Source organism: Coloeus monedula, assembly GCF_965178545.1.
Source record: "Coloeus monedula genome assembly, chromosome: W".
Classification (NCBI taxonomy): Eukaryota; Metazoa; Chordata; class Aves; order Passeriformes; family Corvidae; genus Coloeus; species Coloeus monedula.
Window position 1 is genome coordinate 10270379 of NC_138821.1, and position 71731 is coordinate 10342109.

General features: G+C 45.5%; 1 protein-coding gene across 1 annotated transcript; it reads left to right on the top strand.

Annotated features, from left to right (window-relative positions):
- The first annotated feature begins 8864 nt into the window (after positions 1 to 8864).
- On the top strand, positions 8865 to 38660 carry LOC309584579 (zinc finger protein 131-like). The gene is made up of 7 exons (XM_082300668.1): positions 8865 to 8947; positions 12364 to 12502; positions 14400 to 14501; positions 16146 to 16290; positions 19172 to 19854; positions 33715 to 33845; positions 36676 to 38660. Exons 2-7 carry the CDS (start codon positions 12379 to 12381, stop codon positions 37336 to 37338), a joined length of 1848 nt encoding a protein of 615 aa, XP_082156794.1. The 5' UTR covers positions 8865 to 8947; positions 12364 to 12378; the 3' UTR covers positions 37339 to 38660.
- Positions 38661 to 71731: the final 33071 nt, after the last annotated feature.

Sequence of the window (71731 nt, forward strand, 5' to 3'; positions counted from 1 at the left end):
GAGCCTGAGAGGGGGAAGAGGAAAAAAACCGAGCAAAACTTTCTCCAAGCAGTTTGCAGCTCGTTCAAGGTCATATAAAGATAGCAGGGTTTTTTTTCCCCCCCAGCTGCGGCAGGGGAGTGAGAAAGCACCCAGCTTGCTGTTTTGCAGTCAGCTTTTGGCCAGTTGTTTTCAGTTTCTCGTTCTCCGGAGAGAGACTGAGAGTTGGACTTTGCTTTTTTCTTTCTCTGGAATTCCGGATTTTCTCCCTTTCCTACTGGACTGCTTTCAACCTCAGAGCACATCGGGAGGACTTTCCACTGGGCACAGAGGGCCTGGCTCTGGCCCAAGCCCCAGCTCCGAGGAAACCAAAGGGAGGACTCTAACGCTTTCCCAGGTTTTTTCCTCCACAGTGAAAGATTTTACCATTTAACATTATTTTCCTTTTCCCGGGTGTTTGTTAAATAAATAGTTTTATCTTCTTCACTTTCCTTCGAGGAAAATTTATTTTTTTTCCCGAACCTGGTGGGGGGAGGGGTGGTTGTACCTTCTCTCAGAGGATATATTTCTAAATTTGGCCAAACCGGAACAAATTTAGTGGCACCCAACTGTGTGGCTCGAAGGAAAGTGAAAAAAACTTGTGCTAATTACATTTTGGTTTGAATTTACGTATTTTGTGTTGGGGTAAAGTAGTCACCATGCTGGTTGAGTTCATAACATTTCTCTGGCTTGATGTATTCATGTATTTCTGGTCCGTAGGCTTGTTTAAGGTACTAGTGCCTTTCTGGTCCCTAGGCTTATTTGCCTATCCACAACTTGGTCCAATCTTATCCTTGATAAGGAATTTTTGCAGAGCAGGGACACAAATTCGGATTTCTATTTTGCTGTGCTCAGTGATAATGATTTATAAGAAGTTGACAGAGGTACAGGCAGCTGCTCGAAGTGTGTATGATAAATGGTTTCTCCGTCCTAACCCCAGTCCTAGCTTCAGTAGCCTGTTTTGGGAATTTATTAGTAACTGCACCCAGATTGTTAGAGGAGGAGGAGTCGGGGTTTCCCTTCCCTTTAAATTTGATAGGTTATCTTTTGAGAATGTTCAGTTTCCCCTGGATGTTAAAGAGACCACCTTCCTGGTATTTTATCTGGTAAGCTTCCTCTATGTGGTTCGCAGCTTGTCTAGAATAAGAGCTCAGATTTCCCGGGCGACTGCCGAGACACCTGACCCAGAGGTGGAACATCCTGAGTGGTGTGGGGAATGGGAGGATATAGGCCAAATCCTGAAGAAATTCTCTGACCCAATGGTTTGCAATTTTTCCCCTGAACAAGTTCAGAAACCAGCTGAGGTGGCAAAATATCTGAAAGAGAAATACAATGACAATTCTAATGAGAACAAGCTCCTTGCAATATGTTGGGCCTTGGCATATGCCTATCGCACACTGCAGCAGGTAATGGTAGAGAGGCAGGAAGATAAATCAGCAAAGCCTGCAGATACCCCAGTCACTCAGGCTGCAGATAAACCAGACAGCCAGCCCAAACCAGATGGAGAGTCTAAGCCACTGACAGTGGCTCCTGTCACGAGGAAAAAGCACACAACCAAAACTGATCGCCCAGTGAAAGATGATGATGATGATTCAGGGGAAGGGACCTCAAAAGATGCCAGGGAAGGAACCTCAAAACCACCAACGGACTCAGGCACAGAAACCATTACTGAGTCCATGTCCATAAAGGACCTTCACAGCCTAAGAAAGGATTACACCCGACGGTCCGATGAATCCATACTAAGTTGGATGGTCCGTATTTGGGATGCGGCAGGTGATGATGTGATGCTGGACGGTGCTGAAGCGAGGCGTTTGGGATCCCTGTCACAAGATCCAGTGATCGACCAAGAGATGAAAAGGGAGGCTACCTCTACCAGTCTCTGGAGACGGATTTTGACAGGCGTGATTGAAAGATATATGTGTGGAGATGATCTCTACATGCAGCAAACCCCGTGGAAGACCATAGAACAAGGGATCCAACGCCTGAGAGAACTAGGGGTGGTAGAGGTTGTCTTCACAAATGACCCAGGATTGAAGAGTCCAGACCGGGCCAGAGTTATTCCATACATGTGGCGAAAACTCATACATCTTGGGCCACCAGAATACGCTTCTGCTTTAGCAATAATGAAACCGGACTACGGTGCGAATGAGACTGTGAAAGATATGGCAGTGAAGCTCAGAGCATATGCAGACTCTGTGCATGGCCCAACACATGCAAGAATCACAGCTGTGGAAACACATATGCAGAAAATGGAAGATGAAATGAAAAAGAGTCTCCAGGAGATTAAAGAGTGCCTTCTCCGCGGACGTTCCCCAGAGAGAAGGTACATCCCACAAAGTGAGCTGTGGAATTTCCTGTGTGACAGTGGGGAAAACATGAGGAAGTGGGGTGGACAACCCACTTCTGCTCTGGCAGCACGAGTGAGTGAATTGAAGGAGCGCAAGTCTCAGAAAGGAGGATCTACCAAAAAGAAAGTAGCTCCAGTTGCCTGTAGCCAAACTGCCGGAAATGATGGAAAAGATGATGGCATGTCCAATTCCCATGAAGGAACCTCTAAGATACAGGCCCAGGGAAAGAAGGATAACCAGGCATAGAGGAGCCCTGCCTCTAGCCAGGTAGAGGTCAGGGAAAACCGTGTATTTTGGACTGTGTGGAGTCGTTGGCCTGGTACATCAGAACCACAAAAGTATGATGCCTTGGTTGACACTGGTGCGCAGTGTACAATAATTCCATCGCAGCATGTGGGGGTAGAATCTGTTTCTATTTCTGGTGTAACAGGTGGATCACGAAATTTGACCTTGGTGGAAGCTGAGGTGAGCCTGACTGGAAATGAGTGGAAGAAACATCTCATTGTGACTGGCCCAGAGGCCCCGTGCATTTTGGGCATAGACTTCCTCCGGAACGGGTATTTTAGAGACCCAAAGGGACTCAGGTGGGCTTTTGGAATAGCTGCTGTAGAGACAGAGGGCATTAAGCAATTGAACGCTTTACCTGGATTATCAGAGAACCCATCTGCAGTAGGCCTTCTGAAGGTGGAAGAACAAAGAGTACCAATTGCTACCTCGACAGTGCATCGCCGACAGTACCGGACAAATCGAGATGCTGTGATTCCCATCCACAAGATGATCCGTGAGCTGGAGACCCAAGGGGTGGTCAGTAAGACCCACTCACCCTTCAACAGCCCCATTTGGCCTGTGCGCAAATCTGAAGGAGAATGGAGATTGACTGTGGACTATCGTGCCTTGAATGAAGTGACTCCACCACTGAGTGCTGCTGTGCCAGACATGTTGGAGCTCCAGTATGAGCTGGAGTCCAAAGCAGCGAAGTGGTACGCCACTATTGACATTGCCAATGCATTTTTCTCCATTCCTCTGGCAGCAGAGTGCAGGCCCTAGTTTGCTTTCACCTGGAGGGGTGTGCAGTACACCTGGAACCAACTGCCCCAGGGGTGGAAGCACAGTCCCACCATCTGCCATGGACTGATCCAGACTGCACTAGAAAAGGGTGAGGCTCCAGAACATTTGCAGTACATTGATGACATCATTGTGTGGGGGAACACTGCAACAGAAGTGTTTGAGAAAGGAGAGAAAGTTATCCAGATTCTCCTGGAAGCTGGTTTCGCCATCAAGAAGAGCAAAGTCAAGGGACCTGCTCAAGAGATCCAGTTCCTGGGAGTGAAATGGCAAAATGGACGGCGTCAGATTCCCACTGAGGTCATCAATAAGATCACAGCAATGTCTCCACCAACCAACAAGAAGGAAACACAAGCTTTCCTAGGTGCCATAGGCTTTTGGAGGATGCATATTCCTGAGTACAGACAGATTGTGAGTCCTCTTTACCTGGTTACCCGCAAGAAGAATGATTTCCATTGGGGCCCTGAACAGCAACAAGCTTTTGCCCGGATCAAGCAGGAAATCGCTCATGTGGTAGCCCTTGGCCCAGTCAGGACAGGACCAGAGGTGAAGAATGTGCTCTACTCTGCAGCTGGGAACAATGGTCTGTCCTGGAGCCTTTGGCAGAAGGTGCCTGGTGAGACTCGAGGTCGACCACTGGGATTCTGGAGCCGAAGTTACAGAGGATCTGAAGCCAACTACACCCCAACAGAGAAGGAAATCTTGGCAGCCTATGAAGGAATCCAAGCCGCCTCAGAGGTAATTGGCACTGAGGCACAACTCCTCCTAGCACCCCGACTACCAGTGCTGGGGTGGATGTTCAAAGCAGAGGTTCCCTCTACCCACCACACCACCAATGCCACATGGAGCAAATGGATTGCTCTCATCACACAGCGCGCCCGTATCGGAAAACTGAATCGCCCTGGGATTTTGGAAATAATTACAAACTGGCCTGAAGGTGAAAACTTTGGTCTCGCTGATGAAGAACAAGTGACACGCGCTGAAGAAGCTCCACCATACAACCAACTGCCATCAGAAGACACACACTACGCTCTTTTCACCGACGGTTCTTGTCGCATCGTAGGGATGAAACGAAAGTGGAAAGCAGCCGTATGGAGTCCTGCACGACAGGTTGCAGAAGCCACTGAAGGAGAAGGTGGATCAAGCCAACTCGCTGAACTCAAAGCTGTTCAACTAGCCCTGGATATTGCTGAAAGAGAGAAGTGGCCAAAGCTCTACCTCTACACTGATTCATGGATGGTAGCCAATGCTCTGTGGGGATGGTTAGAAAAGTGGGAAAAAGCTAATTGGCAGCATAGGGGAAAACCAATCTGGGCTGCTGAAGAGTGGAAAAACATCGCTGCCCGAGTAAGAAAGCTAACTGTGAAAGTCCGCCATGTAGATGCCCATGTCCCCAAGAGTAGGGCTAATGAGGAACACCAAAACAATGAGCAGGTAGATCAGGCTGCAAAGATAGAAGTGTCACAGGTAGACTTGGACTGGAAACACAAGGGAGAGTTGTTCCTAGCTCGATGGGCCCATGATGCCTCAGGCCATCAGGGCAGAGATGCCACCTATAAGTGGGCACGAGATCGAGGGGTGGATCTAACCATGGACAGTATCTCCCAGGTGATCCATGATTGTGAGACATGCGCTGCGATCAAGCAGGCCAAGTGGGTGAAGCCCCTGTGGTATGGTGGGCGATGGTCCAAATACAAGTATGGGGAGGCCTGACAGGTTGATTACATCACACTGCCTCAAACACGCCAAGGCAAGCGCTATGTGCTCACAATGGTAGAAGCCACCACAGGATGGCTGGAGACCTACCCTGTGCCTCATGCTACTGCCCGGAACACCATCCTGGGCCTGGAAAAGCAAGTCCTTTGGAGGCATGGTACCCCTGAGAGAATTGAATCTGACAATTGGACTCATTTTAAGAATAGCCTTATTAATACCTGGGGTAGAGAACATGGCATTGAGTGGGTGTACCATATCCCTTACCATGCACCAGCTGCAGGCAAAGTGGAACGGTGTAATGGATTGTTGAAAACCACTTTGAAGGCACTGGGTGGGGGAACTTTCAAAAATTGGGAACAGAATCTAGCAAAGGCCACCTGGTTAGTTAACACCCGAGGTTCCACCAATAGAGCTGGTCCAGCCCAGTCTGAATCCTTGCATACGACAGATGGAGATAAGGTCCCAGTAGTGCATGTCAGAGGTCTGATAGGAAAGACTGTGTGGATAAATTCTGCCTCGAGTACAGACAAACCCATCCGTGGGGTTGTCTTTGCTCAGGGACCTGGTTGCACATGGTGGGTAATGCAGAAAGATGGAACAACGCGTTGTGTACCACAGGGAGATCTGATTGTTGGGTGAGAACCACTGTAATGTGGAATGCCTGTGTACCACTGCTTGCTGAGTGTCACTGTCACTGTTCATATATAGCTGTGTATATATATATATACGTATTAATGTGTGTGTAGAATTAAAATATCTTAGTTTGGGCATTGAGCCAACAATATGGGATAAGGGGTGGAATGTCTTGGGGTGACGTTATGATGTGTATCCCATATCGCTGCCTATGCCCAGAAATTAATTTTTGTGCCTTTCTATGCCTCTAAACTGAGCCTGAGAGGGGGAAGAGGAAAAAAACTGAGCAAAACTTTCTCCAAGCAGTTTGCAGCTCGTTCAAGGTCATATAAAGATAGCAGGTTATTTTTCCCGAACCTGGTGGGGGGAGGGGTGGTTGTACCTTCTCTCAGAGGATATATTTCTAAATTTGGCCAAACCAGAACATATGGGCAACAGTCCTCCTCAAAGTGCTGCAGCGTAGGTCACTCTTCCATGGGGTGCAGTCCTCCAAGAACAGATTGCTCCAGCATGGACCCCTCTCTCCATGGGTCTCCAATGGGCTCACAGCCTCCTCTAGGCTCTTCCATGGGCTTCGGGTGTATCTCTGTATCCCCGTGGATCTCCATGGGCTGCAGGGGCACAGCTGCTTCACCATGGTCTTCACCATGGGCTACAGAGGAATCTCGGCTCCGGTGCCTGGAGCACCTCCTCCCCCTCTTTCTTCACTGACCTTGCTGTCTGCATAGTTGTTCCTCTCACATGTTCTCATTCCACTCTTCTCTGGCTGCAAAAACAACTGTGCAGCAATGTCCTAGGTTACAATGTAAGATGTGCCCACAAGCATGTATTCTATCACCATCTTCATGAGCTGTTAAAACCAGGTGGGGCAGTGCTCCCTGCCTCCTCCCTCAAGACTATGTCCTGTTAATGGCCCATCAGTGCCTTATCTCATGACTCATCATTCCATTGTGAGGTGCTCCACCCAGAGGGAGAAACCAAGCATCCCATCCTGGATATAAACTGCGATTTTTGAAGACCACAAGCAGCCTTTTCCCACTGGATTTTCCAGAGGACAAGAGCTACATACCTACCACTGGACCTTCTGAGGAAGACCAGATCTTTCTACACAGGATCACCGCTTCAACAGAACAACATCCATTCACTTCAGGAGGACTGCAGCCGCCACCTTATTGGACTGCTCCTGCTACCCTGACTAACAGGGTCAGGTCATATCTGACTCTGTCAGTTTAAATCAGTTTTGTTCTGGTTTTTTTCCTGCCTTGTTTTATTTATATATATATATTAGTAAAGAACTGTTATTCCTATTTCCCATATCTTTGCCTGAAAGCCCCCTGATTTCAAAATTATAATAATTTGGAGGGAAGGGGGGTTGCATCTGCAATTCCAAGGGAGGCTCCTGCCTTCCTTTGAATCAGGGGGATGGGAAGCAGAAGAATTAGTTTAAGAACAATGCATTGAGCTTGGTCAGCATACCAAAGCAGGAAGAAAAGATAAAAGACCACTGATAAAGGCAGGGGGAGTCTCAGACAGACATCCTGTGCTCAACCCAAAACTAGTTCAAACCAGTCTCGAAGCTTGAACTCGGGCCAGGGGTATAAAGAGCATGTGCAGGGAGGAAAGATGAAAAGTTCAGGATGACTCCTGCCTTCATCAGAGGAAGACCCTCGGAGACCCCTACCAAAGCCAACAGACAACACTGTGCACGCGCAACGCAGATGTAAATGACTTTTGGGTTCATTATAATACGAAGCAAGGCTGGGCAGGGCTAGGTGACGTATAGGCGTATTGGGAAACTTAATGAATATGTTACTTGTAACCCGAACAATACCAAGCTGAATGCAGCTGTCGGCAAGCATGGTTTTGGAGGAGCTATCCCCCATGTGTCCCAGCGCTGGAATAAACATACCTATTTTACTACTTATTTAGTAGTGGAGTCTTTTCCGCTCATCAGTTTAGCATAACTTGCTTAGCATTAGTAGCTAAATTTGCTGAAGCCTCAGGTCAGAGGCCATAAACTTTCACCTAGGTATGTTGAACTTTTACCTAGATAAGTAAAAGAAGGCCCCAGAGCCAGTTCAAGCCAGATGATAAGGAAGCTACATTCATTAACAGAAGCTGCAACCTTAGAGAGAAGAAATGGCCCACCTAGAGACAATGAAATGTCTCGATGAAGAACCAGAAGACACAAGACCCTAATATTACTACTGGTCTGAACTGTTGCATGAGGGGTGGGGAATTGAGATTATAAGGGTATAATTGCCCAGTGATTTTTTTTGTTCGAGGTCCCTCTTCAGACACATCCAGCTTAAGCTATAGTGCTATTAATAAAAAGGACTACATAGAAGAAGCTCCTTTCAACTTATTGATTCAGCAGAAACCTAGAATTGAACCCTATTATGGCGGTTAGCATATATAATTTCCATAACACAGTAAAGGCAGTCAATTATTGCCAACACTTGGTTACAAGTAATTTGCACGTACTTGTTGGTTCATTTATGAAACTGGCAAACGTAGAGACTTTTAAGTCTGGGAAGAAAACGACCGTGTTTAATCTTATCCTAATGATGAATTAAATTGCATTTTTCTTTCATGTTCAGAAAGCACCCGTGTTCCTCCTAGGGGTGGAAGAGTCGAAGCCACTCCCACAGCCAACCGTCCTGCCAGGCGCAATGGCCACCCGCCGGCGCTAGGACTCCCGCCACAGCTCAGGACTGGGACTGCACGAAATAACCGTCGGAGCCGCAGGTTCCCACGGCTGCCCCACCCCGCGTGGGCACTACCTGCTCCCCTGCGGAGAGAGCTAGCGACGCGGAGGCGGGCCAATCCTAGGGGAAGTAGCCCCCCTGCCCTCTCCCCCCACCGTTCCCAAGCCCAACCCGGCTGCGGCGCCTCACGGCGGCGTCACCCACCCCCAACGGCCGCTCTCCACCCGCAGCCGTATGGTGCTGACACACGCACGCAATCCCAAACAAACTCTCAGAATGCTCCGAGCAGCCGAACCCCGCCCCTCACTACCTGCGCACCCTGTCGTGTGAAAGGTAACCCTACCGTCACTTCCGCACGCTGTGCAGGCCGGGAATGCGAGTAGCGATTGGCCGGCGCCTGCCCCGCTTTTCAACGTGCAGGGGAGCAGGAAGCGGTAACGGCAGAGCGAGCGCGGCAGGGTGAGTGGCTCCTTACGGTGAGTTACCCAGTAGAACTGCCTCCAGTGTGACCTGCCCGGGAATTGAAAAGGAATCGATTTAATGCGCCCTTTGATGACGCAATAACGACTAATGAGGTGGCGGTGTTGCTAAACGCGTGGTTTGGGCCGGCACTGGTCGGGTTCCCTCCTCAGGGGTGTCCTCATGGGATACTCGCGCCTGCCGGCGGTTGCGCACACCTCTCTCGGAATGCCCGTGCCCGTGTCCGGCAGGCACTTAGTGCTGACTAGGCCTTCTGCCACTTCTGAGACTCGGCGGGCGCACATTTGCTTCTCCACCTGAGGCGGGCTCTGCTGCCGCCTTACGATTGGCGGGGTTCGCGCAGACTACTGTCAGCGCCCGCCAGTGGGACTGCGACTGTCCGCGGGGCTGTGAGGGGCTTTGACAGGGCTGGGCCTTGGCCTCGCTTTCGAGAGCTCCGCGCAGACTCGAGCCGGCGGAAACTACAAGGGGTTTTGGTGGCGGGTCGCAGTTCCGCCTCTCAGCCGCTATGGACAACGTGAGGCCTCTGCTGCCCCTTGGAAGTGCGACACCCAATGTGTGCCCTGCCCTGCCCTGCTTGTCAGGGCGTGGGTGCCTTGGTCGCCTCTGTCTTAGCGATAGCGAGGCCTTGTATGTGATTGAGAGGGAACGGAGGGGCTGGCTCGTGTCCTTTCTCTGTGGTTGCTATCTTTGAAGAAAAATAAATAGAAAAGTGCACAAGAAGTTCTCGTGTCTGTGTTATTTTGAAGCAACTACTGCTGTTACCCACCAAACACCCCTCATTCTCCTTTTCTGATGTGGCTACAATGAGATGGCAGTGGTTTGGCCAGTGCTCAGTCTGCTGTTTTGTGTTGTCTGCTTTGCCTGCCTGCATTTGTGTACAATACATATAGACAAAGAAAAAAAATATCTTGTGCCTGAAATAAGAGGAGTTCCTGTTGAAGTCCAGGAGTGTGGAAGTAATAAGATGGCTTCACTGAGGTAGATTTATAAGAACAAATTTGCTAATTGTGTGCATATTGTGTGAGATGTGTCTAGTGTCAGAAGTTAATAAGGTTAAGTCAGTAGTCAACTGGGTCTACTGAAAAATCCAGGTAAATATCTGAATTAATCCAGTTTTCATCACTCATGAATGAGTCTGCATGTAAGTGACAACTTGGATCACGTCTGTCTGCCTTCCTTGGCATCTTGGTTTTTCTCTGAGGACTGCATTTCACTTCTTGCTCCAAAGTAGTCATGCTCTCATTGAACATATGCTGTTCTGTTGGGCTTTCTTCTGCAATATCACTGAGTTTAAAATTAGAAGGTTCAATGAATGGTGCAACTGTATTTCGATGGGTGATAAATTCACTTTTTTTTTTACTAGTCTTGTGTTAATTCAGGACAATAAATTATCTATCATAAGTTGTTTTTTTATTTGTGATTTTTAGTGTTCTGAGAGACTGAAACTTTTTAAAATTTCTTCGATTGGGGAGCTTACTCTGTTATTTTGGGGGGTGTAAGATCTCCCTATAAACACGCAATTTGGAAGTAAATTCTGGATAGGTGGAAATAATGAGATTTGAGGTTGAAATTTTGTTTGGTTTAACTTTTAGGGAATTACACTTTTAACTGCAAGTCATCTATCAATGTACAATGTGTCAAAAATGGGCAAGAAAAATTAAACAGTGAAGTAAATGGCTGACAACTTTCTACATAAAACTTCATAGAATGATGGATGGAAGAAAGATGCTGATCATCTGTCTTAGACCCATCATTATAGATGAGGTGAAGGCAGCAGCATTTCCTTCAACCTCACTTTCTCTCTTGCCGTCACAAGATCCTGATATGTATTTCAGCATCTGCTTGGCAAAGCAGTGATAGCAGATAGAACTAGACTTCCATAAGCAGTTGCTTCTGCTCTTTTCCATCTCTTGGCAAAATGATTTCTCTGTGGGACAGTTTTTCTGAGATGCAAGAGTGTGTTTTGTGGTAATAATAGGAATTTCACAATTTTCTTTACTTGATGTCTGTTAGTCATAAGAGAATAACTTTGCTTTTATCATAACCAGGTAATTCTTCTTCGGTATGTGTTTGTTGGAAGCAAGGTAGAATTTACACAGCTGCACAGGGGTGTTAACAACCATGGTGGCATCAGCTCAGGACTTTTCAATTCCAATCACATACAAAAAATCTGCACAAGTTAGGGAACACTTGCTATCTAGTTTCTTCTAGCACTCTAAAGAAAACTTCTTTGCCACACCTTAATTTTCCATCTCTGTATTCAATGTTTGGCTTATTACTAGACGCTCTCCTAACTTTCTTCCTTTTGTCCATACTAAGTACAAAAATAAAGGAATTTGAGACATACCCTTCACTATAAAACTCATTCAAGCCTAATGACCATCTCTCAGAAACCATATGTTCTTCAAAGTGAGTTAGACTATGACAAGAAACAAAGTTTCTGCATTAATGTGACTTTGAATTGTCTTTGCTTTTTCTGTGGCATTCTCAGTGTGAGCCATGTGAATGTAGAAGTTGAAGATGAGTGCTGCTGCACAGATCTGAAGTAATTTTGCCCAGAGTTAATTTGTGAAATGCTTTCATTGAAGAATTTGAACTCTCTCCAGAGATTCTTTTGCATCAGCAGTACACCATCCATGTCTCATCCACAGGCTCAGACTTCTGCTAAACTTTTTCAAGTCTGAGGATCTCTGCAACTCCTACCTCCAGCTATGTTTGTTGTATAAGTAAGGGAGGAAGAGCCATGAGATTACAAGCCTACATGTCTCTTTTAAAAGTTGGCAAAGAATATTTCACCTTGTAGGGGGAGAAGTGTAAGAAGCCTGGGTGAATAAGAAGCTCTTTGCTCCTGGGTGTGACAAAACATTAAATCCCTGGCAACTCCTGTGTACCCAGAAGTTGAAAAGTGCTTTTATTACATCCTTATTTAAAGGAAGTAAACATCTTGTGTTTACTAGATACAAAATGTGACTTAAGTATGAAAAGTTTTAGAACCATTCTTTCACAAAGAGGATTGGTAGAATTGCAAGAAGTAACTATAAAGATTCTGACTTTATGTTGCCGAGATGGAGAATAGTTAGCTGTGGAGATGTTACACCCCTGCAGTATTTGCTTCAAGGGAGGTGGGTCCCTGCTGAATTTGTAGAATAAAGAAATGCATTTACCAACTTTGACTGTTTCTTCATGTGTATAAATAAGGCCATACTTCATTAACCCTCATGTTTCCTACCTGACAACTAAAATCAGATAAACCTGTTACCAAGACAGTTTGGTGTTTCCATTGGTTTTGTAGTCTTTAAAAAGTGCTAGTTCATGTTTGTATAATAAGCTGACTGTGCATAGTACTTTCTAAGTGGCACAGTATTCTTACTGTCCTACCACATCTTTTGCAGACTAATCCTTTTGCCATGGAAGACGAAGAAATTATGGAATGTATCCAGGAATTCCCTGAACACTATAAAGTTATTTTGGATAGACTGAATGAACAACGTGAACAGGACCAGTTTACAGATATCACGCTGATTGTTGATGGTATGTATACACCTGAGAACCAGTTGGTATCCAGAGAATTCTGAAAGCTATGCTGGGAAGCTGTTGGGTTTGTCACAGGTCAACTGTCAAACTGGGCTGCGAACATTCTTGGCTCTGTATTGGTGTGTGAGTTGCTTGCGGAGTTTCAGTTATTAATCTTGGGCTGAACAGAGTCTCCAGCAGAGATTAATAATTTTGCTTCTGCTTTTTATAGAATCCCAGAATGTCCTGGGTAGAAAGGGACTTTAAAGATCATCTAGTTCTAACCCCCTGCCATGGGCAGGGACACCTTCCATTAGACCAGGTTGCTCAAAGCCCCATCCAACCTGGCCTTGAACACTTCCAGGGATGGGGCAGCCACAGGTTCTCTGGGCAACCTGTGCCAGGGCCTCACCGCCCTTACAGGGAAGAATTTATTCCTAACATCTAATCTAAATCTCCCCTCTTTTAGTTTAAAACCATTCCCACTTGTCCTATCACTATCTGTTCATGTAAAAAGTCAGTCTCTTTTTTTATAAGCCCCCTTTAGGCACTGGAAGGTGCTCTAAGGTCTCCTCAGAGCCTTTTCTTCTCCAGGCTGAACAGCTCCAACTCTCTCTGCCTGTCTTCATAGGAGAGGTGTTTCAGCCCCGTGAACATCTTTGTGACCTCCTCTGGACCTGCTATAACAAGTCCACATTATTCTTGTGCTGAGGACTCCAGACCTGGATGCAGTGCTCCAGGTGGGGTTTCATGAGAGCAGAGTAGAGGGGGAGAGTAGGGAGCTCCTTCCAAACAAGGAGCTGAACTTGTAAAAAATATTGGTTTATTATTTAAAAAAAAAAAAAGAAAAACCAGCTTGAAATAAGGTCGCCTTCTTGCTTCTTGGGTATCTGCCTACTATTTTAATCTATAATTAAAATAGTGTAGAACAACTCACTTATCTTTTTCTACGTGTTCTAAAGACATAAGTATTAGTTTAAAAGGAAGATGGAAATGCAAATGCTTATTATCTCATTAGAAAAGGTGGTGTCTGATAGGTCACCTAAGATTGCTTCTTATCCCAAACATGTCTTAGAATGGATGAGCACTTCAATGAAGATAGGCAGTGTCCACTAGGACAGACCTAGCTAAAGGATCCTTAAAAAGATAGCAAGAATTCACTTGAAAGAAAATGTACCTACAGAGCCTGGATTAGAAAAAAGTAAGCAAATGAAGAAAAAAATTATTCTTTGGAATCACCGTAGTTTTACTGATGCTTGTACAAAACTTATCCTGAATGTTTGTTCCTGCTCTAGTATTACCACAACCACGTGTTGAGCTCAAAACTTTTCTTGTGCAGCTGTGTAGTTCTAATACATGTTGGTTCTCTTACCTGTGTTCCACGGAGCCTTCTGGGTGTCCGTGCCTGCACCAGGGAGAAGGCAACACAGTGATGGAGAATACACAGTCTGGAAAACAGGAAGAACAGAGCTAAACCACTTTTGTTCTGCAGGGATCTTTATGCTGGCAGAAGTGATGATTGAATACATCCATATGTAAGAGCAGCAAAAACCAAGGAGAGCTTGGATAAAATCTGAGATCTGAGCCCAAGACACACAGGAAAAAGTTTGAACAGGAATTTCCCACAACTTAAATATTTGAAAAGAGAAACACTCTTGAGTGAGTCATTCAGCTGACTGAATTGCAGAGCTTCAACAAGGTCAATGATGTCAGCAAGGATCTGCATAAGATGGGACAGGCTAGCTGCAGTGATATCCCATGTTACAAGGAGACATGCTAAGTGACTATGTGCTGCTGGAATAGATTTGTAGACTGGGTGATTCTGCAGCTGTTCTCTTCTCTGCATCTGCACTTATTCTGCACCATGAGTAAAGAAGGTGTTATCCTAAATCAAACTTTTTGTCTCTCTTTGTAGGTCACCATTTCAAAGCTCATAAGGCCGTTCTTGCTGCCTGTAGCCAGTTCTTCTACAAATTCTTCCAAGATTTCACTCAGGAGCCCTTGGTGGAGATTGAAGGTAGTCTGATTCATGCAAATTAAAACCTTCAGAGTTGTGTGCCCATGCTCAAAATGAATGTAGTATCCCTGGTATGGGCTTAAATGCATGCTTGATCGTATTGATTAGCTTTCTAGATATCAGCTCTTGAATTGTGAGGTAATGTTGTGGTTTAACCCTGATTGGCAACCAAGCACCACAGAGCCAGGCTGGCTCATTTTCCACCAGTGGGATGGGGGGGGAGAATCAGAAGGGTAAAAGTGAGAAAGGACCTCATGGACTGAGATAAAACCAGTTTAATAATTAAAAAGAAATTGTAATTTTGTAAAAATTATAAGTAAAAGAGAAAGGAAAGAGGAAAAAACCAAGGAAGACAAGTGATGCAAATTAAAACAGTTGCTTGCCACCAACTGACCAATGCCCAACCAATCCCCTAACAGTGGCCCCTCCACCTGCCTCCCACACACACTATATACTGAGCATGATGTCATATGGTCTGGAATATCCCTTTGGTCAGTTGGAGTCACCTGTCCTGGCTGTGTCTCCTACCAACTGCCCACACACCCTCAGCCCGCTTGCTGTCAGAGCAGTGTGAGAAGCAGAAAAGGCCTTGGCTCTGTGTAGGCGCTGCTCAGCAGTAACTGAAACATCAGTGTGTTATCAACACTGTTTCAGCACAGGAAGGACATCGACCTGTTGGAGCGAGTCCAGAGGAGGCCACCAGGATGATCAGAGGGCTGGAGCACCTCTGCTATGAGGAAAGGCTGGGAGAATTGGGATTGTTCAGCCTGGAGAAGAGAAGCTTCAGGGTGACCTAATTGGGGCCTTCCAGTACCTGAAGGGAGTCTATGGGAAAGATGGAGAGAGACTATTTACAAAGGTCTGGAGTGACAAGACAAGGGGGAATGGCTTCACACTGACAGACAGTAGGTTTAGATTAGATATTAGGAAAAAATTCTTTACTGTGAGGGTAATGAGGCCCTGGCACAGGTTGCCCAGAGAAGTTGTGGACTCTTCATCCCTGGAAGTGTTCAAGGCCAGGTTGGATGGGGCTTTGAGCAACCTGGTCTAGTGGAAGGTGTCCCTGCCCATGGCAGAGGGTTCAAACTAGATGATCTTTAAAGTCCCTTCCAACCCAAGCCATTCTGATTGAGCACAGATCCAAAACATAGCCCCATGCTAACTACTATGAAGAAATTTAACTCTGTCCCAACTAAAACCAGTACAGGTAGCTATTGCCACTGGAAAAGAACTTCTCCTGAAGAAAAATTAAAAATAAAAAGATACCTTGGCTGGGGTGCAAGAACAGGATAGATGTGGAGCAATACCTGCCTGGTGGGTAAGAAGAAATTTCCTGGAGCAATTCAGCTTCTGGTAACTTGCTGCTCAGAGATCTCTTGAAAGAGAGAGATCATTTTTTATGTTTAAATTTGAACTTTTTAATTTTATACAAGTAGCTTTTTGTCCATCTTATCCTTCTTTTTATCTTTGTCATGGAATGACTGTAGTTATCCCATATTCACCTGTTTCTATAGACTTTTTACTCCAATGTGAGCCTTTCAAGGGTGGCATCTTCTCGAAACTGGCTATTGGAGTACTGTGAGCAGGGAAGTGTGAAAGACTGAGGAATTGTTAAAAGAAGCTGTTTTTCTTGCTTGTAAACAGGTGTAAGTAACATGGCATTTCGTCACCTAATTGAGTTCACCTATACAGCAAAACTAATGGTCCAAGGTGAGGAAGAAGCAAATGATGTTTGGAAAGCAGCTGAGTATCTACAGATGTTAGAAGCGATCAAAGCACTTGAAATCAGGTAAACACATAAGTCTCTTTTTCTTCCCAACACTGAAATGTAGTCTTAAGAATCCTTGTATGAGAGCTGCCAGTATTTTGCAGTGCTCTTCTTTATCCTGAAACCTTCTAAACTCATGTGGTATCATATACTCTTCTACTATAAGATATGGGTCAGAATTATACAGGCTAAAAAAATGAATGTCACATTCTTTGGGCTAGAACTCGATGACAAGTGACATGGCTGGTAAATGTTGCAGACATTGTAGGGCTGTGACTTTGTGATAACTAATATCAGGCCTCTGTACTGACTGCCTGCACCAGTGACAGCTGGCTGTACAGTGATGATATCTCTCAGGTAATTAGACCACATTAACAAGTTTGCACTGCTCTTTTGATTTCATGCAGCTTTCTGCTTTCAAGAGAATAGGCAGTGATTTTAAAGCTTCTCTTGTTGCAAATTTAGTCTCTCAAACTTCTTGAACAAACATAGTTGTTATAATTGGTTTTATATGGGATCAGTACTTAATCAAATGTTGCTGTAGCACCTTTTATCCAGTACAAAGAACTGTAATCCATTACCAAACTCCAACCTGAGAAAAGCAGGTGCTATTCCCATCATGCTATTTTTCTTCCCCTTCTTTCTCTTTCACAAAGTGCTGTCATGTTCTCATTTCTTCTGTATGCTATACTGTTCTTCTGTCATGAAGCAGGGGGAGGGCCAATAAATACCTCTGAGCATTACCGTTATCCTTGCTTTCTCTTCTAGACATGCTGAAAGGTCTTTGTGTTCAAGCTAAGGAAAGACTTATTTTTTCTTTATCTCCACATAGACACACTAAGCTGAGTGGCATTGACACTGAGTTCCTCTAGTAGCCAAACAAATTATAAAACCTCCATGACATGGTACCCTGGAAACTTGGTTTTCAACATCAGTGGTTTTTTTGTTTTTTGGAATCAAGTTATTCTGTTGATTGGTAGCAGAGCTGAATAACTATGTTGGGGTTTTTTTAATAGAAAAGACAGGATTGTGCCTTTCTAGTTCTACTCTCCAACCCAACAATACCCTTTTTTGACATTATTGAAATTAAACATGGTATCACCAAAAGAACTTTTTTTTTATATTTAGGGAAAAGCAGACCTTTGCTGTCTGTTTAAAAAAATTAAGACACTTGAAATTGAAAAACTATGTTCTAATTGGTATCATTTTGAGTCTGTGTACACTGGTAGAGCTGTTTAACCAGGATTCAGATCAGTCCGTCAAGCTAAACTGTCTAGTCTGCAATTAATTCCCACTATTGTATAATGTTTGTTGGTTATGCATCACTAGTAAATGCTGTAATTCTCATGTTACAAGGAAATAAATGTTTGGCTTAACACACACATGTGCAAGCCAGTTTATTCTTAGAATTATTTCCATTGTTCATAGATTTTTGGTTGGGTGTTTTTGGTTAGGAAAACAAACTTGAGTACCACTGTCAGTTTTCTCCTTCACAGTAGGAAGGGGATGAATTGCAATACAGTGCCTGTATCTGAGCTTTGACTAAAAGCGGCAAACATCAGAAACTTCAGCTAAAGTAGAGGTTATTATAGAACTAACCATTTGTGTAATGCATCAAAGAGTTGCACAGCACATAATCTAGACTTGAAAGAAAACAACTAGCTGTTATTCCTTCAAGTACAATGTATTGTATGTGTGTATCCCCATTCAGTTTCACACCTGAGCCACACAATGTACTCAAGGACAGTAGTCTCCTCTTTGCTGAGCAGATTATTATTTTTGTACGTGGTCCTGGAGCTCCTTGCAGTAATGTGCAAAGTAACTGTCACCTTCTAGGCATCAGAAATATGGCCTAGATGAAACTCTTTAAGTTTAGCTGCTGTGTCTTCCTCTGTCTGAATATAGTAAGGTGCAGTTTAATAAGCTGTATCCTGCATTAGGTTATTAGCCACACATCTCTGCTGTATGACATCCCAATACTGGGGAAAAACCTTATCACCCCTATTATTAGAAAACCTGAAAGTGATAGGGAGTAGGTTACATAAAAGGATTTATCAGGCTGCAAAGGAAGGTAAAAGTACAAATTACTCTGATTACAGTCTGATTTGAGGAGAAGATAGCCACTCATTTTCAAAACTGATAATCAGTAGTAAAACCTCCAGCATGTAAGTGCTGTGGATAATCATGAGTGTGTGATTTGAAAGCATTGGCCCAGTCAGCTCTGTCCATGTTTGAGATGGGATGCTATCTCTGACATTTTGGAGGAAGGGGGTTGTGTATTTATGGTGCAAGGAAAAGAAGAACAGAGCTGGGGGCCATGCTTAAGCCCAGATAAATTAAATTAAAATTCTCTTTTCACATCCCAGTGGCTTTTTTTTTTACTACAACTGTTAGCTGTGTGTTTTCCTGAAGTACTAGATGATATAGTAATCATTGTGTGAAGTCACAGCTGTAGTGTTTTATAAGAAGCTGTAAGTGCTGCAGGCAATTGCATGCACTCTAGAGCTTGGGAGTTGAATAATGTAGGAAGAGCTTGAATCTTATTTCTGAGTAGGCAGGCCAAAGTACAGAATTTTGCATTTCTTATATAAACCTATGTCATTAGACTAATTGGCCTTTCTTCTTGATAGGTGCTTTGTATCATTCAAGTGGAGCTATTTAAAACACTTTAATAACCGTATGTTAAAGGCTCCACAGCTTTAACTGTGCTATTCTACAGCTCTAAGGAGTATAGATTAAGGACAAATTAACATCTGAAATGGGTGCAGGTTATGTGGTCACTCATCATTCAGCTTCTTTGAGAAACATCTAGCTAGTGTTTAATGCAGAAGCTCAGCATCAGGCAGGGATTGTTATGTAAGTGCTTATGGATCTTAACTATGTTTATGTAAATGTTTTGCAGGAACAAAGAGAATTCATCACCCTTAGAATCAAATCAAAGGCAAGGTAAAAATAAGGCAAAAAAGAGGAAGATTGCTGAAACATCTAATGTTATCACAGAAACACTGCCATCTGCAGAATCAGAGCCTGTTGAAATTGAGGTTGAGATTGCTGAAGGATCGATTGAAGTGGAAGATGACAGCATTGAAACACTTGAAGTAGCTTCTGCAGAGCAATCTATAAAGTACATACATACAACAGGTACATCAGATGAATCTGCTTTGGCTCTTTTGGCAGATATCACCAGTAAGTATCGTCAAGGAGAGACAAAATGCCAGATCCAAGAAGGTGGTAGTGCAACTGATCCCTCGTGCAAACAGGTAGAAGATATTGAAATTGTGGAACTTCAGCTGTCACATGTGAAGAATTTATTCCACTGTGAAAAATGTAACCGTTCATTTAAATTGTTTTACCATTTTAAGGAACACATGAAAACACACTCTGCTGAGAGTTACAAGTGTGACATATGCAGTAAAAGGTACCTACGAGAGAGTGCTTTGAAACAACACCTCACCTGTCACCACCTTGATGAAGGTGGTGCTAGCAAGAAGCAAAGACCTGGCAAGAAAATACATATATGCCAATACTGTGATAAGCAGTTTGATCACTTTGGACATTTTAAAGAGCACCTCCGAAAGCACACAGGTAAGAACTGTACTTGTGGCTTTGGCTCTAGCATTTTGGGGTTTTGCATGTTTTGGGGAAATAGAAAATATGCTGAAGAAAATGCATGAGTCCTGAGTGCTAGAAATACTTGGCTTGTAGTTGCAACTAAAATGCTGGTTTGGTTTTTTAATTTAATTTAATTTTATTTTTTTGTTTTACATTGGTATAAACTTTGAGGGATTGAGGTGGCTAAAAATAGATGCCTAAAACCAGAAAGCACTAATGAAGCTTCTCTCTTCAGTCTATTAAATCTTAAAATATTTCTTTTAAAATTATTTCTTAAAGCATGTTTTTTTTTTTCTTGAAAAGTACCAAACTGAGGAGCCGCTTTTATTTTTACAATTCTACTAGTAAATGTTTCTGTTGAAATATGATCTAAACCATGAGCTTCTCAGTGGAATATACATTTTAAAGAGTTTCTTTAACTAACAGAACGTATGAGCAAATGCCTATTAATGCATTAGGCATAAAATACCCCCTTGCTCTTGACTTCTCATCTGATTTAATTTTCTTTGTTAATTAACGCAGCAAAACATTTCTAGTGACTATAGTAGACTTTTGTTACTGTAAAATCTGCCTCTTTGAAATCTGAACAGTATCTTTTGAGTATAAAATTACTTGTGCTTCTTCTATATAATATGGGAGGTTAAGATACTATTTCTTCATGTCACTGAAAAGTCTGTACTATCTGAATAGGTACTGAGCATTATATAGATAGCTCTCTGAATATAAAATATATGTTGTCCTGATCTTTCAGATGTTTTTTTTAATATGTCAGTCATGAGTCATCAGTAAGAATTTAATAGAGGGTAGCAGTCTTATTTCTTTTGCAACTTGCTGTTGCAAAAGCCTTTTAATTGGAACTTCTTTGCACCTGTATATGACACTGCATCAAATCTACTCCAAATAGCCCCTTAAAAGTTGCATTTATGAAAACTCTTTGGCAAATCCTTATTCCCTATGAAGCAGGCAGTGTTTTTCCATTATGACCAAGCCAAATGCAAGCTACCTAACAAAAGTCTTTTCAGAGAAAATTTGTGGAGGATTAACAGAATAAACCAAATATAACAATATATTCGTTGCTGTTGTGACAGAAGGATTTTGGGGATGAAGCAACTTAGCATATCACAGGAGGTGCAGAGTACTTTCTAAATATTTATTGATGCAAGTATCACACATGGAATCTAATTACTTCCAGTTCCAGTGATATGCTTGAAGCAGCCAAATTAATCAGCCCATGTCTGAAAACTCTGTAATTGAAGTAATTTGTATGCAGATTATACAAACTTCTTGGGAAAAATTCGTCAAGGTCTTTGCCATTCTTCATTAATCCAAAATATGTTTCACAGGAAGTGTACTTTGAACTGCAAATAACATCTTCCATAGGAGTGAATAAATGGACTCTATTTACATACCATGAATAAATGATCCCAAGAAGTCCATTTGATAAATGCCTGCCTTTGTGTTTCTGGGGGAGAAAAAAAGAAAGCAAGCCAAACAAAAAACCCCAACAAACCTTACTATTTCTCTCTAAACCCAATCTAAATAATGATATGGCAGCTTTATGGTTATGGGTGAATTCCCTGGTATTTCTTACATATTGGGCAAATAGAAGTCACTGTGTTATTATGAATCTTTGGGTTAAAAAATATTTATTTCGGGTGGTTCCCTTCCTGTGGCTGCAGGATTGTAAAGGTCCAGCAAAATATTGGACTATCTTAGATTAGAATTTCTGTCCTGTGAGTTACTTATGATTGGCAAGTGAAATCTCGCCTGTTCTCATAAATGGAAAAAAATTGTTAGATCAGGCTAAGAACCCTCCCTCTTTAGTCTTATCTAAGTGAGATTTTATAAACTCATAGTTTAATGACACCCGGGGGAAGAGAAGCAAGTTGTCACCTTTAGCAGAGGAGTTCAGTTCCCAGCTCAACAGTGTACTTCTCGAGCTAGAGGCAGGCTGATACACTCGTTGTTTTCCATTGCTGCTGCTGAAGTCACAGCATTGATTTGCACTGTGCAATAACGCAGCGTTTGGTGCTCGAGACACGAGCTCTGGCATGCCCCAGGTCAGAGACAGTCCAGCTGCGTTACTTCTACCTGTCGCAGAAGCGACTTCGGGATCAGGAAAAGAGCTGCTTGCTGGGCTAGCTAGCTGGCTTCTCGGCAGAGGAAACACGGCAGGAGCCGACGGGATCAGCTCACGTTAGCTCGGAGACAAAGGAAGAGAGAGGCTGTTCAGGTCTGGCTTCCAACAAGTTTAATGCGATGGGATCATGATGAGGTCGGATTGATGGGATGGGAATCGATGGGATGGGATGGCTCCTTGGAGCCTTGTCCTCAGTTTTATAGGCAATTTGAAAACCCCGGTGAAAGGGGAAACCAACCAATGAGTTACAAGCCAGGGGGAGGATACAATTTAACAAGAACCACTGGGGTAAACCGAGAGGCGGGAGTTATAACAGAACCAATGAACGACCGAGTAACCGAGAATTTTCCCGAACTGGGGGAGGCGGCTTGTACCTGGGCACCGCCTGGGGGGGTGCGGCTTAGGCTTCTGAGCCGCCCCCTGAGTCTGACTCTTCGGGGAACTCGATTCAGGGGAGGGGCTGGGATTGATTGGCATCACGGAGCCCCAGCGCCGCAGTGGGCTGAGTCACCCCAACATCTCCCCCTTCTTTATTACTTTGAAATGAGGGGAAAGGCTTAAGGGATTTCAAAACCAAACAGTTAACAATGGGAATGGCTAATAAAATTAACAACTCCATAAAGAAACCCCATACAATGTCCTTGATAATGGAAGGAATCCAGCTGCTGGAGCTCCCGGTGCAGAGGAGGAGCTGCAGCAGCAGGTGGGACAGCAGCAGGTAGGATGTAATCACGCTGTCAAGGGAGGTAACTTTAGGGACAGTGTAACATAAATAAAATTAATACAAATACAATTAGCTTAAATAACAATGGCTCCCTTGGACTCTCCCTCTTTCAAAACAAAACTGAGGGGTCATTTTGGGAAGGGAGACACATTTTAAGGAGACTGGGAGGTGGAAGGTTTGTTTTTCAGGCCTGGAGGAGTCGTCTTTTTTCCAGGTGGCTTGGTTTTTCTTCTTTTCCAGGCTGTGGCAGCTTCCTTCCTTTGCTTGGCATCCGCAGGTAGTCTCAAAAAGGGTTTGATCCACTTCCCAGGGATCCATCTTGGACCTTCTGGGGTGGAAACACACCCATAGCCTCTACCGTGGGTGACTAGGGGGTACGGGCCACATATTTGTAAAGTATCAGGGTCTTTTATTAGGACCTCAGGTCTCTCAGTCAGTTTATGTTTGGCAGAGTTTGTGAAGTGTCTCAGGATGGGAGGATCAGGTTCCTCATAGGAACAGTTTAAAAAGTTCAATGTGAACAACGCTTTGGACAGTCTTATGATGGGGGCAGCGATCTCACTGCCACCCTTTTGTTGTTCAAGCAGTCTTTTTAGTGTTTGATGATTCCTCTCGACGATGGCTTGGCCTGTGGGCGAGTGAGGGATGCCAGTGATGTGATCCACACCCCACTCACTCATGAATCTGTTTAACTCTGCAGAGGTGTACGCAGGGCCATTGTCAGTTTTTATTTTATTTGGTGTCCCCAACACAGCGAAGGCCTGTACTAGGTGGTTGATGACATCTTTGGCCCTCTCCCCATGGTGGGCTGAGGCAAAGGTTGCACCAGAAAAGGTATCCACAGAAACATGAATATATTTCTGGCGGCCAACTTGGGGGAAGTGGGTGACATCTGTTTGCCATACCTCACAACTGCCTAGGCCTCGGGGATTAACCCCCTGACCTAATGATGGAAGCTGATGTTTTTGGCAGTTGGGGCATGTCGCCACAATGGCTTTCGCCTGGTCTCTAGTGAGGTGGAACATTCGAATGAGAGCTGGAGCATTTTGATGGAACATTGCATGGCTCAGCTGGGCTTGCTGGCTCAGCTGGGCTTGCTGGAATCTGTTAGGCAGATTCGCTAACTCGATGGGCATAGCTAGGGCATCTGCTCTCCTGTTCCCTTCTGCAATAAATCCTGGCAGGTCAGTGTGTGATCTCACATGCATGACATAGAACGGGTGCTTCCGGTGGGAGATCAGTTGAATCAATTTCAAAAGCAAGTTATGAATTTTTGGGTTTGCAACCTCCTTTAGTAAGGCTCTCTCTGCCCTGGAAACTACACCTGCTACATAGGCTGAATCAGTTATCAAATTAAATGGTTCACTGAACTGCTCAAATGCCCTGACCACGGCTGCAAGTTCTGCTACTTGTGGGGATCCTTCAACTACCTGCACATCAGACTCCCACTTCTGAGGGGGGGGGGGGGGTGTCCTTCCATGTGATGACAGATTTGCGAGAACGACCGGAGGCATCTGAAAAGATTGTCAAGGCATTTAATGGTTTTCTGCTTTGAATTTCTTTTGGAATTAGTTTGAAGACTGAAATAAACAGTTTGTGTTGTGGATGGTGTATAGAAATTTGGCCTTTGTAGCTGTCTAGGGCGTATTGGAGGTGCTCATTGTTTTGAAGGAGGTTATCAAGTGAATCGGTTGCCAATGGTAGGTAGATACATGTAAAGTCACACCCTGCAAGGGTGCTGAGGCGGGATCTAGCTTTCATCACCAACTGGGCCATGAGCTCCTGTGGTGTTGTGATACTTTTGGACGGCTGGTGCGAGAGGAAAACCCACTTGATGATTAACGGGATCACTCTGCACCTCGTCCCATTGAAATATCAGCCCGTGAAGGTATGGCATTCCCCCTAATACAATAAATTGAAAAGGCAGACCTGGGGTGCAGCGGTGTGCCTGCTGGGACAACAGCACTTCCTGTACCTTACAGATGGACTGTCTCGCCTCCTCTGTTAGATGCCTGGGTGATGTGAGGTCATCTTTCCCTTGCAGGAGGTTGAAAAGAGGAGCGAGATCTTCTGTCATCAGCCCTAGGAGTGGCCTCACCCAATTTATGGACCTGCAGAGCTGATGGAGTTCCTGCAAGGTCTTAGGGTTATCATTAATTTTGACTTGTTGGGGAACCCCAGTCTGTTCATGGATTTTCAGTCCAAGGTATTTAAATGGAGAGGTTTTCTGGACCTTTTCAGCCTGGATCTCAAATCCATTTGCCTCTAAGGCCTCGATTACCTTCCCCAATGTCCAGTCTAAATACTGCTGGTTAGGAGCACACACCAAAACATCGTCCATATAGTGGAGCACTATTGCCTTTGCTGCTAACTTTCTGATGGGGGACAGAATGCGGGCAACATACCACTGGCAGATGGTGGGTGAGTTTTTCATGCCTTGCGGCAAAACTCACCACTGGTAGCGCTGCATGGGAGCCTTTCGGTTGATGGAAGGGACCGAGAAGGCAAACCTGGGAGCATCATCTGGGTGCAGAGGGATCTGGAAGAAACAGTCTTTAATATCAATGACTGCTACCTTCCACTGCCTGGGGAGCATAGAGGTTGAAGGCATTCCGGGCTGCAGGGGTCCCATGTCTTCAATGACTGCGTTTATTTTCCACAAGTCCTGTAGGAGGCGCCACATGTCTTTCCCCGACTTTTTGATTACAAATACCGGGGAATTCCAAGGGCTATTAGAGGGTTCAATGTTACCCTTTCTCAATTGCTCCTCCATGAGTGCGGTGAGTGCCTTTAATTTGTCATTTTTCAAAGGCCACTGATCCGTCCAGATGTATTCGTCAGAGATCCAATTTAATTTCTGGAAGGGGCACTCCGCAGTGGCCTTTACTAAAAATTCTGGGGTTGAGATGGAATTTTGACTCGAGCCCCCCCCGGGACATGAGATCCCTGCCCCACAATGTAAATCCAGAGTCAATTACAAAAGGACGGACTGATGCTACCTGTCCCTCTGGACCCTCAATTTGGACAACTGCCTTGCTTCTCTGGGCAGATATAGATCCACCCACACCCATCACAATACCTTCTTCCAGCTGCAGCTCCCAGTGTGACAGCCAATTGTGGGAAGAAATGACTGTCACATCTGCTCCCGTGTGCATCATTCCTGCCAGGCTGATGTCCGAGCCTTGGCAAGACAGTTTGCAATTAAGCATGGGTTTGTCGTTCCCAACTACCTCAGCCCAGAAGACAGAGGGGTTGCAGTCCTGTGGCGGACTACTGGGCATGAGAATAGCTTGGGCCACAACCTGGTTAGCAGCAAGAAAATAGGGAGGGTTAACACACTGGATATTGACAGTAAAGAACCCTTGTGGCCCCACTTGAATAATTTCTGGTGTAACACAAATGTCAACTGGTGAATGTACAACATCTTTTAACACAAACAATATACAGTCTCTCAGATTCTCACAACTCACGACGATTCTCTGGGGTGTCACCGAGTCCATTTGAGTTGCAGAGGTCGTGGTGACCATTTTCCTGGTGGCAGTTTCTTGATTTGTTTGCCCGTGTGGCCCTGCCACTCCACGCGGTCCAGTCAGTTTTTTGGCTGCATCCCATCAGCAGCAGGCGATGACATTTGCCCTGGAGAGACAGCTGGGAACCTTGATTAATTGGAGCCGGAATGCTGCAGTTTTGGGCCAAGTGCCCTGGTCTGCCACACCTGTGACAGACCCAATTAGCATTTCTTTTGTCCTGAGATGCTGTTGCATCAGCAGCGGCTGCTGTTCCTAGTAAGTTTTCCCCGTTTTTAAATTTGGCTGATGAATCGGCACCAATGTCGTGCAAGCACGAATCATTTGACTTAAGGTTGGTGGAGGTTCAAATGGAAGACCCAAAATCACTCTTTTACAAGCATCATTGGCATTAGCTTTTGCCATTTGCATTATAATATGCTCCCTTGTTTTCAGATCTTCTACTTGTCTTTCCACCACGAGCCTCAGTTTATCCACAAAATCAATAAATGGCTCATTTTGCAGTTGCCAAATCTCAGTATAATTCAATTGAGGTGCGAATTTAGGAGGCATCATTAAGAATGCTTGCTCAGCTGCTTGCTTTACAGCATTCAGGACCGGCTCTGGTGTATTTTGAGCCTGGTTTTGGGGCTTGGCTAATAACTCCACACCGGTAAGGTGATCCATAGAAACCCCCGCATTGTTTGAATCCTGTAGTAAAATCGGGAGGACCTCTCCCAGTTGCTTTCTCCAACGTTCTTCCCACATTTGAAACTCAGATGGGGAAAGCAAGCAGGAGAAAATGCTTTTGAGGTCATGTGGCACAAGAACTGTACTGGAGAGAGTTATCTTAAGAAGGTTCTTAAAATACTGACTCTCCCTCCCAAATTCTTTCAGGGGTTTGCAAAGCTCTTTCAGCCCTGCAGAATCAAAAGGTCTCCATGTGGGATTATTGCCAGTTCGATCATATGTTACAGGAGCAGCAAAGGGATAGGAAGGGGCTGAGGGGACTCCCGGACCCGATTTCAAGATGGCGTCGCTTCTGGTTTTTGCCCCGTGGGAACAGGAAGAGGAGGTGTGGGAACCAGGAAGTCCTCCACAGGGGGCGGGGTTGGAGGACCAGGAGGCGTGGTCACAGGGTGGGCAGGGATTCCCGATGCAGGGGGTGGTACCCGATGTGTGGGAGGAGCCCGATGACATCACGCCCAGGGGCGGGGATAGGAAAGGGTTGGGGGTAGGAGGGCAAAAGGGATTGTGGGAAGAAGAGGGGGGAGGGGTGGACTGTGCCATGCGGTCGGTGCCATTGTTCAGACACGTGGAGTGGGGGGGGGAACAATTGCAAACAGCATTTAGAACAGTTTTCTGGGCTTACAACTGGGGAAGAGGGCAAGGGATACGGGGTTTGGGAAGAGGTCAAGGTGGCCTGGCCAGGGCTACTGCGACAGGGTGGCTGAAAAGACCGGGAAGAGTCAGAGAGAAGGCAGCAACTCTGAGCCTCTTGGCATATTACTCCATTCGGTTTTTCCAACGAAAGGGAAGTGGGATGAGGAGCAGGAGGGGAGGAAGGAGGAATATGGGAAGAACTGCGAGGGGATTTGTGCTTTTCTTTTACTTTCTGATCCATTTTATGCAAGTCCTGAAGGACTAGAACGAGGGGAAAAAATTTTTCTCCCGAGGAGTCTCCCTTCCGCTTTAAATCAGCAATCTTATCCCCCACAGCCTGCCAGAAGGCAGGAGTTTTTAAATTTGTGGGAGATACTTGAGGAAAGTAAAAGAAAAGCCAGCGAACAAACTGTTTTAGTAGACCCTTAGAAAATTTAAAGCCACTAACTTGAAGGGATCTCACAACTTGGAGAAAAACCTCTCTTTGGGGCTGAGAGAGTTTTGATCCCATATCTCTCTCAGCACTTCTTCTACCTGCCACCCTCAAAACGAAAAAAGAAACAAAGTATACGGGACCAGGGATACTCACACAAGTTTCAAATCAGCACAAATTCGTCCGGTCACAAAGTAAAAGGCACAGGTGGGGTTCTCCTTGGCACGGCTGCTCTCCAAAGTCAGTTCAGTGCAGAATCAGTGGGAGTTAGCAGCCTTCTCTCAGGGCACTGCTCCTAAAACAGAGCAGACTGCACCAAGAGGCGTCGGCAGTCCAAAGTCGCTTTTTCTTGCTGTCCACCGACAGCGACGACGTCGCAGGGATCCACTTGCGTGAGCTCCACGCTTGGGCGCCAACCTAACGCAGCGTTTGGTGCTCGAGGCACGAGCTCTGGCGTGCCCCAGGTCAGAGACAGTCCAGCTGCGTTACTTCTGCCCGTCGCAGAAGCGACTTCGGGATCAGGAAAAGAGCTGCTTGCTGGGCTAGCTAGCTGGCTTCTCGGCAGAGGAAACACGGCAGGAGCCGACGGGATCAGCTCACGTTAGCTCGGAGACAAAGGAAGAGAGAGGCTGTTCAGGTCTGGCTTCCAACAAGTTTAATGCGATGGGATCATGATGAGGTCGGATTGATGGGATGGGAATCGATGGGATGGGAATCGATGGGATGGGATGGCTCCTTGGAGCCTTGTCCTCAGTTTTATAGGCAATTTGAAAACCCCGGTGAAAGGGGAAACCAACCAATGAGTTACAAGCCAGGGGGAGGATACAATTTAACAAGAACCACTGGCGTAAACCGAGAGGCGGGAGTTATAACAGAACCAATGAACGACCGAGTAACCGAGAATTTTCCCGAACTGGGGGAGGTGGCTTGTACCTGGGCACCTCCTGGGGGGTTGCGGCTTAGGCTTCTGAGCCGCCCCCTGAGTCTGACTCTTCGGGGAACTCGATTCAGGGGAGGGGCTGGGATTGATTGGCATCACGGAGCCCCAGCGCCGCAGTGGGCTGAGTCACCCCAACAGTGCAAGAAGTCACACAATGTCTTTTTGACCTTTGGATATTGCCACTGTTGTCTTTGAATTGTCAGTTTCAGATACTTTGGGCAGAATATGAAGATTGTTGAAGAATTTGGGAAAAAATAGAATAAATCTGTCCTTAACTGGGCAGTGCATTGCTTCAAGTAACTCTTTAAATGTGACCAGATCGCAGAGCAGGTGAAGGTTTGTGGTGGGAATTTTGTTCTGTAATATTCATAGAATCATAGAATGGCCTGGATTGGAAGGGACCTTAAAGCTCATCTCATTCCAGCCCCTCCTGCCATAAGCGCCTTCCACTAGACCAGGTTGTTCCAAGCACTGGCCAACCTGGCCTTGAACACCTCCAGGGATGGGACAGCCAGAGCTTCTCTGGGCAACCTGTGCCAGGGCCTCACCCTCCTTACAATAGTTTTTTCCTAATATCTAATCTAAACCTACTCCTTTTCAGTTTGAAACCATTCCCCCTTGTCCTCTCACTCAAGGCCCTTGTAAATAGTCTCTCTCCATCTTTCTTGTCAGCTCCCTGTAGAACCTGTAAGGTCACAATTAGGTCACCCTGGAGCCTCTCTTCTCCAGGCTGAACAATCCCAATTCTCTCAGCCTTTCATAGGAAAGTGTCTCGGTTTAAAAGACGGATGTCGGGCAAAGAAGGTGGGAATCTTCCCAGAATGGAAAAGATTACCCTCTCCCTCCAAATTATTATAGCTTCAAAATTATGGGGTTTCCAGGCAAAAATATGGGAAAAGGATTAACAGTTCTTTACTGGCAAATATATATATACATAAAAAACAGAACAAACAACAACAACAAAAAGAAACAATAACAGAAGTTTCCCCACCTGTAAATTTTTGCCTTGGGTGTAGTTACAACCACAACCGGAAGGGGGCACTTTTGGCTCCTGGCAGGGCAGAGAGGCTGCAGTGACTCCCCCGAGGCTTCAGGGGTGCTCTGACACGAGCTTGGCAACCTCTTCAGGTGGTGGTGGGTGCTAGGGTGAAGAGGATGGGAGATTGCTCCTTTTGCAAAGCTCACGGACAGCAGTTGGTCCCGGTACCCCCACCGGCAGCCGGCACATTCTGGGGAGGTGGGTGTAGGGTAGGTGGGCAGGGCTTGGTCGCAATGTCAGGCTACTGTGCAGAGAAGTGGCCCGGTGGGGGCAGCCCCAGTCCTGGCGGCACCCCACACGTTTGCTCTAGACCCCCAAACAGCTGGGAAACAGGGAAAAAATGAGCAGGCTTGCAGTGTAGAAACCTCAGCAGATCGAAGTCCTGGAACCTAACACACAGGAGTAGCCACGGCCACCACACTGCAGGCCAGGGTCCGGTGGAACATGGTCCCAGTGGAACATGGTCCCGGTCCCAGGTGGCACCACACGCACTGGCTCTAGGCTCCTGAATGACAGGGAAGCAGGGAAGCAAGCAGGCAGGCCCTGGTTGCAGTGCCGGGAAAAAACCACAGGGCAACAGTATTTCAAGCCAGATGCACTCACTGTGCCCCCACGCGGCCGCTACCTCGATCCTGAACCAGAAGAGCACAAGAGCGAGAGCCCCCGGCCTCAACCCCCCCCCCCTCCAGGTCCTGGGCCGAGCTTACACCTCTCATGATATCCCCATAGCTGTGAAAAACCTGGACAGCAAGGCTTTTAAAAATGCCCTCGCAGAAACAGGGGCTCTCCCCAGCCCCACACACATCCAGTCCTTTGCCTTAAAGATACAGCAACTATTTTTTGGGCACAAAGCAGAGGATCAGGAAATATGCTATCATAATAACTCACTCCAGGACAGAAAGATGCTCCATCCCTTTGATCATCTTGGTGCCTCCTCTGGACTTGCTCCAACAGGTCCGTGTCCCTTCGTTGCTGGGGGTCCCAGAGCTGGGGGCAGCACTGCAGGTGGGGTCTCACCAGAGCAGAGGGGCAGAATCCCCTCCTCCTCTGCTGCCCACACTGTGGGATCAGCCCAGCATGCAGGGGGTTTCTGGGTGCCAGTGCACATGGCCAGGGCATGTCCAGCCTCTCACCCACCAGTACCCCCAGGTCCTTCTCCCCAGGGCTGCTCTCGATCTGTTCATCCCTCAGCCTGCATTGATCCTGGGAGTTGTCCCGACCCAGGTACAGCACCAGCACTTGGTCTTTTTAAACCTCATGAGATTCCCATGGGCCACTTCTTAAGCTTGTCCAGGTCCCCCTGGATGGCCCCGTCCTTCAGGTGTGTCACCTGCACCACTCAGCTTTGTGTCATCTGCAAACCTGCTGAGGGTGCCCTTGACTCCTTTATCTGTGTCATTAATGAAGATATTAAATAACACTGGTCCCAATACAGACCCCTGAGGGACACCACTTGTCACTGATGTCCATTGGGACTTGGTGCTATTGACCACAACCCTCTGGATGAGACCGTCCAACCACTTTCTTACCCATCTAAGAGTCCACCCATCTAATCTATCTCTCTCCAATTTAGAGAGAATGATGTTGTGGGGCTCCATGTCAAAGGCTTTATAGAAGTCCACAGAAAGGACATCTGTAGCCCTTCCCTTGTCCACTGATGGAGTCACTCCATCAGAGGAGGCCACTGGGTTGGTCAGGCAAGACTTGCCCTTGATGAAGCCATGCTGGCTGTCCCAAATCACCTCCCTGTCTTCCATGTGCCTTTGCAGAGCTTCCAGGAGGATCTGTTCCATGATCTTCCCAGGCACGGGGGTGAGGCTGACAGGGCGGTGGTTCCCAGGGTCCTCCTGTCTACACTTTTTAAAGATGGGGACAATGTTTCTCTTTTTCCAGTCACCTGGGACTTCACCTGACTGCCATGGCTTTTCAAATATCATAGAGAGTGACTTGGCAACTACATCAGCCAATTCCCTCAGGACTCTGGGATGCATTTTATCAGGTCCCATGGACTTATGTATGTTCAAGTTCCTCAGGTGGTCATGAGCCTGATCTTCACTTAGAGTGGGAGGGACTTTGCTCCCCCAGTCCCCGTCCTGCTGTCCATCCATTCAACAGGTGTGGGAAGAGAGGTTGGCATTGAAGACTGAGGGAAAAAAGTAGAGTACCTCAGTCTTCTCCTTGTCCATTGTTACCAGTTTTTCAGCACTGTTTATCAGAGGGTAACACCTTCTTTGACCTTCCTTTTCTGGCTGACAGACCAGTAGAAGCCCTTCCTGTTATTCTTTGTGTCCCTTGCCAGGTTCAGTTCCAGCTTCACCTTGGCCTTCCTCACCCCATCACTACACAACCAAACTCCATCTCTATACTCTTCCCAGGATAGCTGTCCTTGTTCCCACTGCCTGTGCATTTCCTTCTTTCTCTTTAGTTTGTCCAGCAGCTCCCCAGTCAGCCATGCCAGTCTCTTGCCTTCCTTGTCCAGTTTTTTACTCCTGGGGATCACCTCCTGGGGTATTCTTTAGGCTCACCAATGTATTTGGTTGCTCGTGCAATATCTGTGATTTTTGATCTGCGAGACAGATGGGAGTTCAGCATACTCTGCATTACCTGTACAAAAGTTTCCAAAAATGTAGCCTTTTATAACCATTATGGGGAATGTTCCCTCCATTTAATGTTTTTCTGTGGCCTTTAGGTGTATAAGTGAGAATTATAGGCTACTTGTGGATTTCTTTTGAAAAGTTAGTTAGGTGCTGCTGAATGTCTTTATTTCTGAAAATACAGGTTTATTTGTTTTCCATCTCAGTTGTCAATAATTACTACATCCCTGAAAATGTAGGCTTTTAAACTGAATCAAGCTAGAATAGATTCTTATGTTATTCAGTGAAATGTCTCAGCCTCTTTTGGAGTCCATTAAATAGTTTGTTTCAATAGTGATGTCGGTATCAGTACCTCCACAAATTATCAGACTTAGAAGAAACATACTGTTACTAATTTTTTGTACTTTAATTCCCTAGAACTTCATTGTATTTGTGAATGATGAAATTAATAAACAGATACAACAGTTGTTCTTTACTATTTGATGATGGTAACAATATACTACTTCGAATTAAAGTTTCTGGACTTGATTTGTTTTAATACCAATGCATTGTTACTTCATGGTCATTCTGTGACAACTTCTTTTTCTGGAGCTTAGTTTCGGCTCTCAAGCATAAGCTGTCATTGTTCTTGAAAATAAAACTTTGTATTATTTAAATACCTCCTTCTTTAATGTGTCACTTTGTATATACTAATGTTGAGTCTTTAACTGTATCAGGTGAAAAGAGAGAAATAGCTCCTATTTCTTTAAGATATTTCATCAGAATAATAGCCTAACTTTCATAAAAACCTGAGTATACCTTAAATGACACTGGGAATTATGTTACATTATCATGTCTGTGGATTTTGTTTTGTTCAGTTTATTTTGTTTTGTTTTTATAAATGAGAGTTGTGACTCCACATTAGGTTTTTGCCATTTTATTTACATAAAATTTACATAGAATGTCTTTTTCTTCTGTAGAATAGTCCAGTTGGCCACATCTTTACAGCATATTTATCAACCTACACAAAAGGAAGAGCTGACAAAAAACTGGCTGTTTTTATACACTTACAAATCCCTGTGTCTGTCTTAACAGGTGAAAAGCCATTTGAATGTCCAAACTGCCATGAGCATTTTGCTAGGAATAGTACACTCAAATGTCACCTGACGGCCTGTCAGTCTGGAGCTGGAGCTAAAAAGGGAAGAAAGAAGCTGTATGAATGTCAGGTGGGTAATAGAAGTAGCAGAGTCTGAGGCTAGTCACCTCCTTCCTGTGCTGCGGGAAGGAGTGTGAGAGTACTGAGAAGGAAAGGCATAAAGGGTGGACTTTTGTCTCCAAGAACTATTTTTAGTAAAATAAATTATAAAGGTTGCATTCAACCATGACATGAGGGTAAATTCTTATATTTAAGTAGTTCCATTTAAAATATGAAATTACTGATATGTAGCTTCATAATAGTTAATCAGAGAGATTCTTGTGAGTAGGTAAGTGTTAATCTGCATCTTACTGATCTTTCTGCTTCCTTTTCAAGGTTCTTGATGCACAGACCTAGGCCTTTCCTGCTTGTGAGCATGCTTCACTAAAGTCCAAAATACAAAGTACTATTTTATTTCCTAATTTATTATTTTTCTTCTTAATACCAATATATTGACTGGCTGGAAAGTCATTTCAACTTATGATGACAATCTGTAATGTCTTTTAAGCAAATATAAATGCTGTTAGATGGATAGCTAGGGTACTTGGTCACTACACAAGTGGCATGTGAAAAGCTGTTCAGAAGAATATTACTTAGCTTTTAAAAGTTGATTCTGAAAAGCTAGAAAATATGAGAGCTGAGGTTGGTTGTAGCATTTTTATTTGTCATTTTGCTGCCCCAGAGCTGTGACAGTCTCAAATAAGGCTCTCACCTTATTCAGTTCACAGAATTGCTGTGGTTTGAGGTTAAATTGGGTCATGTAGTAAAGAAAACTGTTGGATATTGGCTTTATTTGTTCGAAAAAAAAAAGAGTGATCTTATTCACAGAAAGCAGCAAATACTGCAGGAGGTGAATAAATTAATTTAATCATTTAATCAGAAGTTTCACCAATGCTGTGGCATTGCTTAGTTGTTATGCTAGACTGAAGTTAATTCTTGGGAGCATGCCTTTGTCTTAAAGATAAGTTTGTTTTGAACATGAGAACTACTATATAATGCAAAGCTGTACCTGGTAGCTTCATTGAAGATACTGTTTGTAGCTTTCTCTGTAAGAGATAACTGTGAATGTGGGTTAGTGTTATTTCAGCCTGCAGCAACTGCAAGAATTCTTGGATAAATTCTTCTTGATTTTTTTTTTTCTCTTTAGAACTGAATAGTGTTCTGTAAATAAAATCTTGGCTCGTTGAACAAGGAAAAAACAAAATTGCACTTGCTTGATGAGCACTTTTGCTGCTCTTCAGTAAATGCCTTGAGTACTGAATTAGGCTCCACATGGCAAGAACAGTAATAATGTGCTTAGGCATTACTGATAGTCATTATCTATATGTATGACTAATTAATTTTGAGTGCTTATCTATAAGGTTAGTATTTTAAGAAGTCTGTGTGTACAACTTCTTTCTAAAGCATGAGCCTAGGGGACACACATATACAAAAAGCATGTTACTAGCATCACAAATGTGGTTTTAAGATTTCAACAGCAAAATGGGGATATTCAGCTCCATTACACAGACCTGTTCCTTGAGTTAATCCCTGTCAGATACTCCATCATCATTTTGTGCTTTTACTGTAAATTGAGGAGATGGAACATTCTGTTTCAAAATTATTTGCCAACAGTGAAGAGGTTCTGTACTAGTTTGAAAGCAAACCAGTGAGAGACTCAAAATCAGAACTACAATTTAATAGGAAAATTAAAAATAAATACAGTAGTACAGAAACATTGACAGAGTCAGAATACAACCTGACACCCTGCTGGGCAGGGTGGTGGTAGCAGTCCAATTAAATGGTGGCTGCAGTCCTCCTGAAGTGATAGATGTGGTTCTGTTGAAGCAGTGGTCCTGTAGAAGGGTCTGGTCTTCCTCTGAAGGTCCAGTGGTGGTTATGTAGCTCTTGTCCTCTGGGAATCCAGTAGGTGAGGGCTGAGTGTGGTGTTCCAAACCTCAGATTATATCCAGGTAGGAATGCTTGGTTCCTCCCCCCCCCCCGGGTGGAGCATCTCACAATGGGATGATGTAATTTTATGAGTCATGCAGTGAGGCTAGATGGCCCATTAACAGAAGATATCCCCTCATTCATTCCTGCAGTCTTTGTGTATTGTTTTCAAGCTACTTACCTCACTGCCAGCTGAAGGGAAGGAAGTGTGCTCATGTGCTTTATGAAAATAGTATGTCTGCAGTCAAAGCGGTACTTTTATCTGGAAGAGACTTGAAAAGATGGAGTTTTAAGAGATTTTTATCTGCTAAACTTGCTTAAATATTTTTTTTTGAAATGGCAAAATATGAGAGTTTAGTTTATCCAGGTAAATCATACAATGCCATGAACAAATGAAAACTGATAAGTAAAAGTAGGCTATTAGTATTTGTCCTGGGGTGACTGTATGATACTGTATTCCCTACCTCTAAAATGTATGCCCACGGAAGGAAGGATAACCAGGACATTATTGCATCTAGAACTTCAGTAAAAGGACAGTTTGAATTGCACTTTGATCATATGATATTATTACATAAATAGATTTCCACTCAAAATTCTAGCACCAGACATTTATTGCAGTGTGAATCTATATGTGAATTTCACATAAAGTTAAAATAAGAAAGCTTTTACATGCTGTATTGACTCATTAATTTTGTAGGTATCCTCTGTATGCACAACTCAAAATGGCACACTGTATCTTAAAAATAAATAAATACCAGGTCTTCTGTTCATTTGAAGCTGACTTTTCAGCTTTTACTTCTAACATACATGGTGGGGGTTTTTTAATCCAAGTAGCAAGAAGCTACACTATGTGAAGCCATGATCTGAAATAGGCACTATACTTTGTTATATTTCTGTTGGCACTGTTTAACACACTGTATCTTTTATTTTAGGTTTGTAACAGCATGTTTAACAGCTGGGATCAATTTAAAAATCATTTGGTAATACACACTGGTGACAAACCCAACCACTGTACCTTATGTGATTTGTGGTTTATGCAAGGCAGTGAGCTGAGAAGGCATCTCAAAGACATGCACAATATTTCAGAACGAATAGTGACAGAAGAGATTCTTCCAGTGGAAGCTATGGAAGCGGAACCAGTAACGTCAATGACAATAATAGAACAAGTGGAGCAAGTCCATGTCCTACCAGTAATTCAGGTACAAGTGGATCCTGCACAGGTAACTGTGGAACAGATGCACCAGGATCTCGTACAGGACAATGAAGTGAAAGGCATACAGATGGAGGAACTGCAAGAACAGGTGCAAATTAGTTATTTAGAAGTTGAACACATTCAGACTGAACAAGGTGCTGAAGTTCATGTGGAGCAATTACATGTTGGGCATGTAAATCGAATACAGATGGAAGAAGTACAGGCAGAACTTATAGATGGAACAAACCTTGAACAAGGAGAATACAAAAGTGTTGATCAAAGAGAAGCAGAAGAAAATGAAACTAGTCAAGTAGATGATACAGATATGGAAGATCATGAACAAGCTGAAGACTTAAAAACTCAACAATTAGTGGACACACAGAATGAAAAGGTGGATAACTAGGACAAATAACCACACTGTGCAGCTTTAGGAATGAAGTACCCAATTATTTTTGCTAGCTTTTACATTGGTTTTTGAACCAATGGTCAGTGGTCACCTTTCCAATATTCTGTCCTTAGGAAGCTGGACAAGTGGACCAAAGTTAGTTTTCTTCATGTACAACTAAACCTTTCATATGTGAAAAATAACTTTATCATTCATGTAATGCCGTGGAACAGAAACCACCACAGCTTTGTGAGGATTTTGATAATGAATAGCTTGTATCATTTACATCATCCCTGGGTATATGTAACAGTAACTTTACCTCTTTTCCTCTTGGTATAGAAGCAAACTTGTTATAGATTTGCAGAGTGTCTGTGGCAGAAGAATCAGTAAAATCTGGTGGGTTCTAATGTAAGTGGATAATCAGGTACCTGTGAATTTTCTGGGCAGACTATTTGTTTGCTGTTTCCTAACAGCAGTCCCTAAATTTCAGGCTGAGGAAAAAACATTGTTGCTGGAGGTCTCAGAGCACAAAAATACCGTGCCTTTTAGACAAGGGTGAAATTTCCACAAAGCTCCTTGTAGCGGTTTGGTCCAAGATACTCATTACTGTTTACCTTCTGTGAGATAAGAATTAGGAGAAACACAAAGCAGGCACCCATCTTGAAAGAATATAAAGAAGTTTATTAACAGACCTAAAAGAAGAAGAAAAAATTATACCACACCTTCAGAACACTTCTCCTCCCCCCACCTTCCTCCCTTCTCCCACTAACAATGTGAAAAGACAACCCTTGAGATGTTCAGTCTGTTTATCACTTCCATAACAACCTTGTTCAGTCCATTTAGGAAGAGGAGTCTCTCTTGCTCATGCTATGAACACATTATCACAACAAGACAGTTGCCCACTTCCAAATAACTTTGTTCAGTCCATTTAGGAAGAGGAGTCTCTCTGCCTGCATGTGAGTCCCTTCCCCCAACTTGCAGCTTTTCCCACAACTGCTTTCGAGGGTCCACTCTTGAAGTTTTTTGGGGTACAATTTTAAGGTTGAGCCGTTCAGAAACAAAAGTTCTCTTCACCCATCTCTGGGAGCATTTCATCTCTAAGAAATCTTTGGGAGCATCTCTAGGAACAGGTTTTCTCCTTTCCCATTTGGAGCAAAAGTCCTCATTGCTTCCACCTCTCCCTGTTCAACTTCTCATGAAATTACAGCTGTGTCAGCATCTGCTTATCTCAGCGCAGGTGCTTTTGCTTACAAGTTAAATTGAACACTCCACCCCCCATGCCTTCATGAAATTACAATGGGTACTCTGATATATCATAGCTTCACAACAGAATTTCAGCTTTAAGCATCTCCTCTTTCTCTTCCCTCAGGTTTTCAGCTCTTCACAGCACTAAAAGGGTTAATCTCACCTAGGCCTTGCAGCTGGAATGTGGCTTATCGCAGTGGAGGGGGGGGGGAGCCGAGCTGCTCCGGCTGCCCACAGCAGGGCTGGGGGGGGGGGGGGGGGGGGGTTCCGCAGGTGGAACAGGGCCCATTGGCTCCAGGATGGCTGTGGCCCCGCAGCCACCTGTCCCAGCACCGGAAACGAGACAGAGAGCCTCTGCCTCAGGGTTTCTATTCTTAAGTGTGCATCACAGAGGTGGTCACAACTTTAAGTGGCTTAAAGAATTGTCCATATTCAAACAGGCCAGCTGATAGGTTCTATCAGGTCATAGAGGAAGCTGTAAGCACCCCTTTGCAAGAACATCACTTCTGGGACTATGCTTGCTAACCCATGACACTCCTAGAGAGAGTGTTCAACCTAGTTCAATAAAAGGCAATGTGGGTAATGTTATAGCACTTCATATTTTGGCTTAAAACTGTCAGCTACTGATTTAGGATTTTTTTTCCAATAAATTTAGGAGGGGATGAGGAAGGAAACAGATTCCATGTGGAGGCAGCAGGACACTCTAAAAGGGACACTTTAAATTAGGAAAAGCTCAGTAGAATCTGTGGTAAACATGAGCTGGAAGAACGCCTCCAGCAGACTCTTTTATAAATTGTCATTTTTGAAAAGGAATATTTTTAAACATAGAGAAGGCTTGTCTAGATGGTATCAGGTTCCTGACTTTTTAAAATGAAATTCTGACACTTGACACAGACATTGTACTAAAAGTAAAAGCCATAGGTATGAATGCTAAAATGTGAATTGCAAAGTAGGAGTGTAAATATTTTAATTAGTATTAGACAACAAAACAATAGCATCCATGAAATATTGCATTATTTGCTTAATCCAATAAATTAGGAACAACTGAGTGACTGTCAATTACAGTGCCAGATCCCAGTGGCAAGAATCAACATAATTTTAATAACTGTACAGTAATGACCTATTAATCTTAAGTTTGTTTAGAAAACACTTTTCTGGCTCTATGTTTAAGGATGCTAAGAACTTCCAATTCTCAATTATTGCCTTCAGATTAGAGGTGCCTCCCTACTTCTGAAAAACTTTGTTTTCAAAGCCCTAAGTAAAGGGAGGAATTTTTGCAGGGATGTTCCCTAATGCTCTTGGTATTCCTGTAGATCTTGCTTAAAATCAGGCTTTTCTATTCAGTCTTCTCCAAATACAAAATTATTTCTTGCGATTTGTGTTTTTATTTAGTATCATTCAAAATGATTCTTGTGTTTCCTTGTAGCTAGCCTTGGATAAACTGTTGCAAAACAAACATGAATCTCAATTAAAATTTTGAACAATTTAATTAACGTAACTTGCATTCTTTTTTTATGATGTTTTGTATTTTCTGAGATGCAAGTAATATGGGATGAGATAATGTGCAGAGGAAAGAATGTGGCCTGATGTTAATCATGAAAGTAAAAGTTAGCTATTGGATTTATACCTGGCTTCTGATAAGAAGCCTGTCTTTTGATAACATGGAGGGGATGCAACTTGCTTAGCTGCATAACTCTAAATTTTTAGGCATTTATGCATATAGACACCAGATCTGTATCAGTGGAATTAAAGGAACAATCTGGTTGTGTCTAATTAATGAAACTAACTTAGTCAATTTAAGTCCAATGTAAATTGAGCAGTTAGGTGATATTGATAGCAGAGCTGTAATTTGGTAAGCGCAGTTGGGCTATTTTTTTGATCTCCCCTTTTTAACAACAGCTTGCAAATTTGGTAGGAGAGAAATGATGCTTTGTTGTTGTTGTGCCCAGTGCTGCCTCTATCCAGACTTCTGTTGAGCCTGGGTGGGAATGCAGTGGGGGCATGACCAATCCCCTCCTCACCCCAAGGGACAGGGTGAAAGGCTCTTCTCAAGTAATAACTCCACGGGAAAATGTTTCCCTTTGCAACCCCCTCTTCCCTAGAATTTACTTCTCAAATTGCTTCTACCAGTGGAGTCCCCTATGCCTCCTTACTGCAACAGCAACTGCAACTGTGGGAGGGATGACGGACTTGGAGAGTCAGAAGTTCTGGTTGCCCTCTGTAACAGCCACCTTGCCATCCTCTTTCTGCCACAAATGTTTGTATAGACACACAGACCTCTCCAAACTATATACCTATGCACCATTGGAGGAGTTCTTCCCTTTAAATAAATATATACTGCTGGTCCCCAGAGTGCCCCATGTTATGCAGGTGCTGGTCTGTAGCTTGCAATGAGGCAGCATGCAGCTGCACTTGTTGTTGTAACTGCTAGACTCTGCCTAGCAGGCTGCTGCTCCCTGAAAGCTCAGCGAGGGTTTCCTAGGGCCATGCGATTAATCGCATCCCGGAGTCCATTTCGGACAGCCCCGCGATCTGGCTCCGGCAGCTGGCAGTGTTACAGTGCAGTGGATGGCAAAGGAGGCGAGAAGGGTCTCTCATGAGGGTTTAAGATGGCTTTAATCACATCTTGTCCCGACGCCCTTGGTGGTAGAGAGAGACCCCCGTGGTCTGGGTGCGGGGTGGTTTTTTCAGGGTCCCAAGGGCGGTCCCTGGGCAGGGTTGGGGTACAGGAGCAAATAGGGAGAAACCGAGGGAGTGGCCAGGGCTAAGGCAGGGAACAGGGGGAACATGTGGAATAGGAAAAGCAATGGATTAACAGATCCCCACATCTCACCCTTTTCAATTTAAAATGAAAAGGGAAGGGCTTCATTTTTACACAGTATAAAAATGGTAAAATAATGCAAAATAATTGAATTATAAATGATGATGCAGCTGGTTGTTGTCTTTGGGGATCGGTGCAGGCTGGGTTCTCACACAGCAGTTGCTTTCGTGGCTTGTTCTGCTGAGGCTGCTAGGATAGCATCTTTTGGTTACTGCTTTCTTCACTTCTCGTCAAGGTGGCGTGGCGAACGGGGAAGGGGGCTGCTGCGCTGCTCTTTCTGCGTCGTCCGCAGCTGCTGATCGGGTCAGACCGGGTCGCATGATCCCCGGGCCGGGTCCGCTCCGCGGGTCCGATCCGGGGCTGGGGCTCCCACAGGCGCAGGCACCGCTCCTGCTGCCGACACTGCCCGGGGCCGGGGCGGCCCCACGCAGTCCCGGGGCTGGGGCAGCCCTGTGCAGTCCCGGGACCGGGGCGCCTCGCCGCTTTTTTTTTTTTTTTTTTTTTGTTTTTTGTTTTGTTTTGTTTTGCGGCGCAGCGCGGTGCTGCGGTCACGGCGTGGCCGGAGCCGGCTTCCAGGGAGGGGCGGGGGGGATGGCTCGGGGCAGGGGCGGGACGGGACGGGCTCACCGGTGAATGGGGGCGTGCCGGGAAGGGAGAAGCCGCCGCGGCAGCCCACGCAGGCACGAGGGGGGGGTAGGGGGGCGTGCGGTTGGAATGGACCACGCGATGACGGGGGAGAGGGGCTGCCGGGGGCGCACGCGGCGCTGCAGGGACAGGGACTCAGCGGGGGGGGGGGAGGGGGGGGAAGGGAGCCGACGCAGCATAGCGACCGACATAGGGGGTGGGATGAGGGAGGAGCCAAAGGTTTTCGCACGCGCGGGAAGATACAAGAAGAAAAAGGCAAAGTGGCCGGGCCGAACCACGAGGCGGCGGCCATCTTGGCTGCTACTTATAGCCGGCACAGAGGGGGTTTGGAGGGTCAATATAGAGGTTTAGGGGGGCTCCCGGACCAGGGTGATCAGCCTTAGCAAGGTAAGGAGACAGGGGAGGCACGGGAGGGTCGGAACATTTTCCGATCTCTCCTGAGGGTCAGAGGGAGAGGATCCGAGGTTTCTGTTTCCAATTGTGAAAAACGAGGTTCACTTTCCTGTGAGAATTTAAAAAGTTTAATATAAAGACAATAAGAAACACATAAAATAAAGCAAAGAGGTAATGGCCGGGTGCCTTGGCGCTCTGCCAAGAGCACATTTGGTGCTCGAAGATAGTCCTTTTTATACCATTTTTACTGTCTGTTCTTTATGCATATTCAAATTTTTCCAGGAGCTGTTCTGCATGGCCACTCCTTGGTCCCGCCTTTTTAGAGCATGCGTATTCTTCTGCCTTGCGGTTTTATTTCTTTTGATTCTTGGGCTTGGGCTCGCTAGGTGAGAGTTGATAGTTGAGTGAGCCTTTTAATTCCCCAGACAGTAAGGGTTGATAGCAGTTTTGGGCCTCTTTGCCCCCTGGGCAGAGTGGTGATTAGCCGCTTTGGGCCTCATCCTCTGTTCGCTTGGAAGTTATCTTGCTCACACTTGCTAAATTCTTGCTAAAAAGAAAGAAAACTACATCCACACAGCAAAAGCATTTTTAACATTATATAATATCTACCTTAATACTTGCAAGAAACCAATTTACAATATATGTTTATAACAATCCCCCCTTTTTCTATTTTATGAATCATTTGGCTTGAGCAATAACTCTTTTCTTCTTGGCTTCTAATGTCCGTTCGTTGTTTTCACAGATCAATTTGGCTTCTTCGAGAGGGTCTTTTATATCCCTTTGTCTTTTTAATACCATAATTTTTTGTGCCGTTCCAGACATAGCCAACTTTGGGTCTGTAGGCATTGCCACAACTTGCATGCCTTGAACTACGCTGGTGATTAGCCGAATAAAACAGGGGATCAAGCAAGGCAGAAATATTAGCCCAGCTGTAGCACATAAGAGGAAGAAGCCTAGCTTCTTCCACCATTCTTTCCCCAATACGCCATCCCACCAGTTAGCAGTCATCATTGATTCCCATTTTTGGACCGGTACATGGGCTATTTTTCTGATATTGTTGGCAATATCTAGAACGGCATCCCCATTGTCATCGATTTTTAAACAACAATCTGATGTATTAAACTTCCCACATACACCCCCTTCTTCAGCCAATAAATAGTCTAAAGCCAGCCTATTTTGATATATTGCAGCTCTGGTTTGGCGTTGCTGACTGGCTATTAATTCCATAGCCCAGGCTGTTTCATTGGTTATGATTTCTACAAGAGCTTGGAGTCTGATGATACGATTCAGCATGTAAATTGGGGTTCGATATCCCCAACTTCCATCTTGTGCCCAGGTAGCTGGCCCATATGTTTACAATATTCGTTCAGGGGGCCATTCCTCATCTTTCCATTTTTTAAATCCTCTAATCAAATCTCTTTTATTTCTTTTGAAGTCCTCATAGACGGGTACTCATAATTGATCTCTTTCTGGTTCTGGTAAAAGGAAAAACCCTGGTTGAATGATTCCTAGTGTACAACTCCCTTTCCAATGTGAAGGGAGTCTTGGGTATGCCCTTTTCCCACATATTCAAAATAAGCCATCTGGTGCTTTCCAATAATCGTCTTTTTGTTTATTTATATTCTCCCTAAATTTGGATATTTTTGGGATTCCAAAATAAAGATTTTTCCCTGTGTCATTACACTGAAAGAGTCCGATTTCATTATCATATACACAGTCCTTTCTTTTTTTCTGAGCCCAATACCAAGTTGGTTTTTCTGGGACCTACCACGTCGAAGTTTTATTACTTACTCTATACCTTTTACAGGGAGTGTTTCCTACTTCATTAAGAAAGTTTTTCCCAGTTCGCCAGAGGCATTCTTCCCCTATCACTGTTGAACTTAAAATCTACCCTTCAGGTCAGTTCCCCCTTCTTATATTTGTCTGGTTCCATTTAAGGAGTTCTACCGGGCCTATGCTGCTACCTTTCCATGGCCATTCTTCTGTCATTAAAGCTCCTCCACAGACCCAACAGTTGGTTATGTTAAGTTCCTTACCTATCCTCTCCCCCAATTCCACAAACAGGTTTTTTCCCAACTTTGGGGTTTTTTCCTCTTTTAACTGTTGTTTAAGCTTTGCATACAGGTCCTGACGTGAGGTGAATATAGGGGGAGGTTGCTGTGCTGGCTTTGTATTTTTACTTACCACTTGTTCTTTTACCAAATCTTGGACTGTTCCCCTGGTGGCAGCTGTGAGGCAAATCCATTTTTCTCCTTTTGGACAATTACTTCCCAGTCTGTTTTCACTTGTTCCTAAATTTTCTGTAATCCAATATTTTTCCCCTTTATGCATGCAAATACCTAATTTGGACGAGTCATAACAGTGGCTGTTGATATGGGTATGAGTAATAAGAAAGAAACCCCGGTGTCTTTCCATGTAAAGCTTTTGATAGCATTTGTAACATGGTCTTGCCGGTGTCCCAAAAGGGACTAGGATAAGTGACAAAAGAAGGAATAAGAGAGGTCTGTCATGGCTTATACTCCCACCTCCCTTGCCTATGAGTTTGCAACCCATAGCAGGTGTATTGGATCTTCTCGGTGGCGAGTACAGTGGCCAACCCGGTCTTGCCCTCTATTTCCTTGTCACTTCCCTTTTTGTAGCTTTTAGGCAAATCTCTTCTGGCACTTTTTTTAACTGTAGTATCTTATTGCATCTCAGGTATTTCCCATTCAACAGCCACTAGTAATTCCCATCTGCAGAGCAAAGTTATTATTTCTGTTGCTTGTAATTCTGCCTGGATAGAGGGTCGATTTTGTGCTTGACACTCTTTACAACTAGGACGTCGATGGTGTGAAATGCCAATTTTCCCACAGATTAAACACTTATATTTGACCTAGCTGGCATGCCCCGTGTTAGAATAATTCAAACAGGGTATATGATGTGGCACTGATGGAAGTTGTGATTCTCCCCCTTACTAATACAAGTCACAGGCTAGAATCAGAACATGAGAATCCCCTGTCTGATACACTGCCAACCCTCCCGTTTGAAGTGGGAGTATTCCTCCCCAAGATGTCCCAGAATTTGTCCAGGGGGCACTTGAAACCACTGATATAAATTTGGCTTTACTTCTCAGTTAGGTGTGATTCTTTGCACATCCCTTGGATTATTTAGATTGTTCCAGTTCATTGCCACCTGGTCTCCATTGAAGAGTCACTTTGGTATAACCTGGTTTGGATATTACAGTCCACTCTTCAGGTTCTTTTACAGGTCCTTTGATTCTGCTGGCATGGATCCACCCTCGTTCCCTGGTCCGGATTGCGGCCTTGGTTGTCAGCAGTACCTGAAAAGGACCCTCCCATTGTGGAGTCAAAGATTGTTCTTTCCATGTTTTTACTAGTACCCTGTATTGGGTTGACCCTGAGTTGATGGACAGTCTTTAAGACCAATTACGCTTCTCACAATTTACATATTTAAACTGCACAGAAAGGCGGGACTTCCCCTTTTGGTCGGAGCTCGCCTGCTGGGAGGTGGGGGCTCCGGAGCCTCCCGGCCCCGCCGGGCCGGGCCGGGGCCACTGCCCCTTTCCCCCTTTCCCCACGCTGTGGCACGGACCCTGGGTGGCTGGGGGGGACTGTCCCAGAGCCACAGGCAGCTCAAACCAGCCATGGACTGCTCACAGCTAAACCCATCCAGCACGGCTTCTGAGGACCGGCGGGTCCCTCTCCTCCCCATGCGGAGCCGGCGGAGTCAACGGGAGCCGGCAGAGCCTCCTGTCTGCAGCCAGCACACTTCGTGCTGAACTGAAGAAGACACCACGCAGCCAGCAGCACAGAGGGAGCGAGGCTTTCCCCACCGTAAAGCCCGAACAAAAACACTCTTCAGCATGGCGGCGTCAGACTCAAAGAGAAGTGAGTCACGTGGGACAGAGCTGGAAATGGTGGCGGGAGAAAAGAGGGCGGGGCCGCGATTCTGGCGGGCAGCTTAAAAGAAACCTTCTTGCATGCCGTGGTAAGAAACTGTAATACCACAAACTGTTTGTCTCTTTAATCCATTTGAAGAACATGGGGGGATGGAGTATCTTCGTGTGCCTGTGAAGATTGTGAAGAATGCCGATGCCAGGCTTTATAGTAGTAAAAGGCTGTTAGAGACTTGTGGCGAAGAAGAGCCTTTGTGTGCAGGCCAAAAGAACTTATCCTTAAAAAGATGAATAACCCCATGTGATGGCCCATGTTTTGCAGTGTGAAGGAACTGTGAGATTTTTCATGGGAGAGATGTTCTACACACTGCAGATTGTTTGTTTCCGGGCGGATCTGCTGTTGGTGGCAGTTTGGGAACCACATGCAACTGAAGGAAAAACCCTTTTTTCCCTTAAGCATAAGAGAGAGACTTTTCAAGAACTGGAACACTGACTAACATCCCATGTTCTGTTATCCCTTGTGTGAGCTAGGTAAAAGGAGAGAAGTGCTGGCTGGAGGGGGGGGGGGGATTTGCTTTAATTTTGTTTTGTTATTGTCACTTTACTTTTAATTCTATTAGTAATAAAACTCTTTCATTGTACTGCAACTGTTTAAGGTTTGTGCCTGCTTTGCTTTTCTCCTAATTCTTATCTCACAGAAAGAAAATGAGTAAGTAATGAATATTTTGAACCAAAACCACTACATTTAATTGGTGTTTTCTGCCCAGTTTCGAACTCAACCCGCTACATACCCATTCCCCTGGGTGGATATTATGAATTTTGAACTCTAAGGTTGTGGTTTGAGGGATCATTCCTTTCAGCCGCAAATATTCAAGTGTTCTGGCAACTGTGGTGACATATTTTTTGACACTTACTTCCCCTACTTCATAAGTGGCTGTTTCATGTTGAGTGGTAAGGAAGGGTAATCCGAACATCATCTCATAAGGTGATACTCCCAGGTCTGACCTGGGCTGTGTTCGGACTCTCAACAGAGCCAAAGGTAAGCACTTTACCCACAACATTTGAGTTTCAATCATTAATTTTGTCAAAGTTCTTTTTAAAGTCTGGTTCATTCTTTCTACTCAGCCTGAACTTTGTGGGTGCCAGGGGGTATGTAATTCCCATTTTATTCCCAAGGCTTATTTGTTGTAAGACTTTGGATGAAAAATGTGTTCCTCTATCTGAGTCTATTTTATTAACCATTCCATACCTGGGAATAATTTGTTCTAGAAGGGTTTTGCATACTACATTAGCTGTAGCTCTAGTGGCAGGAACTGCTTCCACCCAATGAGTTAAATGGTCCACTATTGCCAATAGGAACTTCCATCTCTGTACTTGGGGAAGTTCAGTAAAATCTTCTTGGATACTTTGGAATGGTCGCAGAGCTAACTCACAGCCTCCTAATGTTGTTTTTCTCATTATTTTCCTATTCACTTTTTGGCAAGTTATACAGTTCTCAGTTATTTGTTTTGCTACCCCAAAGATTCCAATACACCCATAATTTCTTAAGAAATGATCACACAAAGCTTGAGGACCCCAATGAGTTTTTTGATGCATATCTTCTAATATTCTCCTAGTGAGTGGCTTATTAAGTAACTGTCTCCCATCAGGGAGTTTCCATTTTCCAGATTGATCTTGTTCTCCCCCTATCTTAGATAATTCCTTTTCTTCTTCTTCACTAAATTTAGGGATTTCCAATTCTTCCCTGTCTGGGGTCAAGATTAACAGAATTCGTTTAGTCCCATTTTGTGCTGCATCTTTGGCTTCTTGATCTGCCAGATTATTCCCTCTTATTTCTGGGGTCATCCCCTTTTGGTGTCCTTTGATATGCACTACGGCTATTTCTTCAGGCAGTTTTAATGCCTCCAAAACTTCTGAAATCAGGCCTTCATGTACCAGTTCCTTCCCCTTTGAATTTAGTAAACCCCTTTTTTCCCAGATCTTTCCAAAGGTATGTATTACCCCAAAGGCATACTTTGAATCAGTATAGATGGTCCCCTTTTTGTGTGCTAAATGCTCCAGTGCTCTTTTTAGGGCGTATAATTCACAAGATTGCGCCGACGTATTTGAAGATAGTTTTCATTTTTCAATGGTCTGCATATTTATCCCATCGACTGAGGCATACCCTGACATTCTTTTTCCTTGCAAGCATCTGGATGAACCATCCACATATATTCTTTCCCCTTCCAAGAGGGCTTGTTCTGCTAGATCCTCCCAAACTTTTGTTTGGTATTGAATAATTTCCAAGCAATCATGTGCCAGGTCATCTTTTGGTTGCCCATACAGGAATTGGCCCGGATTGAGGCTTTTGCTCATTTCTATAGTTAAATTGTCACTGTCAATTAGGATTGCTTCATATTTTAATATCCTGGAGTTTGTTAACCATTTTTCAGCTTTTTGACTTAGCACATTTCGGACCGCATGGGGTGTGTATGCAATCAGTTTACTTCCAAAGGTGAGCTTATGGCTCTCCTCCACCAAAATAGCAGTATGCTATGGCTTGAATGCATACCAGCCAGCCACGGCTTACTGGGTCCAATAGTTTAGATAAATAAGCTATTGGTCTTCTCACCCCTCCCCATTCCTGGACTAAAACACCATGAGCTACTCCATTTTCTGCATTCACATATAAATAAAAGGGCTTTTCTAGTGAGGGTAAGCTCAGGGCTGGTACCGAGGCTAGTTTCAACTTCAGTTTTTCTAATTGATCATCATCATTTGTGGTCCATTGTATATTGTCTCCTCCTGTTAATTTTTCATATAAAAATTTTACTGCTTGTGTATATCCTTCAATCCATAGTCTGCAATATCCCAGTAGCCCTAGCAGTCTCCTAACCTCCTTTTTTGAAGAGGGAGGAGGGAGGGATAAAATCCCTGGAATTCTTTCAGGACTTAGTTTTCGGCTACCTTTGCTTATCAGGTGGCCGAGATATTTTACTTCTGATTCCACAAACTGTAATTTCCCTTTTGATGCCTTTAGTCCCTTTTCCCCAAGAAAATTTAGAAGTTTTATAGTAGCTTCTTTAACTTTAATTTCAACTTCTTCTGATATTAGAAGGTCGTCCACATATTGGATAATTTGTATTCCTGAGGGTACTAGTTTGAAAACAAACCAGTGGGAGGCACCAAGTCAGAATAACAATTTAATGGAAATTAAAGAAAAGGGAAAAAAAAGTAAAAGAAAACACTGTCAAACTGACAGAGTCAAGGTACAACCTGACACCCTGTTAGGCAGGGTGGTGGTAGCAGTCTGGTAGAATGGTGGCTGTAGTCCTCTGAAGCAGTGATCCTGTAGTAAAAGAGTCTGCTCTTCCTCAGAAAGTCCAGTGGTGGCTGTGTAGCTCCTGTCCTCTGGCAATCCAGTGGGAAGGGTTGTCTCTGGTGGTCAGAGTCCCAGCTTATATCCACGCTGGGATGCTTGGTTCCTCCCTCTGGGTGGAGCATCTCACAATGGGGTAATGAGTCATGAGGCAAAGTGTTGATTAGGCTCATTAACAGAAGATAGTCCGGAGGGAGTTATGTCTGAGTCAGGCGGCAGGACAATGATGGGCAATTAACAGAAAGATAGTCTGGGGGGAGGAGGCAAGGAAACAGTGCCCCACCTGGTTTCAACAGCTCCTGAGGATGGTAATAGAATACACTGCAACCCAGGACACTGGGGGAGTGGGGAAGGTTTGTAGTATTTCTCCCAAGGCTTGCTCAAATAAATTTGGGGCCTCAGAATACCCCTGTGGCAGTTAGTTTAGTCCATCTTAATTGGTTCTTTTTCCCCGTGTTTGGATCTTCCCATTCAAAGGCGAAAATATTCCGGCTTTCCTCTGCCAGTGGGCAAGCCCAAAAGGCATCTTTAAGATCCACCACACTAAACCACTGATGTTGAGGTGGAATTTTACTTAAAAGAGTGTAAGGATTAGGAACCATAGGGTAGCAGGCCCATGTTCTTTTGTTTACTTCTCTTAAATCTTGCACTAATCTATAATTTCCATCAGATTTCTTTTCTGGGAGAATAGGGGTATTATGAGGGGATTTACAAGGTTCCAGTGTCCCATCCTTTATTAATTCTTCTATTACTGGTTTTAAGCCTTTTCTCTCTTCTAAAGATATAGGGTAGTGACGTACACGAATGGGACATTCTTCTCTTTCAATTGTGACCCTTATGGGGTCAACATCTAGTCCACCCCTATTCCCTTCCCCAGCCCAAACCTTTCTGGTAGTCTTTTCCTCATTTTCTTGGCTAAGTTTTAACACTTTGGCCATCATTTTCCCTTCCTCTGGTACGACTCCAATCCCCAGCTGGATCTGTAAATCCCTTCCCAATAAATTGCTGCCAGCCCCAGGAACTAGTAAAGCAACCCCTATTCCTATTTTTGTTTCTCCTTCAATGACCACATCTTTAATGACAGGGACCTTAGATCCTTCCCCCTTTGCTCCCGTTACTTTTACCATATCATTACTTACATCACACCCTTTTGGAATATTTATCACACAAGTCCTTTCTGCCCCAGTGTCAACTATAAATTCTAATACCTCCTCTTGGGGGCCTACTTTTAAAGTTATCAAAGGCTCCAGATGGTATTTATCCCCCCAAAAATAGAGCCCATGACTTCCCTATTTTTCTTCTGTATGTGTCTCTTGAAATATTTTCAGATCCCTCCTGTCTTGGTTTGAAAGACAGGTGTCTGCTAAGGAAGGCAGAAGCCTCCCTTGGAATGGCAGATGTAACCCCTTTCCCTCCGAGTTATTATAATTTTGAAATCAAGGGCTTTTAAGCAAGGATGTGGGAAAATAGGAATAACAGTTCTTTACTATTCTATATATAACCAGTCAAACAAAACAACAATAACTATGGCAGTAACAGCAAACAGTTACAAACCCAGTCCCAGCCTTCTCAGCTGTCAGGCCCTTTCCCCTTGGGTGCAGTTCCACTTGCAGCCGGCAGGGGCGCTGGCGGCTCCCGGTGAGCAGGGCAGGTGCGATGGTTCCCCCGCGGCTGTAGGGGGCGCTCCGGAGCGAGCTCAGGGAGCACGTGGCACCGGTGGCCTGGGGTCCTTGGGAAGGATGGAACAAAGGCTTCACAAACCCCAGATGGCTGGCCCCGGTGTCCGGCTGGAGCCTCGGGAACAGCAGGCTGAAGCGGCAGGGATGAGCACAGATCCCGGGTGGCAGACGCAATGTATCCAAGCGGGGAACCCCCCGGAGGTCCAGGCAGGTTGAGCACGGCTACAAGGCAGCGAAGGCTCCAATCAGCGGCGGGGCAGGGCAGCCACAGCCCGGCCTCCAGCGGGACAGGGAAGGTGGGCCGCGGGTCCTGGGATCTTTCTCTGCAGAAAGAAAAACAGCCGAAAAGAACCAGGCTCCTCTCCCCGAGAATGCTGAGAGCGAACTGACCCCACACCCAGGTGAAAACAAAAGAGTAGCCAGGTCTTTTGTCTTCTCTTAAGTACAGCCATTTGTCCCCTAGCAACATGCATATGAGAAAAAACTCCTTTAACAGGAAAAAAACTAGGACTAAACTAAAACCCCAACACCTCCTCAGGTGGGGGCATTCTCTTTTATAATGCCCTTCTTCCTTGCAATAGAAACAGGCATCCCAGGGTTGTTCCTGGAATTTTGACCGTGCTGAAGTTTTTTTTTTCTCCCTTCCCCCATTTCTGAACCCTGAATGTTTAGGAGTAGTACCTGAGGGCTTTTGATTTAGATTTTTTTGGAAGGTAGTCTCCCGCATAGTGGCTATCATGATCCTTGCTTCCACTTTGGCTTTTTCTTCATCCCTCCGAACATATACCTTCTGAGCCTCCCTTACTAGATCTTGTAATGGTTTTTCGTACCAGTCTTCTATTTTTTCCAGTTTTTTCCTAATATCCGGCCAGGCATGAGTGACAAAGTTAACTCTTAGCAGGGCTTGCCCTGCTAGGGACTCCGGGTCTATCCCAGAGTATTGTTTCGTATTCTTTTGGAGCCTCTCCAGCCACTCAGTCGGGGTTTCTTCCTTCCCTTTCTGTCCCTCAAAGGCTTTTCTGACATTTTGTCCTCGGGGTACCCCCTCTTTTATTCCCTTGATTATCAAATTACGATAATCATTCATATGTCCCCTCCCAGCTTCATCATTTTGGTTCCAGTTAGGAGGTGTAATGGACATTTTCTGATCCCCTCGTGGACCCTGTTGGTTTTCCCTTTCCCAAATTTTTATTCCAGCAATTCTAATCATCTTTCTTTCCTCTTGGGAGAATACTATTTTCATTATTGATTGCATTTCTTCCCAAGTGAAAATGTTGGGACCTAAGAACTGGTCCAACTGTTCATCTGTACCTATGGGGTCTTCTAATAATCCTTTATTTTCCTTTTTGAAATTCCTAACCTCTGTAGAGGTTAGAGGGGCATTCACAAAACCAGTTCCCCCTCCTCCCATAGGCACTTCTCTTAATGGTAACAAATGAATTTCTCGGCTTCCCTCTGTTTGTTTAGCAATGGAGGGATTGTTGGGCTGCCTCTGAGCCTTAATGGCACCTCTTGTATTCTGGTATGGTGCTCCTTCGTTAAGAAGAGGGTTTATTTGGGAAGAAAGCACCGAACTCCCCTGGGGAAGAGAGGCAGATTCAGAGTCTGGCGCTGAAGCCGAATATTCTGAAGTGCAGAGGGTGGGGATGGGGTCTGGCACTGAAGCCGAGTATTCCGGAGTGCAAGGGGTGGAGGCAGGGTCTGGCACTGAAGCCATGTTTCTTAAGGCAGGAGGGGTGGGGGCTGAAGTCGGGAGATGTGACGTTTCCCTTGATTCAATTGCGGGTGCGGGGATCCCCGAGATATATGGGAAGGGTGGGATTCCCAGCATGGGCGGGTCAGGCCCCCCCCCCCAGCTCCATTGGGGCGGGAGGGCTGTCGGGGGAAAGGCCCCCAGTGAGGGGGAAGGGATGGCTGGCGGAGGAAACCCCGGAGCCGGGGGGAGGGCCGCCCCCGGCACCAGTGGCGGTGGTAATATTTCTAAGGGGTCCCACCCTTTTTTCTCTTGTGTTTGCTTCTCTTCTGGGGTTTCTGATATTTTAAAGACTTTGGTTCCCAGAGGTTCTGTAACTCTTGTCCAGCAAGAAGCATATTCTCCCTCCTCAGAGTTAGATGGCTCTTTTGAATTCACAAACACATTTAAAGCCTGGCAAATCCATGCCTCGTCAGACCCATATTTTGGCCAGTACACATGATCAGGTCTGATTTCCTTTTTTACTTACTCTTTCATGCAGAATTGAATCATTTTTACTTTATCTTTTCCTTTTGTACAAGGATCAGTTTCCCAGTTTTCTAGTTTGACTCCCGGGGGGCTCTCTTGGGGTATATCCTCTGGTACCCTTTTATCCTTTGAACTTAATTTACTAAATTGTTGTCCCATTTTTCCAGGGATTCTCTATTCCAACTTACTCTTTTCAAAATATCCATTTATCCCCCCCTTTGAAATACCAACTCACTCCTTTAAAACACCAACTTCACTGCTATAAAATACTACTCACCTGTTGGGGTCTCCCCCCCTGCCATGTAGCCCTGGGAGATGGGCCCTGGGGGGAAGGCACGGGGTTTCCCTGCCCCTGGTCAGCCTCGTTTCCCATTGGTTGTTTTGTGTTCCCCGGTGTGGCCAAGGACCCTGGGGTCCCGTGACTGCAGAGTTCCTGAGGACAGCCCCGGCCATGCGGCTGGAGAAATAAACATCTCTAAACATCTACCACGAATCTGTCCATACATACTTCTTTTCCACGGGACTCCTGGTTTGATATATGCTTGTTACCGTAATCCCTGATGCAACAAACTGGTGGAGGAATGCGGACAAGACACCGATCCCTGAGGAAGATTCGTGAGTAAAATAACCACTCTAGACCTCTCTCTTCTCATCTTGGTTTGGATATTCTCTCTGGACTATGGAAGAACCGTGGGAAATGGGGCTCTCTGAGCCACAGAAAAAAATGTATCTAGAAGTAAAAGGAATCCTTGAACAACAAAACAAAAAAGTAGTGCAACCGGGAGATCTAGAACATTTTTTCATCTGGCTTTTCAAAAGGTTCTCCTATATTTCTCGAGACTTACTTTTTGATATCGAACCTCCTGAATCTTGTGAGGGGTGTTTCTGGGACGAGATCTGGGATAAAGTAGGGGATCAAAGAGAAGCTTTCCGTGCATACCTTATAATCACAGAAGCTCTTGAGGAGCATTTGTATCGTCCGAATACCCCTAAAGCAGAGGATCCTACTTCTCCCGCGGCCGAGGCCATGCGGCCGCCATCCCGGGAGCACATGACTGCAGCCATGCCGGCGGAGGTGCCTGTGCTGGATGCGCCTGGCGCCCTCGGGAGCGCGCGCCTTATCGCAGACCCCATCCCTGTCTCGGGGTCCCCAGCCACGCCGCCGCGAGTGAGGGAGCAATGCTGCAGGCACCGCGGGAGTCGTGGGCCACGAGCAGCCAGGAACCGGGCATCGGCGTGGCAGGCCGCTCTGAGCGACTGGCTTGGAGAGCCCTGCGGAGGGAGAAGCGGCGGTTTCCACAGCGACACGAGAAGCCGCGCAGTGCAGCGCTGAGCCAAAACAGGGCCGCGCTCAAAGCAGCGTGGAGTCTGTGGAGCGGAACCACTTACAAGGCGCGGAGCCAGTGGCGATGGCAACGCGGGGCCGCGCAGAGCCCAGACACGCGCCGGAGCAGTGCCGCTCGGAGAGCGCGGAGCAGCCGCAACGCGGGGGCCTGGCCGAGACGTCGGAGTCGGCGAGGCAGCGGCCACGCGGGACCGGCAGCCACGACAAATGCGCAAGCATGTGATAGGAGGAGTTGTAGCCACGAAAGTCACAGGAACTGTGAAATGGTACAATGTAAAAAACAACTATGGATTTATAACACGAGATGATACAGGGGAAGATCTATTCATCCATAGAACTGACATTGAAAGGAATAACCCTAAAAATTACCTGCAAAGTGTAGGAGATGGGGAAGTTGTACAATTCGATATAGTGCAAGGAAAGAAGGGTCTACAAGCAGCAAATGTTACTGGGCCTGGGGGTATTCCAGTCAAAGGCAGCCGTTATGCACAAAATTATAAACAATATCCATCCCAGCAATTTCCCTACCCACAGCCTACTTCCCCCTCTTACCCTGTACCCAATATGAACCCCTTCCTAAGTTTACCCTATCCCCAGTTTATTCCTAATCCGTTTTTCACCCCATGGCTTCCCTATACAATTCCATTTCCCTAAAATTCCTCTCCGATGCCGAGGGGGGGATGAAAAGAGGGAGAGAAGAAATTAAACCCTCTCCTGCCTCAGTTTCCCCACAAAGCATGCCCGGAGAGTTCTGTCTCCCTTCTGTCAGCCCTAAGATGTTCCACAGAATCTGTTTGGACATTTAAAGACTCAGGAGGGTGGCTTGTTTTGTCTTGAAACTCTTCTTGTTACGTTTATCCGGTTGTTTTCATTCTCCTTTTATTAAAATAAAACGGGTGAGATGTTGGGGTCTCCCCCCCTGCCATGTAGCCCTGGGAGATGGGCCCTGGGGGGAAGGCACGGGGTTTCCCTGCCCCTGGTCAGCCTCGTTTCCCATTGGTTGTTTTGTGTTCCCCGGTGTGGCCAAGGACCCTGGGGTCCCGTGACTGCAGAGTTCCTGAGGACAGCCCCGGCCATGCGGCTGGAGAAATAAACATCTCTAAACATCTACCACGAATCTGTCCATACATACTTCTTTTCCACGGGACTCCTGGTTTGATATATGCTTGTTACCGTAATCCCCGCTGCAACACTCACCCTTTCATAGTACAAAAAAAAAAAAAGATTTATTATAGCCCACCTCCCCCCAAAACAAAGTTACTTCTAATTACAGTTTTTCATTCACACATTCACTCTTATTATTTTTTTTTTTAATTTTTGTTCACTCATTCTTACTCACAACAGAATAATAAGGTACCTTTTTCAAGTCACTTGTTAGTATTCACCCATGGGTATTATATAATCCTTAGGATCCTGGGTGTTCTTGGATTTCCCTCAACCCAGCATTGCTAGCATCTAACCCCAAATTCTTTTTAGACCCTGGGTGCTCTTGGATTTTTCCTCAACCCAGCATATTGGGGGCTGGCTCCCACTTTCTAACCCCTTCCCTGGGACCCCGTCCCAGTCACCCGGGGAGATTCTTTCACTCTTTTTATCTCTCGCTTCGTCTCCTCGCTGGCCGCTGTTCTCATGAACAAGTTGGAACTGCAGCTCTCAGAGACTACCGCACTTGCTTCGCAGATCTTGGGGGAACCAATCCGCATCTCATTCACATGCATTCATCTCCTGTAACCACCCCCTTTTTTGGACAATACTTACCAGTCCTGTTTCTTTTCCAGTGTCTGACAGGTTTTTATTGAGAGCACCCTCTTTCATTTGCTTTATTTTTGTGTCTTTCTTGTCCTTCGGGTGTCGCCCTGCTGCCACCGATCCACGCCAGATGATACGGAGCAGGGATCCACTGAAAACTGGGCAGTAGGTGCCTTACCCTTGCTCTGAATCCCCTCACGCTTTTCAGAGGCGAGGTGTAGATCCTGGATGAGTCCCCAGTTGTGAAAAATGAGGTTCACTCTCCTGTGAGAATTTTAAAAGTTTAATATAAAGACAATAAGAGACACATAAAATAAAGAGGTAACGGCCAGGTGCCTTGGCACTCTGCCAAGAGCAGACCTGGTGCTCAAGGATAGTCCTTTTTATACCGTTTTTACTGTCTGTTCTTTATGCATATTCAAATTTTTCCAGGAGCTGTTCTGCATGGCCTCTCCTTGGTTCCACCATTTAGAGCATGCGTATTCTTCTGCCTTGTGGTTTTATTTCTTTTAATTCTTGTGCCTGGGCTCGCTAGGTGAGAGTTGATAGTTGAGTGGGCCTCTTAATTCCCCAGATAGTAAGGGTTGATAGCAGTTTTGGGCCTCTTTGCCCCCCGGGCAGAGTGGTGATTAGCCGCTTTGGGCCCCTTTCTTCTCCGGGCAGTGTTGATTAGCCGCTCTTGGGCCTCATCCTCTGTTTGCTTGGAAGTTATCTTACTCGCTCACACTTGCTAAATTCTTGCTAAAAAGAAAGAAAACTACATCCACACAGCAAAAGCATTTCTAACATTATATAATATCTACCTTAATACTTGCGAGAAGCCAATATTACAATATATGTTTATAACACAGATGACTGAGTGAAACAAAAGAAAGGTTAGTCCTCTCGCGCGCAAAGACCCCTCACGCGCTGCTAAAATTAACTCCCAAAACTAGGGGCACTAACTTGTATCTTCTCTTGTTAGGGATAGTGGTTTTTTTTCTTGCTGAAGCTTTCATGAGGCATGACCTCCTTCACCTAGACAAGAACCCACCCCCAACCCTCCACCCATACCAAGGCAAAAGGCTTAAACTAAAAAGAAAAATGACCCCCTGAACCAGGACATTCTCGGCTCCCTTCTGAGGCTTACCAGCAACAAAGAGTTTCCCACTCTTTTTACCAGGCCTACCAGGCTCCTCTTCAGGGCTTTCCAGAACAGAGAATAAACAAAAAGCATTCGGTTTAGTCCATCACTGCCAGCCGACCTCTATCAAAAGCGCTACTGTTCTCCAGAGGCTACCGGCTGTCCCTTTAGTCAGGGAAATGGCTTCCCAAAGGCAACTAGGCTCTCCAGGGCACATATTGCCTCACATTGGGTGCCATTTGTTGTAACCGCTAGACTCTGCCTAGCAGGCTGCTGCTCCCTGAGAGCTCAGTGAGGGTTTGCTAAGGCCATGCGACTAATCGCATCCCAGATTCCATTTTGGACAGCCCCGCGATCTGCCTACGGCAGCTAGCAGCGTTACAACGCAGTGGATGGCAAAGGAGGAGAGAAGGGTCTCTCATGAGGGTTTAAGATGGCTTTAATCACATCTTGTCCCAGCGCCCTCAGTGGCAGATACCCCGTGGTCTGGGTGCAGGGTGGTTTTGTCAGGGGCCCAAGTGTGGTCCCTGGGCAGGGTTGGGGTACAGGAGCAAATAGGGAGAAACCGAGGGAGTGGCCAGGGTTAGGACAGGGAACAGGGGGAACATGTGGAATAGGAAAAGCAATGGATTAACAGATCCCCACAACTTGTTGCCTGGGGCCTGCAGTGGGCCTTGTGACATGAGGTGAATGCTTGAATTTATGCTGAATGAAACTAATTGGCTAAAGCAGTGGGGTCTAGGCAGTGAGAAATGGAAAAGCTGGAATGAACAAAAATCTGTGAGGTGTGTCTGGATGTAGGTACAAAAATGCTGCTAGCGAGGATTTTCTTGCTATTTTCTACGTCTGTGAGAGACTTTTCTCTCTCACAGAAGAGGTAGCAGGGAATGTGAACAACCAAGCCACCTGCAACCTTGAAAAGTCTTGTTTATGGTATAGTAGAAAAATATTTTGACAATGGATGCTTTAGGATTTTGGCCAATCACCCCCAAGGGGTGGCTGGTCCTTTGTCCAATTAGACTATGAAGAAAAAAGTCTATAAAAGAGTTGGTAAAATAATTAAATAAATCAATCTTGCTGCACAATTCCTGCCTGCTGGATCATCTCTCCTCCAACTCCCTATGGCTGCGGGACACAGTGATATACCGTAGGAACCAGGCCTGCAGTAATATCTGGATACAAATTAAAAAGGGAACTTTAAATTGAGACTTGTGGATTTATATATGTCTTGGGGTGACTTTATGATGTGTATCCCATGTCCCTGCCCTATGCCCAGAAATTAACTTTGTGCCTTTTTATGCCTCTAAACTGAGCCTGAGAGGGGGAAGGAAAAACTGAGCAAAACTTTTTCAAAGCAGTTTGCAGCTTGTTCAAGGTCACACAGAGAGAGCAACTTTTTTTGGTTTTTTTCCCCAGCTGTGGCAGGGGAGGGAGAAAGCACCCAGCTTGCTGCTTTCCAGTCAGCTTTTGGCCAGTTGTTCAGTTTCTTTTTCTCTGGAGAGAGACTGAGAGTTGAACTTTGTTTTTTCCTTCCCTGGAATTTCGGATTTTCTCCCTTTTCTACTGGACTGCTTCAACCTCCGATCACATCAGGAGGATTTTCCACTGGGCACAGAGGGCCTGGCGCTGGGCCAAGTTCCAGCTCCGAGGAGACCAAAGGGAGGACTCTAACACTTTTCCCAGGTTTTTTCTCCACAGCGAGAGATTTTATTATTTAGCATTATTTTCCTTTTCCCTTGTGTTTGGTAAATAAATAGTTTTATCTCCTTCATTTTTCTTTGAGGAAAATTTATTTTTTCCCGAACCTGGTGGGGGAGGGGTGGTTGTGCCTTCTCTCAGAGGATATATTTCTAAATTTGGCCAAACCGGAACAATATACAATATTCATGAGAGGCCACAAGCTAGTTCTGAAAGAAGGGCAGGGAGAGGAAAGGGAGCTGATCAGTAGTTTGAGATCTGATGTGTTATTCACACAATATAAGAAAGGATTAGCTGCGTTTTTTGAAAACAGCTGCAAAAGCCTATTTCAGCTGCAGGCTTAAGACGATGGAATTGAATGTCAGTCCTGTGTGAGATGGTCACTAGAGGAGGATCTTGCAGCTTCTGCTGTTTCATGCCTGCAGTGGAATTTTTAATTAGCTAGTGGTGCAGCATATGGTTGTCTCTTACACAAATTCTGTAACTCAGTATTATTTTGAAAGAGGAAACATTTAAATAGATATTTAATTTGGTTGCTTACTTTTAAGGACTGAAGTATCTGTTCTATAAGGGACTATTTTGAAAATGTAACATGCATGTACTAGTTTGAAAACAAACCAGTGGGAGGCACCAAGTCAGAATAACAATTTAATGGGGAAGTTAAAGAAAAGGAAAGAAAAAAAACTAAAAGAAAACACTGGTTCAAACTGACAGAGTCAAGATACAACCTGAGTCCCTGTTAGGCAGGGTGGTGGTAGCAGTCTGCTAGAATGGTGGCTGCAGTCCTCTGAAGCGGTGATCCTGTAGAAAAGAGGGTCTGCTCTTCCTCAGAAGGTCCAGTGGTGGCTGTGTAGCTCCTGTCCTCTGGAAATCCAGTGGAAAGGCCTTGTCTCTGGTGTTCAGCCTCAGCTTATATCCACGCTGGGATGCTTGGTTCCTCCCTCTGGGTGGAGCATCTCACAATGGGGTAATGAGTCATGAGGCCAGGTGTTGATTGGGCTCATTAACAGATGATAGTCCAGAGGGAGTTATCTATGAGTCATGCAGCAGGACAATGATGGGCCATTAACAGCAAGATAGTCTGGGGGGAGGAGGCAAGGAAACACTGCCCCACCTGATTTCAACGGCTGATGGGGATGGTAATAGAATACACTGCAACCCAGGACACATGCAGCTAAAATTTTTTTTGTGTTATTTCTAACAACTTCCTTCTTAAACTGTCGTGTTTGCTTCTAGAAAATAATTTTAAAATTAAAGCCACCTGTTTACAATGAAAATACAAATAATTTGTAGCTTGTTAAACACTTGGCAGCTCAGGCAGGTACAACAGAAGCTGGAGCTCACTAGCTCAGATCTCGTAAAGCTTCAGCCATTGGCTGGACCTAACTATGGGATCATGCCTGTGTTTGCATCCTGGCCACAGCTTTGCATGCAGTGTGAGTAATGCTGTCACAGCTCCCTCAAACTTTTTTCCCTAACTGGAACCTTGACATCTATAAATGTCTCTTCTGGGACTTGTCTTTCCAATTCCTTTGAGAGCTTGGTGGCCTGTTAAGGAAATAATTTGTGCCATTAATAATCTGAAAGTAGAAAGGGGGGTGCAGCATGTAGATCCTAGGGTGAGGGTCTCTAACATGGGGGTACAAGAAGCCGGAGGGTGTAAGTGGTGTGCAGGGGGCTGTGCCTGGCAGGTGCTAGCCGGTCATGGGATTGCAGCCCATTGCCACCAGAGCTGTCCAAGGTTTCATAACAGATTGCTGCAGTGGCTGCCTAGCCTGGACTGCCAGCCCTCTCAGCCAGGGTGTTGGGAGTTGGGCAAGCAGGGGACATGGTGAGGCAGAGCGGCCCATCTCCATCTCATGAGAAGAGTGATGGTGGGTGGTTGGCAGGGGCTGCAGTGGTGCTGAGGCCCATGATCCCAGGCAGGCCTCCTCTGCCCAGAGTTAGCCTGCTGGAAGGGTGAAAGAGGCAGTGAGGCACTGCAGAGCTGAGGCTGGAGGGAGACAGTTTTCAGGTACAGCGGTGGAACCATGGCACCAGTGGTGGCTGGCTATGTCCCCTGCTCGGGTGAAGATCTGGCCCCTGGAGGTGGCTCTGCCTCAGCCAAGCATCCCAGGCTGGTCCTTGTCAGATTCTGCCAATGGATTGTTGTGGGAAATGGAGGCTGAGCCACCGCACGTTGCCAGCTTGCTGTGAACATGCATGGACTCTCCACACCCGTATGTGCTAAATTTTATAATTATGGTGCTCTTCCAGCACAGCTGGGTCTTAAAGGTGTTATGGGTTGACTCTGGCTGAACAGGTACCCACCAAGACACTCTATCACTCCACTCCTCAACTGGACAAGGGAGAGAAAATATAATGAAAGGCTCATGGGTGGAGATAAGGGCACAGGGAGATCACTCACCGAATACCATCACAGGCAAAACAGCTCAACTTGGGGAAACTAGCTTAATTTATTATCAATCAAATCAAAGTAGGATAGCAAGAAAATAAAAACTAAATCTTAAAACACCTTCCCCCAACCCCTCCTTTCTTTCTGGGCCTAACTTTACACCCAAATTCTTTACCTCCTCCCCCTCAGCAGTGCAAGGGGACAGGGAATAGGGCTGCAGTCAGTTCACACGTTGTCTCTGTTGCTGTTGTACCAAGAATGGCAAAGAATGACACGAGTCCAGTTTCAGGATAAGTGGCTAAAATGGCCCATATTTAATTATATAAATCAGTTTATATAGCTTTGTTTGCAATGGTGGCATGACACCATTGGCTGCTTGACCATCCAGCTTTCAGAGTGATTGGTGGAACGCTATAACACCCATTCAAAATATTTTTCCAGTGTAGCATAATATTACTGTATCCCACAGCCGTAGGGAGGGAGAGGAGAGATCCAACAGGCAGGAATTGTGCAGCAAGATTGATTTATTTAATTATTTTACAAACTCTTTTTTAGACTTTTTTCTTCATAGTCTAATTGGACAAAGGATCAGCCACCCCCTGGGTGGATTGGCTAGAAATCCTAAACATCCATTGTCAAAATATTTTTCTACTGTACCATAAACATAGTTCTACAAGGTCGCAGGTGTTCATAGTTTACAGAACTTCTGCTAATCTCTTTGTGAGAGAGAAAAGTATCTCATGGCTTAGAAAGAAGCAAGAAAATTCTTGCTAGCAGTAATATTGTATCCACACCATAATAATACTTGGAAAACAAGTTTGCAGCTGTGAGATAAAATCTTGGTTTACAAAAACCTCAAACTGTTTCTCAGCTATCTTGCATGAGAAAGAAAAACTTCACAGGATGCTGCAGCAGCTGGAAAATTCCTCTGCTCCTAGCTTTTTAGTATCCACATGTCTCTACTACTCCTTCTTCCTCAGGGGAGGACTCTTCCCCTGCTCCAACATGGGTCCCTTTCCACAAAGTCAGTCCTTCAGGCGCAGCCTGCTCCAGAATGGGCTCCTCCAGGGGCTGCAGGTACACAGCTGCCTCACCGTGGGCTGCACCACAGGCTGCAGGGGAATCTCAGCTCTGGCACCTGGAGCACCTCCTGCCCCTCCTTCTGCACTGACCTGGGTGTCTGCAGAGTTGTTCCTCTCACATATTCTCACCCTGCTCTCCCAGCTGCTATTATCTCACAATTTTTCTTCCCTTCTTAAATATGTTGTCCCAGAGGCACTGCCACTGGAGAAGTTTCAATAATTTCAGTAATATTTTGTTGCTGCTGTTTTAATTTGTATGCTAATTTGCTTAGAGAAAGTATACTGCTAAAGGGAACTTTTTTCTTCGTAAAGTTACTTTTATAAGATCCCACATTTTTCTAATGCTGACTTTTCTTTAACATATTTTAAACAAAATAAAGTGTTTCCAATTGTTCTCTTCAGATGGAGGTCTTATTCTGCATATCCTTTGCTGGGGCTGTAATCTGATTCATGAAAATGCTGTCATATCCTGGTGCTTTGTCCTGAAAAAGGAGCAGAGAAACCCACTGCCTTTCAGGGGCCATGCTGCAAGAATGGTGCTTCATGGTCAGACTTGCCTAAGGGGCACACAAATGAACTACACAGAGGGGAGAAGAGGGGTTTTTCTTGTTAAAATTGAATAAACAAGAGAGTGACAATGTGTAACGCAGTGCTAGTGCTCGAGGCACGAGCTCTGGCGAGCCCCTGGTCAGAGAGAGTCCAACTGCGTTACTTCTGTGCGTTGCTGAAGCGACTTCGGCATCAGGAAGGGTGCTGCTGGCTGAGCTAGCTAGCTGACTTCTTTGCAGAGGGAACACGGCAGGAGCTGATGATATCGGCTCATGTTGGCTCGGAGACAAAGGAAGAGAGAGGCTGTTCTGGTCTGACTCCTAACAGGTTTATTGTTAGGAGTTTCGCAACCAGAACAAGCTCAGAAGGGATGGAATGTGATGGGATGCTTCCCCAAGGATTGTCCTCAGTTTTATAGGCAATTTGAAAACCGTGGCAAAAGGGGAAAACAACCAATGAGTTACAAGCCAGGGGGAGGATACAATTTAACAAGAACCACTGGGGGAAACCGAGAGGCAGGAGTTATAACAGAGAACCAGTGAACAACCGAGTAACTGAGAATTTTCCCGAACCGGGGGAGGTGGTTGTACCCGGGCACCGCCCAGGAGGGGTGCGGCTTAGGCTTCTGAACCGCCCCTCGATCCACCCTCTGAGTCTGCCTCTTTGGGAAACTCGATCCAGGGGATGGGCTGGGATTGATTGGCATCACGCTGCCACAGCCTCGCAGTGGGATGGGTCACAGCAACAAATGTTGATGTTTTTAAATTGTTATTTACATGCAGATTATTTGAAAGACATGTATTTTATCTGACACCCTCTTCTTATGCTAGGGCTAATTGGAGCCTGAAGCCAAAACATTTTCAGTCTAAGAAATCCTATACTGTATTTAACATAAGAAGCATATGAATAATTCCATGGAAGAAGCCAGAACATGCTTCTGTGTTTTCTGGATTGGGGTATTATTCCTTATATTGTATAATCGGTTCATATAGCTTTAGAGTGGCTGGCACAGTTATTGATAAACAGAATAGCATGTGTCACGAGAAATTTGTAGTTTCAGGGCTTTCTTCTTTAAGGATGTAGACTGATGTTTCAGTTGATTCACACCAAATGGATTTGTTGAAGTCATGGGGATGCATATATGTTACAGCATGTTTAGATTGCCCCCCTCCACAGTTAAGGAGGGAAATACAGTAAACTAAAAATTGGTACTCATTTTCAGGGAGAGAAGGGTGTTTGTGCATGTGTGTGTAAAAAAAAACAGAATTAAAAAGAATTGTTCTATCAAAAAGAGTCCTAAACGATATATATAGCCATGTCTTCATTCCCTATTGCATCTCCTTTACTAACATGACCACAGGGAAACATATTTTTTTATACTGTTTTTCTTCTTACGATTTTTTTAAACTATTTTTACTTGCACTAATTTTTTTTAAATATATTCTCAGATATAAAGCAATTTCCGGGGCTGAGCAACCCCATCGGTGTATGTAGTGGTTTTGGTTCGAAATATCCATTACTTACTTATTTTCCTTCTGTGAGATAAGAATTAGGAGAAAGCAAAGCAGGCACAAAACTTAAAAGAATATAAAGAAGTTTATTAACAGAAATAAAAGAAGTCAGAATCAGACTAAACCCTCAGAACACGTCTCCCCTCACCTTTCTCCCTTCTCCCACTGACAATGTAAAAAGACAACCCTTGAGATTTTCAATCAGTTTACCATCTCTATAATAATCTTTTTCTCAGTTCACTTAGGGAGAGGAGTCTCTCTTGCTCATGCTATGGAGACATCTCCACAAGAAACAGTTCTCTCATGGCTTCAATGTCACAGCAAGACAGCCACCCGGGCTGGTTCTCTGCTTGCATGTGTAAGTCCCTTCCCTCGACTTACAGCTTTCCCCACAACTGCTTTCGAGGGTTCAATCTTGAGCTAATGGGGTACCATTTTAAGGATGAGCTGTTCAGAAGCAAAGGTTCTCTTCATCTATCTCTGGGAGCATCTTCATCTCTAGGAACAGAGGTCTTCTTCTTCCCTGGGAGCAAGGGTCTTCATCACTTTCATCTCTCTCTCTGTTCAAGCTTCTCACCAGATCACACTTACTTCAACATTTACTTATTTCAGCACAGGTACTTTTGCTCATGATTATGGCTTGAAAGCTCCACCCCCCATGCTTTCATGAAATTAAAACGGGTACTCTGATGTATCATAGTCCATCACCATAGCTTTACAACAGAATTTCAGCTTCTAGGTTTGAAGCATCTCCTCTTTCTCCTCTCTTGGGGTTTCAGCTCTTCCTTCTTCACTGACTTTGGTGTCTTTATGGTGTTTTCTTCATGTGCCTTCACCTTTCCCTTTCCTTTGACTTGGGAGAGGATTTATGCCTGCAAGCTTCATCTGTTCAGGAGGAATCTTACAGCACTAAGAAAGTTAATTGCACCCGGGCCTTGCAGCTGGAATTCGCCTTTTGCTGTTCGTCACCTAATCTCTCCTGGGCGGTGGCTGGAGCTCATTTCAGTGTAGCATTTCATTTCAGCGGCCGCACTGGGAGGTATTACCACAGGCCTGGGCCCTAGGGTATATCACCGTGTCCCACAGCCATAGGGAGGAGGAGGAGAGAAGATCCAACAGGCAGGAATTGTGCAGCAAGATTGATTTATTTAATTATTTTACAAACTCTTTATAGACTTTTTTCTTCATAGTCTAATTGGACAAAGGACCAGCCACCCCTTGGGGGTGATTGGCCAAAATCCTAAAACATCCATTGTCAAAATATTTTCTACTATACCATAAACAAGACTTTCCATGGTTGCAGGTGGCTTGGTTGTTTACATTCCCTGCTACCTCTTCTGTGAGAGAGAAAAATCTCTCACGGACTTAGAAAATAGCAAGAAAATCCTTGCAAGCAGCATTTTTGTATATACAATTCCCCTTTTTTGTTTGATAAGATAACAACTCTACTACTAATCCTAAATAGAAATTTACATCAGTTATTAATTCTAGATATAGCCTTAAGACTTTAACTATCTGACTCCATAACAAGAAATTTAAAGTTCAGTCTCTGCTTGTGGAAGGACCATCCCAGTCTCTGCTTGTAGAAGGACCATCTGCCTGATGGTTGACATCTTGGTCATCATCAGAAGAGTCATTAAGCTGATGATCTACATTCTGGTCGCCATTTGGATGGTTGGCATCCTGGTCATCATTTGGAGGTTGCCTGTTCTGCCTCTGGTGCCGTAGGTCAGGGCGAACGCATTTTGAAGGTAGCCACCGTACCCCAGTATCTGTGGAAATGCAAGCATACCCACAACCCCAAACGATAAGCTCATGAGGGCCTTCCCACTGGTTAGTGAGTAAATTCCGTACCCAGACTTTTGCACGGGGCAGCTGTCTGTCGCCTGCAGACTGCAATGAGAGAAAATGATTCAGAATAACAGGATTATTTGAATTTTGTGGTACTGTAAGGTGATTAATTGTATACAAAGCTTTTGCTAGTCGGCTCTGTGGGGTTTCTCCATGCATTCCCCTTTTCTGTTTGTCCAAAACACGCTTCAAGGTACCATGAGAGCATTCGACAATGGCTTGGCCAGTAGGAGAATGTGGGATACCAAAGGTATGGTCTACACCCCATAGGTGTAAGAACTGCCACGTCTTCTCCGAGGCGTAGGCAGGACCATTATCGTTTTTCACAGAAGCTGGCACGCCCAGGACTGAGAAAGCCAATTTCCAATGGGCAATGACATCACGGCCCGTCTCTCCAGTGTGAGCAGTAGCCCACATAGCTGAGGAGAAAGTGTCAATAGACACGTGCACATATTTCAGCCGACCAAATTCAGGGATGTGAGTTACATCAGTTTGCCAAATCTGCAAGGCTTTTAGCCCTCTGGGGTTTACCCCCACTGGCAAAGGCGCAGCGAGTTCATGACAGTCAGCACAAGCGCTGACCATGTCGCGCGCCTCGGTTGGCGTTAAATGAAACTGCTTCTGCATGGTATGTGCACTTTGATGGAAGAAACCGTGCGATGCCTTGGCTTGTACAATTTTGTCAGGCTGAGGCCCTACCCACGCAGGGTTGGCCAGCATGTCAGCCCTGGCATTGCCTTCTGTTAGAAACCCTGGTAAATTGGTGTGGCTTCGAATGTGCAGAATGTAATACGGATGCACTCGAGCCTGAATTGCAGACCAAGAGGTTTGCAACAGCAAAAAACAGAGCCGCATTGTTCACCTCCTTCAGAAGTGAACAATCTAAGTGTTGGGTGATATCTGCTACATAAGCAGAGTCAGTAACCAAATTCAAAGGTTCCTGTGAGAATCGCTGAAAAGCCATGGTAACAGCCCTTAATTCAACTAACTGAGCAGAGTCTGACTCGGATTGGTAGGTTAATCAACCACCTCAAAGGCAGTGTAGGATACTGTGCGCCCTTACGCACAGTGACCCTGCTAAAAATTTGTCCCAATCTGTACTCCCCAAGCTGCCAACATATCCCGTCCCCAAAGGTTAAGGGAAGTGGTAGCAACATAAGGCCTAATTGTAGCTGTGTGCCCCTCTGAATCTTTCACCATCACAGGCCGTTCGCTTAAATAGCTCTGTGTGGTTCCTCCTACTCCTGCGATGGCCAATCTCTCCGGGCCTAAAGGCCATGAGGGAGGCCATGCAGAGAAGGAGATGATAGTTACATCGGCACCCGTATCAATCAAACCTCGAAGCTGAATCCGGGGTGGACAGGTGTTCGGCAGGACCAGGTTACATGTCATCTGTGGCCTTTGGTCAGAGATGTCTGCAGTCCAGAAGGCCTGCGGAAGTCCCGTAGATCCACTGCCGTTATCCTCATGAGTTTGTTCTATCCTGGGGACACAAGACTTAAAAGGTACTAATTTAGCAAGGCAGGTCTTTTCAGGAATAGTGACAGGGGGTTTTTGCGTGGAGACCATAGCGCAAATCTGACCTTTAAAGTCAGCATCAATAACTCCTGAGTGCACTAAGATTCCTTGATGGGCAACGTCAGGTTTCCCCACCAGCATTGCACTGGATCCCTGGGCTAAGGGTCCATATGCATCCAAGGGAACCTTATAAATACCGCTAGAGTCTGACTGCAGCTGCTGTGTGGACGTCAAAACCGTCTGATCCCTGGGTGCCATCTCTAGGGTGGCTGGGTAGGCCTGTGCCTGTACCTGTGCCAATCTCTGGGGGAGCGACTGCATCAGAGAGCAATTCCCCCTCCTTGCACCCCAGCGGAAGTTTCCCGACAAAGGCTGACCATTGGCATGAATCTGGGATCTACAATAGTCCGAGCAATGCCCTGGCCTGCCACACCTCTTGCACTGGGGTATCAGTGTGTTTTCTTTTTGGCTCGGCTTAGGCTGCTTCCTTTTTTTCGCCTGTTTTGGTTGCTTTGATTCACGACCAGAAGATGCATGAACAGGCTGCAGGAACGCAGCCAAAGCAGACCTTTTCTGGTTCCCAGATCCCACCTTAGCGCAGGCTTCGACCATGTCTGTTACCTCAGGATCCCCTGGTAAGGCATCTATGATTTTTCTGCACTCCTCGTTTGCATTATCTCTCACTAACTGCCTTAAAAACAACTGTCTTAACCCGTCATCCTCAACCTGCTTCTCCAGAGTAGCAGCGACTTTCTCTACAAAAGAGAGGAATGACTCTGATTTCCCTTGAACTATTTCAGTATATCGCTTTCTAGGTGCAGACAACTCTATGGTTTTCAACAGGGCAGCCATGCCGACTTGTTGAGCTTGCTGCAGGACGCTAGAGGACAAGTTACCCTGTAGACTGAGATCAGAGAACAGACCAGTCCCCATCAAAGCATCCATTCCCGCTGTCCGTCTAGGATCCGCAGCAGGGAGCTGCATATTCCCTAATGCAGCCTTGTCGGCCAGCTTTCTCCAGGTTTTCTCAAAGACTGTAAATTGTACAGGTTGAAATAGAATTTGACCTAAGTGTCTGATATCAAATGGAGAAAGCAAGTTTGTATTTATCACCCTTATTATTTGCATAACCTCTGCAGAACCTAGCCCATATTGTGCCACCTTGGATTGGAGGTCCTGGGCAACTTTCCAAGCAATTACCTCATGCTTATCATGCTCCCCTGAATCTGGGAGAGCTTTATACACTGGGAAAGCTTGGATCTCCCCTTTTGGGGAGTCACTACCATCCTGAACTTCTGGCACAGCCTGCGGACGGAGTGTAACAGCTCCCCGGCTACCCCCAGAATCCTCAAATCTATTTGGCCTTCCAAGGATTTCTAATAACCTCCAGTCACCCTCCCCCAATGCTTGCATCTTAAGAGACTCTAGGAAGCGATGACAATGCGTCGGACGTACAGTTACCGTGCAGTCCGGAAAAGTCCAGGGGCGAGACCAGCACAGCCTTTTTCTTCGCCGCGCGGCTACAGCCGCCTGACGACCTGGGGTCAGAACCTCATCTGCCTCACTGCCTGACGAGGAATCATCAGGCAAAGGCAACTTTGGGGTGCTGGGAGTGAACAGAAATGTACGGGGCGGGGGGGGGGGGGGGGGGGGGGGCACTTTGGCTAAGTTCGCCAGAGCCAGAACAGACAGGACAGACTGCAGCTGGCTGTGCGGCAGTTTTTACAGCAGTTTTTTTACGGGAGGCTGTCTCGGCTGTCTCGGCCAGTTCCGACCGAGCCGGTACTGAAGCTTCAGCCACCGTCTCTAGGGCTATGGCTGCGCCCGGCGCCGCGGCCCGCACCGCGCTCGTCTCTCGCACAGCAGCCGCGTTCGGCGCGGTCGCCACTTCTACTGCTGTTTCGCGCTCCCCGGGCGCGCCAGGCGCCACCGTCTATGGCCGTTGTCTGCGGCCGTTCCCGGCGCCACCGCCTCTGCCCGCCGCTCAGCAGCCCCTGCCGCTTCCGGGTTTTCCCGCGGCAGCGCTGTTTCCGGTTTCGCCGCCGGCCGCGCCTTTTCTCGGCTCGGAGTCGTATCTCCCGCAGCTGGCGGGGGGGGCCGGGGACGGGCTTGGGCATTCACCGCTCTAACAGGCTGAGCAAATCCTCCATCCTTCGGGATAGATTTGGTAGCTCTGACAGAAAGGGCAAATGCTGCATAAAAAAGTCCATGGCTCGGTTCTGCGACTGCGCAGAATAGTCCAGCGGCAGGGAGAGCAGCGGATCACACCCAGGCAGTCCCGGGGGGGGGGGGGGGGGCACGCCCGGCGCTACGCCCGCTAAATTAGATCCAGGTGCATACGGAACCGAACTAGGAGGCTCTCTGGGCGTCCAAGTTGCTAAGCCGCTGATCTGCGGCCCTGGATAAGCCGTGGCCGCCGTCCAGCCGAACGGCAAGGCAGGCTGTGCGCCCTGTCTCTGCCCTGACCCCCCCGCCTCGGGCGGCGCGGGGTTCCTGGGGGCTGCGGAGTCCTGCGATTGTGCAGGGTGAACCGGCGCAGGCTCTGCCTGTGGAGCCGGGGGGGTTATTCCAAATCCACCATCACTTGCCTCGGAAGCCCAGTCAGCGAGACCCCCCTCGGACATTCCTCCGTCACTCATCACCGAGATAGGCGATCCAGCCCTGCTATCACAGTCAAGGGCTGTCAGCAGGAAAAATAACGACCGCCAGGTTTTGTATAATTCTAACGCTGCTGGCTCCCCTGTCGGGAGTTAGTGTCGGACAGTGCATCCGAGCTCTTGCCATGAGGAAAAGTCCAGGGCAGTATCTCTGTCCATGGAAATCCCTTTTAAAGTAGCCCAGTCTAATAATTCCCGAACTGAGTTTTCAGGAATGGAGGTGCACAATATGCTAAACACACCTTTCCAGACCAGTACAACAGCGTCGTTCTGTGAGCCGCTGTTCGCCATTTCTCAGTTCTGTCGGACCTCCCGGTCCCAGGGGGGAAGGGGAACAGCGTACCTCTAGAGGAATTCGGCTTGGCTCGCAGCAGCAGGACACGTCAGAGAGTGCAAATCACGTCGGGCAGCACCAAATATTACCGCAGGCCTGGGCCCTAGGGTTTATCACCGTGTCCCGCAGCCATAGGGAGGAGGAGAAGATCCAACAGGCCGGAATTGTGCAGCAAGATTGATTTAATTATTTTACAAACTCTTTTATAGACTTTTTTCTTCATAGTCTAATTGGACAAAGGACCAGCCACCCCTTGGGGGTGATTGGCCAAAATCCTAAAACATCCATTATCAAAATATTTTCTACTATACCATAAACAAGACTTTCCATGGTTGCAGGTGG

What these genes read in the sequence shown, in the direction of transcription:
- LOC309584579 (XM_082300668.1), top strand. Translation starts at nt 12,379, where the DNA reads ATGGAAGACGAAGAAATTATGGAATGTATCCAGGAATTCCCTGAACAC. An exon ending in GCACCTCCGAAAGCACACAG is followed by an intron (nt 19,855 to 33,714) that starts GTAAGAACTGTA and finishes CTGTCTTAACAG; the next exon opens with GTGAAAAGCCATTTGAATGT. An exon ending in AGAAGCTGTATGAATGTCAG is followed by an intron (nt 33,846 to 36,675) that starts GTGGGTAATAGA and finishes CTTTTATTTTAG; the next exon opens with GTTTGTAACAGCATGTTTAA.